Raw genomic sequence first — 60,948 nt, forward strand, 5'->3', positions numbered from 1 at the left:
CGCCTGCCTGGGCGTCTTCCCCAACTCCGGGTCACCTCGGGCTCGGTGGCGCGAGGAAGGGTGCCGGGGGCGGCCTGTGCGGAAACCGGCCCAAGCTGGCGCTAGGAACACCGCGTCTCCGGTGGCTCCACAAGTCCCGACATGAGCGCCGGGGTCTTGGACTGGCAGCGCTCCAGCCGCTGGGTCCCCGTCAACACCGCAGCCCTCCCGGGAGCGGGGCGCGATTCGGGATTGACCTCGCCCCGTCTGGTCCCCTCGCCTCCATCCGGCCCAGGCCTTTCCTTCCCAGTTCTCTCGCTGGCCTTCCCTCTCCCTGGGGGTCTCGGTCTCTATTTCTGTCGCCTGGTCCCTTGACTCCTATCTCTTCTTCTTTCTCTGGGTCTGTGTTTCCGTCTCCGACGTCCCCCCGCCCCTTTTCCCTGGTCTCTGTTCCTCTCTGCTCTCTGCCTGTCCTTCCCCTACTCTGTTTTTTCCATAACACTTCACACCACCTAAAAGCCTATACTGACTTATTCATTCTCCATCTTCCTCTTATAGAATGTAAGCTCCCCAGGCAGAATTTTTCTCTGTTTTGTTCTATGCTGAATCCCAGCACCTCGGACAGTCCCTGGCACTGAGTAGGTGCTCAGTAAAAATAGGATGAATGACTGGATGAATGAGTTAATCGGTGAATGAACAAATCCTGTCCCTCTGGGTTCTCAAGCCAGTCTTCCTCTGTCTTTTCTGCCTGCCTTCTTCTGTCTCTCCTCCTTTTCTCTGCTTTCTCTTGTTTCTGCCTCTCGCCATCCCTCCCTCACTTTTTTTCTCGGTCTTGCTGTCGGACAGCGTCCCTCCAGCTTTCCAAAAGGTACGGGTTTGGGCCGTCCGCACCGGGAGATGGTACACCTGGCGTTTCTTGTCGGCCTTTGTCCTAGGGATCCGGGCAGCCTCCCTGTCCACTCGTCGCAGCCTAAGCGCCTAACCAGGTCCCTAGCTGAACTCGACCTCCAAAATCCTGACTGTGCGCCTGGAAATCCCTTCTTCCTGCAGACCCCAGAGTCCTGGGACCCCCGGTTTCCTTAGAGGCAGCCTAGATTTGGGCGAGAGATTTGTAGGTGGCGGTGCAGATAAACACTCTTCAGTGACTCAGACTGGGCCTCTCCGTGTCTGGCCTGGACCTCAGGGTCCTACTCTGAGAAACGGTGGTGACTCTAAGCACCTACTGTGTGCCAGGGGATGCATTCGCCTTTGAAGGGAGTGTTGTTTCTCCAACTCCCAGCAACCCTGAGAGATGCTATTAGCAACTCCTTTTGTAATTGTAATCATTTAACAAACATTTATTGAGCATCTACTATGTGCCAGCCCTGGCTGCTGTCCTCATAGAGCCTACATTCTGGGGTGTGTGTGGGAGGAAGGGGTGTGTATAAGCAACCACAGATAAACGAATTTGTAACTCCAGGGAACAGAAGACCTAGGAATTAAGCAAAGTCACATTTTATGTATTCCAAGAACATTTATCGTGCTCTTGCTCTGTAATGGGTGCAGCCAGTGCTGCAGCTTCAAAAGTCCCTAACAGGGTAGGAGGGAGGGAGAACCCACAAGGGAAAGAATGGGGCCCACATCACCAAGAGAGATCCTGGAGGTGACAGCTTCGGTCCCCAAGAGTAGGGCCCCTCCGGACAGCTCGGGGATTCTGCAGGCCCAGAGGGGGTCTCGGTGCAGCCTGGGCAGTGGGTACCGGAAGCTTCCGCCTGCTGCTGTTCCCCCACCCCCATCCGAAGTCCCCGGATTTGGAGGGGAGAGGGAGCCAGGCTGGGCGAGGGTAGAGGGGCGAACGCTAGGGCGTCAGCCTGGCCGCAGGGCGCCCGGTGCTCGGCGACCCGCTGGCGGCAGAGCCCGGACTTGCGGGCGCCTGGACTGGGTTTCAGTTCTCGCCTCCGCTGCCCCGGGACCTGAGGAATGCCCTCCCCATTCAGAAAGCTTTTGGCATCCTTCCCGAACTTGGTGAAAACGTGGAGACTCCTTTTCATTCCCTTCCCACGGGTTCTTAGATTATGAGACACGAACTGTTTTATTTAAACTTGATTTTAATGTTTAAATGTCAGACGTCCTCATTAAATGAAATTTAGAAAGATTTGAAAAGCAAAACGAGGGCTTTAAAAAGCGTTTCGTTATAGAAACTCGATAATAAGTAGAATGGATGAAAGAACTAAGACTCAGAAATCTAGATTCGAGACCTATTGCAGAGCGCCCCGGCTTTGCCACCTCCAACAAGTGTCTTAACCTCTCTGGGTCTCCTAGTTCCCGTTTGTATGAGGATGGGAACATCTTCTCTCCCTCCCTCTAGCGCGCCGATGTTGTTGTTTCCTCGAAAAAAAAAATGGAATTTGAAAGTGTTCTGTAATCTGGAAATATGGTAGGGTGTGCCAGAAACTCTAGTCCTCAGGGCCGGAAGCAGCAGGAAGCGTTTGCGATCTCCGAGACAGAGCATGGCTTCGCCTTGCAGCACCGAGTAGTATTTTTACTAGCAAAACAGAATTAAGAAGCGTGGCTGACTTCTCTCCTCACGTCCACCAGCAGGAGGCTGATGAGCGCTTCCTGGTGGGCAGAGCTCGGTTCCCGGGGAGGGGGTCTCTAGCCCCCCCCAAGAATTCCCGCTGCCAAGGCACAGGGGCTCGGGAGGGAAAGAAGGTCTACTAGCCTCGCAGCTTAATTCGTTCTCCATTTTTCCGTCCGCGGGCGACGGCCCTGCTCCACACCCGGATCCTCTGTGCTCCACCCGCGGGGTGGGGTGTGGGGTGACGCTGGGCGTAGTGCGGGCCCCGCGAGTGCGGACCGACTGTCGCAGAGGGAGAAGGAATCGTGCCGGCGGCGCCAGGCCCGGCGGGGGAATTGGAGGGCCGCGTGGGGACAGGAGCCGGCAAACGTTCAGCGCGGGTCCCTTTGCCTGTCTGTCCCGGAGCCCTTAGGTACAAGCTCGCAGAGATGCGTCTACATGTCGGAGGAATTCGTTACACAGGACGAGGGGTGACTTTTCCAGTGCCCTCCCCGGTCCTGTCTCTCTGCGGGTTTCTTGCTCCCGATTAGAAGACTTTGGGGGCCTGCTGTTCTTTCAGGCGTCGTTGGTTTTCAGGGCTGGCGGCCGCCGAGGCTGATTTCCGCAGGGTGCCCGGCGGCCGCACCAGCCAGAACTGAGACTGTGGCCCCGGCGTTGCGCTCGGCTTAAAGCAAGCCCGCTTGGGTCCCGCCAGGGACTCCGGAGAACCCCGCCCGGGGAGACCGTCGCTGTTGTCGCTGTGAATCCCATCGTCCACTGTTTATTAACTTTTTTTCAGGGAACTAGAGTTCCGATTCCTCTGTACTCCATGTCCTGCCCTACAAATACGTCTCTAAGGTATGGACCGGCTCAAGTCCCAGAGGCCCTAATGGAGCAAAAATTTCCGGCAACTTAGTCTTGTGTCCTGGAGAGATTTTTTTTTTTAAATCGAATAGTACATCTTAGTAATTCTTATTTGTCTAAATTTCACGACTTGACTCTTCATTAGACCCAGGCCCTTAGTAAAAAAGAGGTCAAAGACTTTACAGTATTACATTTTCCTTGTAGATTATGGGAAAGAAAAGTGGAAAGAGGGCATGAATGGGGTTGGGCCATATCCCAGGCCAGCCCAGAGACATCTCCTTAAAAATAGCCAGGAGTCCGAACCTCAGAGCACACCACACGCACACACACCCCCAACTCCATTCCCAGCGGCCTCCTGAGCGAGGGAGAAGCCTGGGAACTTAGCGGCAGCCGATAAACCTCCTCCAGCCGGCGGGCCAGCGAGGCCTTGAAATGCTCTCCGCTCCTGGCAACGGCGCGGCGGCCGCGGCTGCTCCCGCCTCGCCCAAGGGAGGGAGGGGGTGAGCGAAAGAAGGAGGGAGGGGGTGAGCGAAGGAAGGAGGGAGGGAGCGAAGGAAAACGAAACACCCTAAAAGAGCGGGCCGCTCGCCAGCCACTCTCGGGACCGTCCTTGAGCTGAGCCCTCTGGGGAGAAAGTTGGGGCGCTGGGCCCAAAGGGAGGGGAAAACGCAGAACACAGACACAAAATTCTCGGTTCCAGGCATCTTCCTAGAAGCAAGGAATTTTTGACGGACTCCCAGGCTTCAGCCCACCAGGAGAGCGCGGACAGGGCTGGGGGGCTGGGGTGTGTCGGTGGTATTGTAAAGGAGCTCTGTCGCAGGGCTGGCCAGGAGCGCCCCCCTGGTGCATCTGGGGTTCCTCGAAAGGAAGCTCTTAGAAAGAGCAGTCTCTTCCATCAGGGGTCTCACAACAGCCACACAGAGCAGGGCCTGCTATTGCCCCCACCACTGTACGGGAGGCTGTGGGGGGGGGCGCTGGTCACCCAGCTACTGCGACCCTCAGCACACGCGCTGTGGCGCCGCGGCCGACCCGGCACTACGAAGGTAGCAGCCCGCGTGGGAGCGGCCCGCGTCCTTGGCTTTGGGGAGGACGCTCAGATGGCCGCTCCGCCAGATGCTAAGTCCCAAGGCCCAGTCTCCAGGTTCAGACCCTTTCGCCCTCTGGGGGTCGCGCGCGGGAGGCAGCTCTGAGACATGGGGCATCGCTGGAGCCACAAATTCCCAGGGAGAAGAGAGATGCCGGCGCGGCTTCCTGCTCCTCCGAGCTCAGCCTTGCAACTCCTCAGAAAGCCCTCGTAGGCCCCTGGCGCAGGCCTTTGGCTTCGTGGCTCTCTCGCTCACCCCAGGGGGAAGGAGGACCCGTTTCAAAGAGCACAGGGGTCGCGTGCCCTTCTCGGCTGCATCAGAAAGTGCGCCGGTCGGAGTGTCCCCGCGAAACCGCCTTTACCCAGGTCCAGCTTCCGGGATCCCCAGGACCACCTCCCTCTTAAGTTCCCAGGCCTGGGATCTGCAGCCCCAAATTCTGCAAGGCGCTGGCGAGGAGCTGGAGGAAGCTGGAGAAGGGACCCCTAGCACGCCACCCTCAGCTTCCCGGGCGCGAAGGGGCCCAGGCGCGCAGCGGCCCAGGGAGCGGCGTCGGTGAGTCCAGCGGGCGCTCAGCCCTTCCGCCGCTCTGCCGGGCGCCTCAGTTTTCTCTCTTCGGCCTGAGCCCCTCTGGACCTCCGCACCTTCAGCTCGGGGAAGAGAATTCCCCGCGCAGCCGCGCTCAGTCCTTCCTCCGGGATTTTCCTGAGAATCCCCACGAGTTGGCCACGATCCCTTTGGGGGGTTTCCTTCCAATCAGCCCCGCGTCCTAGCCTCGGCCTCAGCGCCCGGATTGCCCTCGCGCAGGCCGGGAATCCACGACCGATTACAGACTGCGGAAGCGGGTCTCGCCCGTACCCTTACTTCGGAGGCGCACAGGTTTCTTTCAGGGTGGTATCCCCGGCCCCCTCCCGACCCCTCCAATCTGGTATGAGAAACCTGCGCAAGGGAGAGAAACGCGACCTTATGGGGGATGGGGGGGAAGTTTAACCGAAAGCTTGAGAGCCACCGGCCGGCTGTTATCTGGAGCTGAAGGCTGCGGTAATCGATGGGTTATTTTTACGCGGTAATAGGGCCCTGTGATTGCTCTATTAACCTTTAGACCTGTCTGAGGGACTCTCCGGCTCGCAGCCTCGCTGAGCTGGGGCCTCTAGGCACTGACGCCGACTCCAAACTCAGGCCTGCCACCCTCCCCGCCCCCGCTCTAGGCAGGGGGGCTGAGGCCGCTGGAAGAGTCCTCTCGGCGGAGAAACTCCGCTGGACTGCCGAGCTCCCCAAGTCCCTAAGTCCCTTGGACTGGAGCTGCGGCGCCGCAGGCAGCAGAGAAAACGCAAAGATCTGAAGGGAGGAGGCCGCGGGGGCTGGGAAGCTTCGCCCTGAAAGCGTGCACTTTTATCTGCATGAACATAAAACTGAGCGCAGGAGCCTGGCCGACTCCCCGGGCTACTGCGAAGGTGAAAGGGAGGCTTAGGTGTCCGCGCTTTGATTGAGGGGGGCAATCTCAAGTTTGGTGTCTCTTCCTCCTCCCCAGAATCTGGGGCTAGGAGAATCCCACTACCCACTATCACCCGGAGCCCTGCAACCAGCCGGGCACCCCCGGTGACCCAGGGCCCCACACCCGAGCCGGGGTCGCGCCCAAGAGGTCACCTTCCCCGTTATCAGCCCCGCCCCTCGCCCCCCGCGTCCGGGGCCGCGGCTGGAACCGGACCACCAGGAAGCGTGGGGAGGAGGGAGGAGGTGGAAGGCAGGGGAGGAGGTGGGAGAGAGACGACTCGTTAATAAAGCTGACCCTGGGCAAAACCGCAAACCGAATCGACCTCAGGCAGGGCGGTGGGTGAAGCCCGCGCGCCCCGGCGGTCGCACTTCGGCGTCTTCCGAGGAGATCCCTGCGCCTGGACTTTGCCTGCTAGGGGAGTTTTATGAACAGCTCCGCAGCTAGGCGCCCAGCGGAGGTGCAGACCGCCGCGGCGCACCCCCGCCCCCTGTCCTTGCACGTGACTCCCGCGGGCCAGTCAGCGCCGGCGAGCGGGAGCGCAGGGACGAGGGGATCCGCGCCGCGAGCTGGGGGACTCCGAGGCGGCCGGCAGGGAGGCTGCGAGAGCTCCGCCACCGCCGAAGCTCCCGCGGCGCCCAGGGAAGCGCGCGCCGGCCTCCAGGAAGCTCGAGCCGCTGCAGGTACGGCTTCTCCCGCGCCTCTCCTTGCTCTTTCCCGTCTCCTCCGCGCTTGTTTGCTTGGGAGTAGAGAGGTAACCAGCGGATGGAAGGGAGACGTTGGTCATCCCCCTCTCCCTAACCTTGCCCAAAGCCGGCTCTGCTTTGGCTTAGCAGCTTCTTCAAAGCAGAGTAAGATTTGGGGGGAAAGCGGACAGGGATACTCGAAGTGCTTCTGGATTCTTTTTGTGTGAACTTGAACGTGTTTAATCTCCGCCCCCGCGTGCAGATTTCCCAGACCTTGTTTGCATCTCGCAGGCCTGGGCCTGGGTGGCGATGGTGGCCGCGAGAAATCCCCCTGACCGACTACCCTGCACAGGCTGCACGGTGGCTCGAACACGGAGGGAGTCAGACGGAGGAGTGTCGCCCGTGGGTGACAGAGAGGCGGTGGGAGGCGGCGCAACTGGGCCTCGGGCCCCGGGGAGGCGCTCCGAAGTCGGGAATACTGCTGAGCGCCCGCACTTTTCATGCCTCCCCGTCTTCCTATCTGGGGTCCAGGAGACTAAACCCACACTGCTTCTGGGTGGGATTGGCTGAGGGCGGGAACCCGGCGGAGAGCAGTGATGTCCCTCAGCTGGCCATGGCTAGCTACCCCGGTCCACGAAATTATGTCTCTTGGCTTTGGGCTGGGGGCGGGGGTCACCCAGGGGAGAGGAGGATGCCCAGGTGGTAGACTGCCGCCAGGTTGAAAGAATGAGGGGCCTTGCGATTGGGGGAACAGGGTGGTGAGAATCCCAGGGCCGGTGGGAGTCGCGGCCAGCGCTGCCGGGAAGGTTGGGAAAGCGCCTCGGGGAAGGATTTCCTGTGTTTCTCAGAAAAGGAACTGCAGCCAAGAGCAGGTTTCAGGCTTTTAAAGAGAGAAAGGTTTTATTGGGGTGACGGGGTGATACTCCCTCCTCCACTTCTGGATCTCCACGTCCCTCGCAGCGACCAGGTCCGTTATTGCCGGCTTGGCTGTGCGCGTTCGGGTGTGACAGTTTTCTGCGCAGCAGGCCGAGGGCGAAGGCGCCAGCTGAACCGAAGCAGCAGGAGCGACCTGTAAATGCACGGGAACGTTAGGACGCTCTCGATCCTCTCCGCTCTCAGAAGTAGATCAGAAGAGGGCTCTGAGCTCACTCAGCAAAAGGAAGAAAGCTTTCCTGTCTGGCTTGTGAATTTTGGGTGAACTGGGATGGGTGATGAGCAGGATACGGAAAACTGGGGCATAAGCCCGGATCCCCACAGCAAGGCCAGACCTCTTCTGCCATTCTCAGGAGCTCGTTCCGCTCCCTCCCGGGATGGCCTGCGAGGAGGGTCAATTGCAGAAACAAGCAAGAGTCTTTTAAAGGGAGTAGTTCATTTCTTGTCTTAACAGAAAGGTATAGAGGGGTATTTTTTCCCCCTCTATTTTTCAGTAATCCAACTCTGAGGTAATGTATCAGCCATTTAAAAAGGCAGAGAATGTAATAAAGACAGATGTTAGATTTATGGCGTTTTCAGCGTTTCCATTTTAAAACTTAAGTTAGCATCTGTATGTATATTGGAAGTTGGATTACAAAATTATAAATCTTCCTTTCTGCAGCTATCTGAGAAAAGAAACTTATGACATTTGTTTTAGAACTGCAGGAGTATTCCAGAAAATACAATGAAATAGGTCAACTATTTGATTTTTAAATCAAATACCGAATATTTTATTAAGGTAAACCTATGTATTTACTTACTGAAGCCCAGAGATTCCTATAGGTATTAATTTTTTGCCTTCATTTTCAAAGGGGAAAGTTGGTGATCTCAGGTCAAATTTTTAAATATCCATCCTCTAACTAAACTTCTTATTGGAAGGAAATGTTCCCAAAACCAATAACTTATTGTATAGTTTTGAAAGCAAATAATAAACCACTTAGGAGTTAACATATGACTGTATAATACTGTGCTATAACATTATTATTATTAGTGATGTTGCAAAAGCGGTTAAAAGCATTATATAGTATGTATTAGACATTCCTTTTCCAGAATTTTTTTACAAGAATAAAGATGACCATTTATTATAGTACATAATACGTCTGAAGCATTTTCTCATGATACATTGTAGTAAAAGTAATAGTCAATTGTATAGAATTTTCTTTGTGCCTGTTATAAAAGTTTTATAAGGCCCTATTATAAGTGCTCTCCATATATTAATTTATAATCCTCGCAATGACCATACAAGATAGTTACCTTTAATATTTGAATTTTTGCAAATGAGGAAACTGAGACACAGAAAGGTTAAGTAAGTGTGTCTACAGTCATTCATTCAGTAAGTGGCAGAGCCTGGATTTAGTACATAGTTCAGTTAATATATCTGTAAGTCTACTACTGCAATTAAAAAAAAAACGTTAAGGGTAGCTGCCTCTCCTAAGGAGAAAAGTGGGCATGGACTGGACAGCCTTAAACCCTTGGAGTTGTACAGATCCTGTCCCCTACCCCCTTTAATTGTACTTTGATCTTAAAGGAGTTTCAAAACTTTTCGATGCTTCAGTCCCCTCTTTTGTAAAATGAGGAGAGACACTTTTACTTAGTGGAATTGTGGAGAAAATGACCTGGAGCTAAGCAGGTGCTTCAGAACGCGTAGTGCTTAGTTTTATCAGAAAAATTGCCTGGTGAAATAAAAACACAGGATACGAGGATATAATCAAGTCCTACAAACTGTTCTTTCCCCCAAGCAGTCTCATTGGTGTTCTGATTCCATATGTGGGTGGATCAGTGATTCCATATGAAAAACCCGTTCGATGAATTGGAATGGTTCAGTGAGTACTGTAGTTCTGTAAAGTGACTTTGTACATTCCTCTTACTTTTCTTAATATCCAGTCTGCAAAATCTCCAAAATAAAACTATTTGCGAGAAACGTGTATCTTGTCTGATTTGATGTCCACGTGATATAGCGTATGGATAAGAGGTTCCACAAACTTTTTCACCGAGATTTAGCAGACACTGTGCTCACTTATAAATATTTAGACTCTGCCTCTAGTTAAAAAAAAAAAAAAAGATTGCAAACAAAAATTTCTTAGGCTGCTGGTTTTTATAAAGTTTGTCCTTGTCTTCCATGGGCAATCTAAAGTTCTTTCATGGCCAGGATCAGTTGGGGATAGGTGGGGGGACAGAGGAGATGGGGCGAGATTTCTTAGGTTTAGGTTCTGTGCGGAAACCGGAAACCCTTGGACTTTTAAAATACTGTGACAAGAATATGCTAGAAATAGGGTAAAATTAAAGTCCTTCTTGACAAGCAATACAAAAAAAAATGAGCGTGATCATAACCAGTAATTTCATGTCCAATAACTGGGAAGTCCCGGGTCTCTAAATCGCCCCTCCCCGAGGCTTCCCTCAGGCAGCCGGACCCCACGGCCTCTGCAGAATAGCTTCCCGCGGAGCCGGGTGGCCTCCGAAGCTGGGCCCCCGAGAGTGGCGATTTTGTTTGCAGGGCGGGAGAAGCAACCAAGTTTAGGGGAAATGGGCTCTGGAATCTCTGGATGAACTTATTTCCCTCTTTGTCATTCCCTCTTTAGACGCGGCTGCATCTCGGAGGAAAGGAGCCAGCCCGGCCCTCGGCCTTGGAGCCAGCCTCCCGCACCCTGCACCGCAGGCCGGGGTGTCCTGAAGACGGCGGTGCCGCGCAGCGACAGGCCAGGCCGCGTGCCCCCGGCTGGAGCCCCGTGCCCGCGCCCGGGCGCTACCCCGCGTCTTCGCGACCTCTAGTCCCTGCAGTGGATTCGGCCTCTCCTCCACCACCTCCGGGAACAACCGCAAATTCAGTTTGGGATTTTCCTGAGTAAACCAGAGCCTATTGTCTTTGGCTCAATGCTGGATTTAATACGCATATATTTTTGAAGGATTCGTGGTTTTTTTTTTAACCTTTGATTTTTGATCTTCATTTTTGTGACAGCCCCTGACTTGTACATTATTCGTCTTTTTATTTTTGTATTATTATTTTCTCTCCCCGCACTGCTTCTTGTCCTGAGGACTCGGACGCTGCGAGCGCGCGGGGCGATGTACCAGAGCCTGGCCATGGCCGCCAACCACGGCCCCCCTCCGGGCCCCTACGAGGCGGGCGGCCCGGGCGCCTTCATGCACGGCGCAGGCGCCGCGTCCTCGCCGGTCTACGTGCCCACGCCGCGGGTGCCCTCCTCCGTGCTCGGCCTGTCCTACCTCCAGGGCGGAGGCGGGGGCACCGTGTCCGGGGCCGCCTCGGGCGGCAGCTCAGGGGCCGCGCCGTCGGGCGCAGGGCCCGGGACCCAGCAGGGCAGCCCGGGCTGGAGCCAGGCGGGAGCCGAGGGAGCCGCCTACACCCCGCCGCCAGTGTCGCCGCGCTTCTCCTTCCCGGGCACCACCGGGTCCCTGGCCGCTGCCGCCGCCGCCGCTGCGGCCCGGGAAGCCGCGGCCTACAGCAGTGGCGGCGGGGCGGCGGGCGCCGGCCTGGCGGGCCGCGAGCAGTACGGGCGAGCCGGCTTCGCGGGCTCCTACTCCAGCCCCTACCCCGCCTACATGGCCGACGTGGGCGCGTCCTGGGCCGCGGCCGCCGCGGCCTCCGCCGGTCCCTTCGACAGCCCGGTTCTGCACAGCCTGCCCGGCCGGGCCAACCCTGCAACCCGACACCCCAATCTCGGTGAGTGCTGAGCGCGCGTCCCCGGGCGGTCCGGGGCCGGAACAGAGGTAGTCCTGAGCCTTGTTTGGGACATTTAATTTTTCACAGGTATGCGGGGGCGGGGGCAGGGGATAGAGGGGATACGTGAGTTTTTCCAAGGAAAGCAAACTGGGAGACAGAACCTGGCGGCCGGGGCGGGCGGTAGCGGCGGTGAAGGTCACAGCCCCACGGAACCCAGATTCTGTTTAGTGAGGGCGGGCCTGCCCTCTAGATCCTTTTCTGAAAGGGAGAGACGACTGCAGGGTGGCCCCGGGCGTCGGGTGTGTCTGGGTCTACGTGCGCCCGGGCAGCGCCCGTCTGTAGGTGACTGCGGAGGCCGCCGGGCGACCCGGCTGCACAGTGCTGGGAGCACCGGGTTTCTGCTCCCGCCTCCTCTCGGCCGTTGCTCAGCGTCCTCCGCAGGGAACTGATTACATGGCTTGGGCCCAACATCTTCTGGGCCATTTGGCGGGCCAGTTGGAGGATCCCTCGGGGTGGCAGAAGATTTTGCTGTCGGGGAGTTCACACCGGGAACAGATGAGGGACCCTAACAATGGAGATGGGTTGAACTGGGATCAGTGCCAGGTGGGTGCCTCGGGGCCAGAGCGTGCTGTGACCATGTGCTGGTCGGCGGGGCATAGGTGCCCAGGGCTGCGTTGGAAGCGCACTCCAGGTCGGTGTCCGGGAACGCGGGAAGCCCAGAGGTGCATCTTTATAATGCCCGACTGAAGTGGAGACTTTGCCGCAGGTCCAAGTGTTCAGCCTCGTCCGGTCCCGAGGGCTGGGGTTAGAAATTACAATCGTAATGGGCACAATTTTAATAGCTTCTTTGAATGTCAGACTTGGGAAGGACATCAAACGTGTGCCCCTTGCTCCCATTTACAGATGAACAAAATGAAGTCCGAGGAAGGGCTTCGGCGCTTCAGGCTGAGAGAGAAAGGAAGTGGCAACGCTAGTTCAAAATGCAAATGACCCCTGGTCCTGTGGAATTTCAGGCAGGGACGGGATCGGGCTTGGATGGAGGCTACTCTTGTAGGGGAGGGGAAGCCCAGACTTGAGCAACAAAGTTAACATTTATTGACTACCTACTAAGTGCTAAATCCTTTCGCATTTGTTCTCACTTTGAAGAGTAAAGTCTGTTCCTCCCAGGTTTCCAGTCTTGGGCTGGCTCCGAGAAGGGTCCAGGCTTTGAAGAGCTTTTAATTTATCCTCAGACCCTGGGTGGCCTGGGGAAGATCCCCAGGGGTGTCCGCCCAAATACACATCTCAGGTAAACTGATAACCGTGGATGTGGCGCCGGGGCTTGGAGCTGTGGCTCCCAGTTTCCCCCTCCCCGTCACGGGGGAGCCAGACGCCACCCCCAGAGAGGAGGGCCCGCCCCTCCCCAGGCTCCGGAGACCCTCGGGAGGACCTTGAGAGATAGCTCGGCAGCATCTCCATACAATGGCAGCTCGAGGTGAGCATGCTGGGCGTGGGCCCCTCAGGCCCCACGTTCTTAGAACCCTCTTGAGTTCTCTCTAGAGCTCCCTCTAGAACTCCTATTTTAAAATAGGGAGGAATGGTCCACACAGTTTCACTTCTTCGAACTTGGGGGAGGGGTGGGGAGGTTGCTTCCTAACCCTTGTGATCCTGGACTGAGAATTTGGTGCTTGGTTAGGGCAAAAAGAGAAGTCTGACATCCAAAGATGGGGGGGGATTCTTTGTGGTCATGAGAGTTACAGCCACAACAATGTAAGAAAAAAATAATACGGTGTGAGGAGTGCACACAGTGAGTATTTAGATTCTCAAATGTAACCCATACCAGGCCGGAGGGTGTTGGAGTAAGTAGTGTTTCCCACACTCCAGTGTCAACAGATGGCAAGCCGACCTTTAAGGAGGGGCCCCTTGCTGACAAGTGTGGCCTGTCTTCCTGGCACGCAGTGCTCTGTCCCACTACTTCAGGAAGTCCCACCTGAAGACAGTCCTGGGGTCTGGCCAAGCAGTGGGATTTTCTCTTCTGTACACAGCCAGGTGTTTTAAGTGGTCAAGTGGTGAATGGTTCCACGTTACCTGTGTGAGGGGACAGGAGGCACGTTGAGTTTGTTGGCATTCAGATCTCCAGCATGTTCTGCGGGTGGTACTTGCATAAAAGCCAGTTAAAAGCAGCATATGTACATGTGCTTTTTATATGTTCCTCCTATCACATGGACCCTCCTGTTAATGCCTGGTAGCTTTATCGAGGACCATCACTGACATGTTAACTGATGCTGAGTGATCGAAGGATGATGACAAGTGATTACTGAGTCCGTGGTGTTTATTGAGAGCTTGCTGTGGGGAGTTGCCACTGGGTCCTAAGATGGCAGTACAGGGTGTGGTATGACAAAGGCAAACCTAGATTCAATTTCGGGTGCCCCTGTGATCTCGGGCAAGGTACTTACCTCTCTCAGTCTCCTCTCTTTTCCTGTATAATGGGATGGTTGTAACTACTTTTACTGTTGTTTTAAATTAGAAAAATAAGGTAACGTTTGTGAAGTTCTTGGCTTGGGCACATAAATGATGGCTATTTGAGTAAATAGTCACTATCATGGCAGAGTGACCAATTTTTCTGATTTTCTCAAGACTGAGGGCTTTTTAGGATTGGGGATTTTTAGTGCTAAACCTAGGACAGGCCCCCAACAAACGGAGATAATTGGTCCCCCTAAACAGGCATGAAGACAGGTGAGTGACCCAGCAATGGGCTATGGCCATGAGCTGAGAGCAGAGGAGAGAAGACAGAGGTGTACCTCCCTCTGTCTAGGAATCTGGAAGTCTTCACCTGAGTGGTGCTGTCTGCAGTTGGTGCTGAAGGGTAAATAGAAGTTTGTCAGGAAAAGTACCTGCAATTTGGAAAGGAAAAAAAAAAAAGAAAGAAAGAAAATGCATGCCCTCATTTACTGTCACACTGTCTGGTACCATGAAATAATAGAACCCAGCTTGGCTTTGTTTAAATGATGTATTTATCACCATAGGTGAAACCACACAGATTAACTCATTCTTCACACAGAAACTGTTTTTAATTTCAAAGAGGAGAAAAAAGAGACCACCTTCATTTCTCTATGAAGTATTAATCGTTAGTATTAACAATAGTTCATATCTTGCCAGAGTTCTTTTGTTGGTTATTGGAATAAGGCAAAAAGCAAAGTAATAAAAGCAAACAGGGGCCTCTGTAGAGCTCTGGACTTAGGGTGGAAGGAATGACTCTGCCTTGACTGCCACGTATATAAACTTTAATTCATTCCAAGTTCAATATGAGCCCTGACACAACCATTGAATTCATGAATTAGGCTGCACTGATGGAATTATGTGACCTTACTGAGACCAGGTACAGAGTCTCACCCATGTGTAAGTGCCTGGCACACGCTGGGCACTGAGCAAATATTTCAGTGGAGATGCAGGAGGGAGTTGCTGCAGTCCTCTGCCCAGGTCAAACCACACACCACGGCTGCTGAAGAGACCCACCGGAGGGCTCTGGGGAGGCGTGAGCCAGATGGGAGAGGGTTCCTGAAGCCTTGGGAAACCACTGGAGCAGTTTCCGTTGGAGAAGTCCCAGGGTGGTTAAGAGAGGGAGAGAGTGTCTCTGTATAAATATCTAAAAGGCAAAAGTCTATGTCCTTTTAACTTTGTGTTGCTCTAGGTGAGCAGACATTAGTTTTGAGAAGAACACTTTTGCACACAGGATTGTAGCTGTTGAAATGGAATGGCTATGTCTTATTCATGCACCCCTGGGCACTGAAAGTGCTTAAGGAGACACCGTGTGGCCATCTGCCAGTGGAGCTGTGCTGGGGACTCTTGCATTTCAAGGGCTCGGGTCTGCCTTGGTGTGCCTGTGAGTTAGCTGTGGCGGGATGATATAGCTGTCTCCTTTTAGAGATCCCGATCACGGTTGTTGACGTAGGCATATCCATTTGTCAGAATTCATGGATGTATACTATTAAAATAGGAGTGTTTTATTGTGTGTACATTACACCACAATAACGTTGATTTTTGTACCAATTAATGCTTGTAAATACTTAAGGCTGAAAAGGAAACTGGAAATTATATGAGACTATGCCTTAAAGAAAATAGCATTGTGGTAGATGTTACTGGAAAAGCTACGAAAATATAGTTTATGATGGAATAACAATTCTTTTGTGTAATAGAAGAACAAGCAGTTATAATTTCAAAGGAGTGCAACAGTTTTGAATCATTTTAAGGGTTGATTAAAAAAAAAAAAAACACAAAGAAATGCATGTATATCACTCAGTGTTAGCCAAATGGTTTCTTTGAAAGCTTTGTCTCATTCACGGTGTTCTAAGAGTTTGTTTATGGTATAGGTTGGTGGAAGACTCTGAAGTGTTTTCTGGATCTTTTGGGGACTGCTTATCAATTAAGCCACTTGCTTTCAGAGCCAGTGCATTTATGTAGGGAACTTTGTGAGATCAACTCGTCGTAGGTATCTTGTTTGGCTAGAGAATCATTCGTCAGTCTTTGAGAAACCAAAGTTGTTTAACTTCCGTTACCACCCTGAGCAGGTCAGTCAGAGCTAGGGCTGGTCTGTGGTGTTGCCCTGAGAACCATTTAAATGGGGAAGGTGTGTGTGTGGCTGGGGAGGGGGGCGTAGCCAGGGATATGTCACTGCTTCTAGTGAGATCTGTCACCTGCCCAGAGGTGTCCCATTGAAAGGTCAAGCCACATTTGTTAGGTACTTTCTAAGCGCTCAGGTGAAATGATGCACAGGAGACAGCTTTAGATAACATTTTCTTCAGTATCCCTCCCTATTTTTTTTTTTTTTTTTTTTTTTACTTAAACGAGCTAAGAAAACAAACATACTCCGGGGTGTGGGGAAACAGGAACTCTGATACCTGTGGATGGGAGTGTAAATTGGTACAACCTTTATGGAGAGTCCTTTGTGATATCTGACAAATTACAGAGCTGATACCCTTGACCTAGAAATCTAACTTCTAGGAATTTATTCTACAAATATAGAATATATTCTATGGGCACATGTTAGTTGCAGCACTGTTGTGTCGTTGGAACTAATTACTCCAACGAAAATTGTAAGTAATCTATATCCGCATTATTAGGGGAGTGTTTGTGTTCACATGGTACATACAAACAATATGATATCTTGCCAGCATAAAAAATTAGGAAGTTCATTATGTAATGGTATGGTATCCTCTTCAAGACATTTATAAGTGCAGGATGTGTGTGTAGCACTGTATTTGTGTAAAAAAAGAGAAGAAAAGATTATATGCATTTGGAAATATTTAATTTCTCTCTGGAAATATTCACAAGGAACCTGTAGCATTGATTGCCCGTCGGGAATAACTGGAGAGGTGAGGGGAAAGGGTGAGAAAAGGACTTTCACCGTCTGTGCCTTGGAACTTTTTGAATTTTTCACCACCTTAACCAGTTTTCATTGTCCTTTCTGTGCTTCTTTATTAATCCATTAAATAACAAGAAAATACATTTAAAATACAGGGAGGTTAAAGTTAAGATTTACCTTGTTTTGTTTTTACTGCCTTAACAATTCTTAAGTGTACAGTTCAGTAGTGTTAAGTTGTTGTTTACATTCTTGTGAAACAGATTTTCAGAATTTTTTTGTCTTGCAAAACTGAAAGTCTATACCCATTAAACAACACTCCGAACTTCACCCTCCCCCAGCCCTTAGTAACTGCCGTTCTGTCTCTATGAATCTGACTACTTTATTATTTTTTTAAATAAATTTATTTATTCATTTATTTTTGGCTGCGTTGGGTCTTCGTTGCTGCGCGTGGGCTTTTCTCTAGTTGTGGTGAGCGGGGGATACTCTTCATTGCGGTGAGCGGGCTTCTCATTGCGGTGGCTTCTCTTGTAGCGGAGCACGGGCTCTAGGCGCGCGGGCTTCAGTAGTTGTGGTGCGTGGACTCAGTAGTTGTGGCTCACGGGCTCTAGAGTGCAGGCTCAGTAGTTGTGGCGCACGGGCTTAGTTGCTCTGCGGCATGTGGGATCTTCCCAGACCAGGGCTCGAGCCTGTGTCCCCTGCACTGGCAGGTGGATTCTCAACCGCTGCACCACCAGGGAAGCCCAATCTGACTACTTCAGATCTGTCTCTATGAATGTGACTACTTTAGATCCCTCATGTAAGTGGAAATCGTACGGCACTCATCTCTTTGTGACTGCCTAATTTCACTTAGCATAATGTCCTCCAGGTTCATCCATGCTGTAGCCTGTGATATGACTTCTTCCTTTTTAATGCTGAATAATGTTCCATTGTATGTGTGTACTACATTTTGTTTATTCATCCGTCATGGACACTTGAGTTGTTTCCTCCTCTTGACTTGTGAATAGTGCTGCTGTGGACGTGGGTGTACAAATGGAACCTTTTTAATTTTGAGCCATGTGACTATATTACCAATTAAAAAAACATTAGACCAATTAAATTTTTAAAAAGACATAATATTCATGAATTAACTTCCTGAAAGTCTCCCGCCTTTTTAAAAAAAAATAGAGTTCTATATTTAGAGTTTATGGGTGTACAGGAAGAGTACTTTAAAACATAAATTGTTATTTACTGAATTCGGCTTTTGATTTTTGCTTATCCAACAGGAGATTCCTTTACCTAGGGGTCAAAAAACCCTTATCCTACTCTCAGTAATGCCTTCTGGGAGCAGATCTCCGTCCACAGTTGTCAGATGTCGCCCCCCTCCCCGAACCCAACCCCACTGACGTGACTTCCTAAGATCCCCTCGTGGGCGCATACGCTGGTGACCTTTCCTGGTGTGGGTACTTCTCCCTCAGGTTATTTTGGGGCCAGAATGGAAAACCACTAACCTAGGACAGTGATGGGATTGTGTTAGAAAACCACATTACCTTCTCCCGAGGCAAGGTAAGTCTTTTAGCCAATTCTTTTCAACCTGTCGTTTTAAGACCTTTGAGTTGTACTGAATGTAGAGCTGCAAATGTTGCTGCTTCTGTTTGCATAAGAAAGAGGAAGGACCGCAGGTTTTCCCATTGCCTTGCTGTAGAAGTGGGCAATTCTTGCAGGTCCAGGGATGCTGCTGTTTTAAGATCTTGAAGGGGCCTTTTTGACATCGGAAAGTATTTGTCTGCTGGTGACTTCTTTGACCTCCAGTCCTGCATAAGGTGCAGTTGATAAGGCTCTCTCATGGCTTGGGAATGAGTATCACTCTGTTATATTGACCTTCTATGGCCCACGACATGGTCTCATGTAACACACTCCAGGGAGGATTATTTAAACGTTTTATTGGCTACTATAGAGCTACTCTTTTGTCTCCTTCTCAAGAAAGTAAGGGAAAATAATATGAGTGGGGTTATACTAGGAATAACCTCTGACCTGTTTTAATTTATACAAAATAAGTTTACAAGTTTGGGTACATTCATGTTTGGAAACCAGCTAACAACTTTCAACTTTTTAGGGACAGGAACCTATATCTTGTACCATATATGCATATATATATATATATATATATACACACACACACACACACACACACACACACATATACATATATCTATGTATATATATACATAGATATATGTATTGTGTACTGTGCATATATGCAAGTAAGTTGGATCCTTTCTCGAGGGTCAATGAGGAAGTTGTCAGGTAACAGGAACTTTTAAGTCCTTCTTGAGAATTAGATATTGTGATCTCCATCTTGCAGAAGAGGAAGCTGATGGTCAGAATGATTAATCTGCCCCAATTCCTGCTGGTAGTAAACAGCCCTGGCTTAGAACCCAGGTAAGTCCCACTTCTAGGACCATGCTTTTTCCCTGTTTGCCACACTTTGCATTTGCCAAGCTTAAGGGCGCTCCACTCTTCAGATCCAGAAGGTACGTGGTGTTTGAAGGACTCAAGTAAACTTCAGGAGTTTCTGTTACTCTGCTCACTACCTGCTCCCTCTCCCCAGTGTAGTTTTTCTTCTCTGTTTTCCTGTTTCCCACCAATGTCTCTCCATCTCATTCTGATACTGCAGAACTTGCAATGCCAGGAATCCCTGCCTCACACAAGCTTCCTTTCAGCATCCTGATTTGGGTGTGCGGAGAATTAACGAGAGATTGCCCAGAATTCAGACCCTCCAAACTAGAAGATTCTTCTTACTCTGGGGGGGACTGTTGGCTGCATAAGAAGAGCAAAGCCGTCTGGCTCTCTCAAAAGTCCCTTTTCTTAAGGAAACGAGAACCGTCTTCTCCGTATTCCCTTTTCTCCGAAGGTCGGAGCTGAGAAAGGAGGAGAAGAATCACAGTGATTATATTTTTTAATGAAGATGAGAATAGGGGCATGGATCAAGACAGTGGATAAAACCCCAGGCTGGAAGAGCCCATGGAATTGGTCTGAGCTGATCACAGAAGCCATGAGTGGAAGCTTTCTCGTTTCTGGCAGGGGGCCTAGGGTTTTATCTATTGCTACTCTGTAATCAGAACTGAGCCAGGATATTTAAGCCTCTTATCTGAATGAAGGGAATTTGGTTTTCTGGGCTTCAGTACTTTGCAGGAGCCCCCCAAATTGCCTTCATGTCTTTAAATATATATATATATAATTTTTTTTTTTTTGCCAAAGGAGGAATATAATCCAGACAGGTAAGCCATGCCATGTGGTTCACCCTCTGCAAATGGAATGAACATGAGGATGTCTTTCACTCTGTGTTGAATCATCATAGATGAACTTTATTTTGGAGGATGAGACATCAAGGAGTTACCACCAGAATATGGTGGGAAATTTTGAGGATTATTAAGCCGCAGGCTTTGGGATTCGTCAGTCACAGATTCAGTTTTGCTGCTTAAAATGGAATTAAATCCTTAAAGTATTTTTTTAATCTTCCTTTTTTTCTTCCTAGTTTAAGTCTCCATTTCTACTTCTAGAAATCCAGTCAAACTTTATCAGCTCCATTCAGTATTGATCGATAGCAACTGGTGAGCAGGTTAATTATAATCGCAGAATAAACGCTGGAGTCTCAAAGTTCACCACTTTTGCAATGTTTCCAAACCCCTCCGGGACCATGCCAAGAGACTCTCATTGACACATTCAGAGCAGGTGTGGGAGTTTGAACCCAGGCAGACAATCGGATCTGATTCAAGACAACTCTTCTTATCTGCAGCTTTTCCTATCTTATGATGTCTGTCATTTCAGATAAAAAAAAGTTCAGTCAACTGAGCTGGGAAATGGCAAGTTACATTTTCTTCTGATAAAAGTTTTCTAGTTGCTGTTTTATCAGATTGGGTTGAAATTGTATGTGTTTCTGTCAAGGTCTGCAATGACCTTTTCAGATATTTTATCAGGTATTAGGTGGGGAAACCTTTTTTTTTTTTTTCTCTTTCTTTCTTTGACCTAGCAGAGAATGACCTGACTTCCAGGATCATAAATCAAACCAGGCAAAGAGAGGCAATAATACAGGTTACCCATCAAAATTGAGTAGGCGGGGGAAAACAAACAACAAATAAAACCTTTCGCTAGCATATAGAGAGAACTTAACTTGACCCGTGGTTCTCACAGTGTACACTTAATAGGAAAATACTGCTTATTTGAAAAAAGAGAATGTTTTCCATGTCAAAGATGGCTTCAGAAAAACAAACAGTTTTTTTTTTCAAATAGTATCAGTAAAACTTAATTATTTTTCTTTTATTAAACTCAGGTATATTTACTATGGAGAAATGAAAAACTCATATAAACCAACGCACGGAATTTGTAATCTTACCATCCAAAGATAACCACTGTTAGACATTAATCCTTGACTTCTTAGTTACCATACTTATACAGGCATGTGTATATCTATATATTTAAACAGTCATAAAAGTTACTGTTTAGTTATTTCAGCACTGAAGAAAGTTTTCATAAGATTGGTGACCCAGACAGGCTCCTAAAGACTGGTCTCTTAAATAGAGCAAAACTGGGAAATTGACCGACAGAACTGCCAATAATAAATAGCCAATCAGATGGGAGCGTTGTGTGTAAAAGCATAGCTTTTCAATCTTACAGTATGTTATGTTTAGCCATGTTAAGGCTACAGCATATTTATAAGTTTTAAGTGGTTGCCCCCTTGAAGTGAGGTGACCAGCTGCAGGATGTGTTGATTTCTGAGGCTCTGCTTTGTTGAGAAATGTGAGCAAGTAGCTTTCAACCCACTTTTTAGAAGGGGAGGTCAGTGAGGTGAAGGTGTATCAGTCCAGCACCAAGATCCTGTCCCCTGCTCTAATCTTCCTGCTGTGTGACTTTGGACAACTTATGAAGCCCCTCTGAGCTTGAGTATCTGCACTGGTAAGGTTAAGAAATCAGGCCAGGCACAGAAATAGTGAGAAGGGGTATTTAAAATCCAGGGTCTGGGAATTCCCTGGCGGTCCAGTGTTTAGGACTCCACGCTTTCACTGCCGTGGGCCCAGGTTCAATCCCTGGTCGGGGAACTAAGATTCCTTAAGGCCCACAGTGGAAGGAAGGAAAGAAAGAAAGAAAGAGAGAGAGAGAGAGAGGGAGGGAGGGAGGGAGGGAGGAAGGAAGGAAGGAAGGAAGGAAGGAAGGAAGGAGGAAAGGAAGGAAGGAGAGAAGGAAGGAAGGAAGGAGAAAGAAAATCAAATCAATCCAGGGTCTGATGGCAGTGCCCATTACGATAGTTCATGCTGGCTGTTACAGCAAAGCTACAATAGTAACATGTCACCTTCCTGAGCTTACCTGGCATCCACTTGCCTTCATGCAGTCTGTGTAGAGCAGGTTTCCATGGCTACCTGCCTCATTTTAAGCAATAGTATCTGTGAAATTTCAAGTTTGATGGGCTAATTTTATTTTTTCTTATAAAATACTTAACTACTAAAATGTAAAAACAACGGTGGGAAACCATGGGTTAAGTGACCTCAGAGTTGGTCTCAGTTTGTGGTTCCTTTGGTTTTGTTTTTCTGTTATTAACTAAACCCATTCAGTGCCTAAGGTCCCCGCCGGCCGTGGAGATCCACAGAGGGTAGAGCTCTTTTACAAACACCAGTACCAGACACATCATTTGCCTCATCAGCCAACCAGCCAACAAATATTTTTTTCCTGCTTCCTGTGAGCTGAGCACTCGTTAGGCTTTGGAGATCGAAAACGAACAAGGTGGTCTCTGCATCCCAGGAGCCTACAGTCTGGCAGGGGAGGTAAAAAAATTGTGAGAGTCTGAGTATATGGAGGGCTATAGAGGGGTAAATCTGGGTTCCACGCGAGTCCAGGATGCCAAACCGACAGATACCAGGCTTCCTGGAGGAGTGGACTCCTATAGGGAGTCTGAAACGATGATTAGGAGTTTGCTGCATGGGAGGAAGGACATGGTAAGCTGAGGACATCTCTTGAGTTGGCTCTTCTGCAGTGTCGGGGGGTGGGGTGAGGGGGCCATGCAGCAGGCAGAGGCATCTGGAGAGTTCGGACTTGGCCTGGGGAAGAGAAGACTTAGACAGTGGAGGGGCAGGATTCAAGTAGCATTTTGGATATGTCATTTTGGTTATAGTGTAGAAAGGCTAAAAATAGTGGCTCTTGTTTGTTTTGCTTTTGCCTCGCTCCTGCAAGGTGATGACCGCCTTCCCTCTGCATTTCTGCACCCGTTCCCACTTAGAGAAAGATGTCTGATGGAAAGGAAGAGGCACGCTGTGAAGATGCTGTGGAGGAGCTGTGTGTCTGTGGGTGCTCTAGCAGTAGGGCACAGTGAGGCTGGGCGGCTTGTGTCCAGGCTGAGGTAGAAGAAGGGGCAGAAATCCAGGCTGATTCTGGTTCCCAAACCAGATCCCTGCCCTGGAAAGGATGGGGCCGTGGCTGATCTGACCTCAGAGGTGGGGTCCCACCCTCTTCTTCTCAGTGATTCTGCCTGTAAAGGTGAGGTGTAAAGGGCCAGGAGTGGCCTGAATAGGAATACAGATAATTACAGGGGAGAATACTGTTTATGCAGGTGTGCAAAGCCAGATGCCACAGCACCTCCCTCCCAGGAGGGTTAGAGGTGAAGATTAAGACTTTAAGTTCAATTCCTGCCTTTTAAACAAGTTTTTAAGAATATGTTAAATTTCAATCATATGCAAAAGTAGAGAGTGTCTACTCATCCCCCAGCTTCAACAAATGTCAACTCTCGGCCAGCTGTATTTCATCTGTATCCGCCCCCCCCCCCCACATTCCCCTACACTAGGATATTTTGAAGGAAGTTCCAGACAACTTATCATTTTATCTCTAAATACTTGTCTGTATCTCTAAAAGATATAAGGACACTTTAAAAAAAAATACAGGACCAGTATCACTCTGATACAGTTAACCACCACTCCTTAATATCATTAAATATCCAATCGGTGTTCAAATTTCCCATTTGTCTAATTTTCTTTAACAATTTGTTCAAATTGGGATCTAAATAAGGTCCATACGTTGCCTCTGTTTATGTCTCTTAAGTTTCTTTTAACCTATAGTTCCCCTTTTACTCTCTCTTCTTTTTCCTGCAATATGTTTGCTAAAGAAACTAGGCTTTTCCTGTAGGTTTCCCACAGCCTGGATTTTGTTGATTGCATTTCCCTCATTTAACATGTTCCTCTGTCCCCTGTTTTTCGTGTAAATCTGTGATTGGAAAAATAGGCTAGGTAATGTTCGGCAGCCATGGACAGTCATTACCTAGATCTGTTATTTCATCAGGGGTTGCAAACGGTCACATTCTAACGCTCTCACTCCTTCATTTATTAGCTGATACACGTCTATAACACTAAAAAAATTTTTTTTTTAGTTTATCAAATATTTGTTTACCCTGAGATACAGTTTGTATAGGAAAGGCAGGATAAATGCTGGCTTCTTTCACTTTACTCTTCAGTGTTCAAAATAGTGAATTAGTTCCCTAGCATCCTTCCAAGATTACCAGTGAAATAAAAACTTTTTAGTATCATTAAGAACTCATGGATTTAAACAGATATGATGTGTTTTATCCCATGTCCTTATTATCCTGATTGATGTTCACATTGTCCCATCTTTTGCCAGTGGAAACTTGTCCAAATTGGCTCCTGAGTTCTTTTGACAAAATCTTGGTTTGATCCTTTCCTGCTTTCCATACTACAAAATGTTCCAAGCTCTTATACATTTTCTCCTCCCAGACCTGGGTTTGGCTATCTCTCCAGGAAAGCCTGACTCCTTTTAGTGAGAAATGGCATTTGGACACCACTCTTAGAGTTGGCCCCGCTAGTTGTGCTTTTTGCTGTTGGGTTAGTCATTCCGTATAGAGAGTTAGGAAATACTTCCCCCGTCCACCTGAAGATAAGATAAAATACATCATGTGTGGATGCTAATACTTCCAATTCAAATTTAGGACTGAAAGACTTTCACTTCCCTTTATGCATCCTTTTTTTTTAACTGTCGTAAAATATACACAACATAAAATTGACCATTTTAACAAGTTTTTCAGTGTCACTTCAGTTGGCATTAAGTGCATGTACATTTTTGTGCCTCCGTCACCACCATCTGTCTCCAGAACGTTTTCGTCTCCCCCCCCCAGTGAAACTCTGTATCCATTTCCTCCTCTCAGCCTCTGGCAGCCACCATTCTCTTTTCCGTCTCTAGGAATTTGACTATTCCAGTTACCTCATGTAAGTGGAATCATACAGTGTTTGTCCTTTTGTGTCTGGATTATTTCACTTAGCATCTGTCCGCAGGGTTCATCCATGTTGTGGCCTGTGTCAGAATCTCCTTCCTTTTAAAGACCGAATACTATTCCGTTGTACGGATAGAACACATTTTGTTTATCCAGTCATCTGTTCACGGACACTTGGGTGGCTTCTGCCTTTTGGCTGTTGTGAATTGTGCTGTTTGGACACCTGCGTCCCAATATCTGTTCGAGTCCCTGCTTTCATTTCTTTTGGGAATATACCCAGAAGTGGAGTTGCTGGATCGTGTGGTAATTGTGTGTGGTTTGGAGGTACCACCATGCCGTTTTCCATGGCGACTGCACCATTTTACATCTTTAAATCTTCTCATCCACACCAAGAATCTTCATCCTCAAAAACCCCAACATAATTCCTCGTTTGCTTTATGCCATAACATCCGTAAGAGTCTGAGGAGACCAGTACCAACGCTAACCTTGACACTCGGTTACTGAAACCTGTTCTGTCTGTTTTGGTCCTTCCTTGCCTTTTGGCTTCGGATTTACCTCCAGTGTTTCCAGCTCTTGGCTTTGGGCTCCTCTGCAACTACACGAGCTGGTTGCTTACGGCAACTCGCCCTACCTCCTGCTTCTTGATGCAGTGCTGCACCCCAGAGGACCACCTTGGGCATCTGGCACGTCATCTGCCACATCTTAGACCTTTTCCCAGTGCTCCAGCGGCCTGGTTGTCCTTTAGGGACCGGCAGGGTTGACACAGTGGGGCCGGTTGTGGAGGAGTTTAGGACTTTATGAATAGAGGCAAACGTAATTGAAGCAATAAATTGGGAATACATACACACAGAGGTGTGTGTGTGTGTGTGTGTGTGTGGGAGAGAGAGAGAGAGAGGGAGGGAGGGAGGCTGGCATGGAGACAGAAGGCCTCTGGTTCAGTTAGAGGCTGTCAGAGGCTTTCTCTAGCCTGGATAATGAGCGAGTGATGGCAGAGGACATGGAAGGAAAGGCCTGAGACGTCACCAGGCCAGACTGTTGCAGGAAAGGCATGGGTGAAGACAGTGGTATGTCAGCTTCCATGCGCCCCTCATCCCCCAGTTTACACGGGCTGGGGGTGGTCATCCCCCAGTCGCTGGCCCAGAGGTGGCCTCTGAGTTTGCTTCCCTTCTCTGGGAATCTGAACTGTTCTTCCACCACGCCGCCTTTCCGCTTAGCTGATAATCTCCCGGTAGGAGTGGGGGTGAGAAAGAGGGGATACACGGTAGCAAAGGGGATACTGGATCGAGGTAGGAATCCTGGATTTGAGGCCTCACATCCCTGACCTGTTGTGTGGACCAGGCCAATGTCACTTCTTCCCTTGTCTGGGATTCCACTTCCCCATCAGGAACACACACCCCTTACCCCCAGTACCTTGATTTGCTGCACTGAAAAAGTCTGGAGGAACTTGTGAATAGGGAGTTGAGTAAACTGTTAGGTAGAATGTCTCACCCGCGCGTTCCCATTTAAGGCCTGGGGAATCAGAGGCATCACTTCCCCCTTTGCCTGGTAGCCTCCGCCTGCTGGGACAGCCCGGAAAATACCTGGCCCTTCTCAGCGAGGCCACCAAGGAGAGCTGGCGGGCTCTTATTTGCCTCCTTTCCTGTGGAGAGCAGGGCAAATTCTACTGTATTCCAGAGAATCCCTGGGTTTTACTGCTTAGCTTGGAGAGTCCTGGCCTTTGATGCCAAGGCCAAGATGGTGGGAGCTTCTGAGCTCAGCTCTGAACTCCAGAGGCCAGGCTGCCTGCTGTCTGTCCTGGGGAGGAAACACCTTGGCAAGCCACCTGGTATCTGATGGTCTCATTTTTCCTTCTACCCTAGTCATTCCACAGTGGCTTTTTCATGCACACAACTTTGGTCTCTTCTTCTCACTCACCTGTCTGTGGAAGAACCAGAAGCAAACAAGGAAGAATCAAAGAAATCAGGTTCACACTGCCTCTCGGTAGCCAAGAGGGAGCAGAGGTGGATCTTGTCGTGAATGCAAGAGAGCTGGGGTGGGCTCGTCTCTCCAGGCAGCCTTTGACTCACCTACAGGCAGAATCCCCAAGAATCGTACACAGCCAGCGTTCTCACCGTTTCCATGGTGCTGTCCTTTTATTTGGATTATAGTTCTTCTAGATTGAAAGTGTTTCCAGGGCAAGAATTATACCTCACTCAGTTTGGAGTCCATGATACGATTACATGGTAAATACTAAGTAAACGTTCATTATCTGAAAAGATAAAATCAGGAATTCATCACAAAGTATATGGCCCCTCCGGCTCATATATTCATGCCTGCAGTCCAGGTCCACTGAGACTGGCTGGGAGGAGGGAACCATCCTTGTAAAAGGAACCTGAGGGGGAGGGGTCCAGGGACGAGCATGGCCCCATCATGATCAGTTTTACAGGGAGAGGGATCTGGTGGGACTGGGGGGTGGGGAGGGGAGGATATTGAAGAGCTGTTAGAATCATGCTTAGGCAGCCCAAACCTAGGAGGTGGTGGGAGAGGGGAGAGCAGAGAAGACTCTAGTGATGTGTCCTCAAAGGTAACAGCAAGGAAACAGGGCACCTAGGGGTGGGACAACGTATTGGACATGTTGGGCCAGAGGCATGGGGGAGGGACAGGCAGGTGGGATGTCCAGGAGGCAGGTAGCCGGGGCTGGAGTCTGGGATCATCACTCTGTTTGAAGCCATGAGACCAGGAGAGAGCCCCCAGGGTCGTGGGGACAGTGACAGGGGGTGGGGGGGCAGTGCTGGCCTCCATCAGAGGTGGGAGGGGTAACAGGTAAGAGAGTCCTGACAAGAGGAGCTAAGAAAGGAAGCTGAAAAAATCGACAGTTACATGCCCTCCATTTTCACCTCGCAAAACCCACCTGAGCTCATTCTTCGATCCTGTGATGCTCTGCTGAGCCCTCATGGTGCCCCCTTGGGCTTCCTAAGGCCCCCCCCCGCCCCCGCCACCAAGCCTTCACATCCTATCAGAATTCTGGCCCTGGAGCCCGTCTCCCCCTGCCAGTGTATGGAGACTTGCAGAATTTCACTTATCAAGTTTGTCCTTTCCAACCCGTTGAGTGCCCGAATCCACTCTTTTCCCTCCTCCTCACTGTGAATAGATTCCTTGAGATCCTTCTTAGAGAGCCTCTTAAGGCACCAGGGAGAGTTTTGTGTATACGGGTAACCGCCTCTCAAACTCATCATAACAAACGGGCTCAGGAACTCAAAGATTCTCTGTAGAAACAAACTCTCCCGTCAGACTCTGTTTAAAGGGCATAAGTGCCTGTTGATTTGGGAGGCTGGTCTCTGCCTGCCTGAAGTGCTTCACAGAAGTGACAAGACACTCTCCTTCAGGGAATGTTGATATTAAGTTTCCTGCCCTGTGTAAACACATCTCCAGCAATAGCATTAATAAAGGGGACCCTTTTCCCAAGACAAAGCAGAGGGGGCGGGCGGGCGGGGGGGCGGTGGAGAAGGACCAGGAGGACGGATCTGCTGGGCCAGGGAGAGCTGGCCGAGCGCACCATCTGACCAGCTGTTCTCGGTGAAGGCAGAGCCCGTTAGCTGGACTGGTTTTCGTCATAGTCACAACTCTCGCTTATGTATCTTGTTGGGACGTCCATCTTTTTACTGTTTGGTAGCTGATGACGGGGCGATGGAAGAGGCTTGTGGTGGAGGGAGCGAGTCTGGACTCAGACATCCGATTTAAAACTCCAGCTTTATCACCCATTGCAGTGTTCCCCACTTTTCACGTCCGTAAAATTGAATAGAAGCCACTTCATAGGGTCGTGGTGAGTAATTGGAATAATGTTCATAATGCCTAGTACCTGACGTGCGGTAAGCATCCTTAAGTGTTAGTCACGGGTCACCTGTTAGTAAATGTTCACTGTTATCATTAAACAGATACTATTTCGAACAGGATTTTTTGGCTCCACTAATGAAAGGTTAGGTTGCCAGGTGGAATTAAATGAGGGTTTTGTATTTGTTCGAAGTGGCCTTCTTTCTCAGTATTAGTCTACATTTAGGGACATAGACCCCATATCCAACTTAATGTCTGTAATTTCTTCTGTATACGGGGGGGGGGGCACATGGCCATAAGGCTAATGGGGCTTATAAGACACCTGAAGAGTTGACTTCTGTCATAACTTTGGAATGTTTTTTAAATCCTTCCGAGGAAGGTGGAGCCAGTTGTCTGCCTCCAGCGAGAGCTGAACAAAAGGGAAAAAACGAAGAAACCACTTAGAAAGGAAGAAGGGTTGTGTGGTGCGTCCGTGGAGGGTATGTGTCCCGAGGAGGCCGGGCTGGGGTCTGTCGCTGGGAGTCTGACAGTAAATGAGAACCCCTTCCGCCTTGAGCTGCTTCAGTGGGGTCTTCACTGGGGTCCAAGTTCAGCACCACTTGGTTAACATCATCATGGAGGATTCAGGGAATTGTGTGTGCTGAGGCCACCGCACATGTGCCTGAACAGCTCTGTTGAGGCTGGGCTACTTGGGCAGTCTTCCTTCCCTCGGGATCTTGCCGCCACAGGATTTTCCTTTTGTCTTGGCTCTTCTGAAGTTTGCTGCTACCTCTGAGTTTCTTTCTGGAAGACAGAGCCGTAGGAAGACCCTGCCATGAGGAATCTCCCCAGCTGGGCCAGCAAACCGGAGCCGTAGTGGTCGAGATCTCACTGATTTATTCGGCTGTTCAGTGCACAGCTCTGCATTTGTTCCTGATTTTTAGCTTTTGTTTGTTTGTTTGTTTTGTAAAGATGAATAAATAATTGATTTAAAAGGGAGAGACACAGTGGCCAAAAGGTGGAAGCAACCCAAGCGTCCATAGACAGATGAGTGGATACACAGAACATGGTGTGTGTATGTACAATGTGGGGATTCTGACACAGGCTACAGCACGGATGAATCTTGAGAACATTATGCTGAGTGAAATAAGCCAAAAAACTGTGCATGATTCCACTTACATGAGGGACCTAGAGTGGTCAGAGTCATAGAGACAGAATGGTGGTTGCCAGGGGCTGAGGGGAGAGGGGAGTAGTTATTTAATGGGCACAGAGTTTCAGTTTAGCAAGATGAAAAGAGTTCTGGAGATGGGTTGTACAACAATATGAAAATACTTAACACTACTGAATTGTACACTTAAAACAGTTAAATGGTAATTTTATGTTTTGTGTATTTTACCTCTATTAAAAATAAAAAACAGAAAGAGAGACGGTGTAAAAGCTTAGCAAGTCCCCAACACTGCATACTATTTGCCTCCACAAAGGTATAAGCAGTATTAATCTAAGAGCTGGTAGTACTGTCTCTTCTGAACTTGTTCTATAAGATTGCTTTTCTGTAGCAGCTTCACACTTTCCCTGAGATGTCTGCCAAGCTTGTGAAAGTTGTAAAAGGACGGGTTGAACTACTAGACCTTTGTCATCAAAAACGGTCCAGGAGCGCTGGGATTCAGCTTCTGCGCTTCAGGTGGGAGAAAGAAGGGCTGAGAGCTGGGCGCTGTGCGGCCCCCAGTGTGGAGAAACTCCACATCTTTATATGTAATTTGTAAATGCTGCTTGGCCTCAGAGTTCTGAGACTAGAGTGAAAAAAGGAGAAAGAAAATAAAACTAACCCAATAAACAAGGTATAAATTATACCCTGATCTCCATGTGTTTATAACTTGGTTTAGGAACAAAATATAGTTTGGAAGAAAAGAATGAAGTCATACCAAGAGATGTAAATGACACTCCAAGACAAGGATACGAACAGGCAATTGAAGATCAATGTGATAAATTGCCGAATAAACCCATGGAAGCATCGGGTTAGTCTAGGAAGGCTCGCGACAGGAAGAGGAAGAGCAGGTGCTAGGATGTGAGAAGGATGCTTGTACAGTGAAGAAGCAGGGGCTTCCCTGGTGGCGCAGTGGTTGAGAGTCCGTCTGCCGATGCAGGGGACACGGGTTCGTGCCCCGGTCCGGGAAGATCCCACATGCCACGGAGCGGCTGGGCCCTTGAGCCATGGCCGCTGAGCCTGCGCGTCCGGAGCCTGTGCTCCACAACAGGAGAGGCCACAACAGAGAGAGGCCTGCGTACCGCAAAAAACAGTGAAGAAGCGGGTAGAGACTTTCTGGGGAAGATAGCAGAGTAAAGTATGCCTTCTCCCCTTCCTCCCTGAATACTGATAAATCAGATGAAAAGAACCCTCAGAATACAGTAAAAAGTTCATCTCCAGTGAAACTAGGAAAACTCCCTCAACTACAGAAATACTCTCAAATATAATGGAAATTCAGACCACATCGAGGGGAAGACTTGGAGAGCTGATCCATACCTCTCAGATTTCCAGCCCATGTAGACCTACCTGGTGAGAAAATAGATGAGATGGGAAAGGAAGAGCCAATGTTTTCATTATCTGCAGATGAAATAGTCAACTTTGGTAAACAAATATGTAAGATCACTATGGAGAAAGCTATAAAATTTAAAAGACATATTTTAAAAAGAGATGGGTAGGTGGGAAAAGATACTATGTTCTTGGATTGGAAAACTTAGCAGTATTCTTTCTTCCAAATTCCCCCCCACCAAAACAAAATCTATAAATTTAATGCAGTCCCAGCAAACATCCCAACAGGCTTTCTTAAATACAACTTGTCAAGCTGATTATAAAATTTATGTGGAAGAGTTATTGTGCAAGAAGAGCCAAGATCGTTTTTATAAAGAAAACGTAAGAAGGGAGCACTTGTGTTATCAGAAATCAAAACAAGTGAAAATAAACAGGTACTGGCAGAAATTAAGGCAATGATGTTCATTACAGTCCTGCTGTATGTAGTAGTGAAAAATTACTTGCTGAAATACAGCCAAGGCATTAGGAAAGGGGAAGCTATGGTACAAAAAGACTGTCATTAAATGATGTACCCTTTCCGATATCAAAGTACAGCTAAACAACTGTGGGAATTATGGATTAGAGCATAAATGTTTTATACCTTTACAGTGTAAAACTAATAAATCCTTCTAAAAGAGTGAGATAGATCTGTACTGATATGGGAAAATATCCAACTACATGAGTTTCCATGAAGAAACTAAACTGCAGAAGAGTCTGTGTGGTATGATCCCATTTGCATTCAGGGCAGTACTGTTCTTCCAGGTGTACTGTTCTTCCAGGTGTCCCTTCCCGGGGCAGAATTATATCCCCCAACCCTGATAACATAGGCTTGCCTATGAGACTTGCTTTGATCAATGACATGTAACTAGAAGTCACTTGTGCAGATTCCAAACACAGCTGTAAGAGTCATTATGTAGTTCTGACATCACTTTTTGCCTCCGCCATGAGGCTTGTATGACCCAGACAGAGGTTGCACCTTCAGCCTGGGTCTTGGAGTGAAGCACACACATATAACAGAACTGCAGCCAACTTGCAACTGACATGTAATGTGAACAGCAGAAAATAAATCTTTAATATAGTAAGCCACTGAGATTCTGGGATTGTTTGTTACAGCATAACCTAGCAAAAGCTGTCTGATACATTGTTAAACAGCACCAAAACCAAACATAAGTGTTTTCTGAATATATATATTTTTTCTCTTTAATTCATCTTTATCTGTTACAAGTTTTAAAGCAGAATGTGACTTGAGCACTGCATTCCAATTCACAAAACTTGGCTCTGAGTTACTTTTCAAGGACTTTACAACATGTCTAGGTAAGCTTATAATTTTGCTACTCTAAACAGTACTTTTCTTTGGAAAACAAGTCCGGTGGATAGTTACTCCCATCAAGTTGGTTCAGTTTAACATACTAATTTCTAGAAGCCTGGCACATGCAGTCAATAACTACAGGGGATGGAAGGTTTTGAACATGTCTATAACGTGCCTAATATATCATAGAGATATGTACAAGGATGCCTGTTGCAGCATTTATTACAGCAAAAATTGAAAACTACCTGAATATACATCAATAATGAAATTGACAAACTAAATATTATATGTGAATATAATGGAAAACTATAAAGCAACTCAAAGTAGCTCCACATGTATCAACATAATTAAAACGCAGAAGCATATTAATATGAAAAATAAAACTTAAGGATACAAATCATGTTATTTCTGTGAAGTTTAAAACATGCAAAAAAATTATATATTGCTTTTAAAAAAGTATGCACATATATTACCAGAGTAAAAACATTCACATGAATGATAAACCTATTCAAGATAGAGGTTTTTTTCTACTGAGGGAAGGAGGAGACGGGGGGTCATGGGATGGATACACAGACGTCAACTATCTGCAGTGCTTTATTTCTTTGAAAAATCAGAAGAAAATATGGTAAAATGTTAAGATTTAACAAAGCTAGGTGCTGGCTTCAGGAGTCTTTTAATATTCTTTTCTTCTCAATTACTGAAATATTCCATGGTTTTTAAAAAGTAAATTTGTAAACATAATGTACAGTGTGAGGGCATTCATGTCAACTTAAATTTATACAAAGCCATACTTATAATGTTCAGAGGTACGTATATATGTGTGTAAGAGTATAAAAATGAATTGGAAGAATATGCACTAAATTCAAAATAGTGGTTGGTTAAGAGATGCTGATAGGGAATAAAAGGGATTGTTACTTTTGGTACTTTTCTGTAATTCTAAATTTCTAAAAATGAAAATTACAATTAATAACAGAAAATGTCTAGAAATAGAAAATTTGTTAGCCACCGTTGCCTCTGAGGAGTGGGATAATGGTAATTGTGGAGAGTTTTATTTTTCATGTGACATCTTTCTGTACTGTTTGAATTTTTTTTTTAACATCTTTATTGGAGTATTTGAATTCTTATAGCAGTTATGATGTATACAATTTAAACATAAATTAGGGGGAAATAAATATATATATATATGAGAAGAGTTACAATGTAGTGCCAAGTTAGATGATTCAAAAAGTAGGGAGCTAGAAATCATCTTTTCCAAATATTTCATTTTTGAGTTGCGGAGACCAGTGCAAGAGAGGTAATGTTACTGTTGCTGAACATTTTGGCCTCCAGTTGCTTCTGGAATTGGTTCTCATTACTCCCAGCCTTTAAATCTGGTAAATGTAGTTTGTGATATTGAAGCAAAGGCTGGACCCCATTGACATCATAGGCAGAGAGTCCTGAGAAACACTCCTGCAGCTATACTTCTGCGCCCTCTAGTGGTTGGAGGACTTTCCTCAAGGCCACTGTGAGTAGATATAGATATGTCCAGGGGGATTTGGGAAGAGTCTGGTTCATCCTTTCACCCAATCAGCTGCACTTCTGTGTCTTTTTATGTCAAGCTTCCTAAATAAGATTCTCTTTGAAGAAATGGATCTGCAGCTTAAAAAAAACAAGTGACATCAAAATCACTGGTGCAGAGTCATTTATACATTTGATCTGATACTAATCTGGATAATTTTAGAACTAGGAAGGGCCTCGATATGTGGTCTGACACCCCCCATTTTACAAAGAAGATCCTGGTCATAGGCGGGTACAGCGAATGCTGCCTGGGTCCATCGCTAGGGAGGTACACCGTCGCCCGGCCCTGCTGTAAGCGATCTTCATCCTTATTTTTTGTTTTGTTTTACATCAAGTGAACTCAAAGCTAAACAGAGCCCTCCTGACTCTCCTTAGAATCACATTTCATGCGAAAAGCTTGCAGGGTAACTAGGTGGATTAGCAGGAAAAGAAGATATAAAGTGCTGGTGATTGAGTTTAACCTTAGTTTGATTAAATAATCCTCAAGAAAGCCCCAGAGGGGGAAATAGTCCCGTGTACACAGTTCTACACCGTAGCGCTGCTCCCCTTCTAAAAGGCGTAAATCTCCCCTGAAATGCCTCCCTAGCATTCAGAGCAATAAAGAGGTCACATTATATCTCCATAAATCTCCCCGGCTGGCTGGCTGGCTGCTGCCATTCCAGGAGGTGAAAGGAAAGTTGTTTCCTTTTGACGGCCACTGGGCTGGAAGGAAAAGCCTTTTCCCTCCAGACCCATTGTCTTGATCCCTGAGGGAGCTGGTCTGCCAATTTGTTCAGTATTTCCTTTCCCTCCTGCCAGCTTGTCACAAGCTTAAAGAGGGTTTGCAGAGTCAAACAGGCCCAGACTGCCTTGGTATAAGTCTCCGCCTATGGCCCCGATAAAGGGCCTGGCGATAGCTCCCTCTCAGTCTTCCTAATTAATAAAAGGAACAAGGTCTAAACAAGCGGTGTGCATGGGTGTAACTGAGCGTTAGAAGCCAAGCCAGATCCACCGGGGTCTGGGGCCTAAGCCTGCTGAGAAGGCAAGGCCGGGGGGCCCTTGGGACAGGAACCAGGGTGCTCTGAGAGATGACAGCGGGTCGGTTAGACTGAGAACCCGCTTGGAAAATGGTGGGAGATAAGATGCTCTTGTGGGAAATCAAAAAAGGGAAACTTCCCTGCTCTAAATGAAACCTATTACTGCATGAAACAGTGACGATGCTAGTCAGGGCATGTTCATTTACTTCATTACTTTATTTAACCTATAAAAGAATTATTTATTGCAATTAGGAAGTAAATTAGCATAGTTCAGTATTCAAAATGTTCACAAGAACATACAGTGAACAGTATCCCTGAGCTACCAGGTTACAGTCTCCCTGGAAGCAAGTCATTATTATCAGTTTCTTGTCTATCCTCCTAGAGGTATTTTTACTGCGCATACAAATAAATCTGTGTATAGATGCCTACCTCTTCTTTTTTAAGAGAGTGTCATATGCCCTGTTCTGTACCTTCTAATATTTCACAGTATATTTTGGAAAGAATTCCATATCAGTGTGTAAAAGATTTTCATTCTTTTTTTTTTTTTTTTTTTTTTGCGATATGCGGGCCTCTCACTGTTGTGACCCCTCCCGTTTGCTGAGCACAGGCTCCGGACGCGCAGCCTCAGCGGCCACGGCTCACGGGCCCAGCCGCTCCGCGGCATGTGGGATCTTCCCGGACCGGGGCACGAACCCGTGTCCCCTGCATCGGCAGGCGGACTCTCAACCACTGCGCCACCAGGGAAGCCCGATTTTCATTCTTTATGGCTACACAGTGCACCCTAACTGAGTTGACAGTAGTTCCATATTGATGAACATATAAGTTGTTTTCCCAGTCCTCGGCCACTGCAGAAACAAATGCCACATTGAGTATCCCCGTACGTCAGCCATTTTACGCAAGCGCCAGTGCATCTGCAGGATAAATTCCTGGAAGTGGAATTTCTAGATCAAGTGTGCAAGTGTTTATACTCTTCCTGAGATATTGTCATGTTGCCCATCTCCCTAGCCCCAGGCAGTACCATGTCCTGCTCTCCATCAATATCTGCCTGCTTGTTTCCCCACACCCCCCTCCCAGGGCACAATTAGGTAACTGAGGCAGGCTGGCAGGAGGCCTGGACTCCAAGGAGCCAGAAGCAGCGCTGGACTTTGTCCACAGCAAGATGGGCAGGCAGCTTCTGATTAGCTTGTCATACGTCCCCACACTTTCTGGTCGTGCCCCCTGTGGAAAGGACCTTCGTCTTTCCCTCTGTGGGGTGGGAAGAACGGTCTGTGCCATAGTGGATACCTGAGCCCAGAGAGGGCCACCTTTGTGGGAGGGGAGGCACCTGGGCCCACAGTGGAGAAGACACTTTGTCACTGGAATGAGAGGATCATGGGAAACTGAAGAAATGAAGTAGACATCTCTCTAATCCCTCAACTCCTAGGCAGAGATGCTTTTGAAAAGTAAATTAAAAATTGTATTAGTGTTTGGGATTCACAGATACACACTAGTATATGTGGAAAAAAATGGTATTAGTTATTTTGTAACAGCCTTATTAATATGCATTATGCAAGTAATATGTAATTTACATTCTGTAAAGTTCACTCATTTAAAGTGTGCAATTCAGTGGATTTTAGTATATTCACAGAGTTGTGCATCCGTCTCACAATCAACTTGAGAACATTTTCATTGCTCCAAGAACCCTGAACCTATTAACAGTCACTCCCATTCCCTCTCCCCCAGGCCCTGGCAACCGCTAACCGACTTTCTGTCCCTGTGTTTTTGCCCATTCTGGGCATTTCGTATGAATGGAACCACACATTCAGTGGTCTTTTGTGACCAGCTTCTTTCATGGTACATGATATTATTTTTAACCATCCATTTCCCCTGAGCTCAGGGCTTTTGCATTGCTGTTCCCTCTGCCTCTAGCCCTGTTCCCCAAATACAGAGATGCTTATTTAATTAGCTGCTGATTTAATGAATTTGAGCTGTGTTATAGGAAGAGAAAATCTAAACATAGTCCATGTAATTGTCATTTTAAAAATCAACTCAAATTTTCATATTTTTTTTACTGCAGCTTAGTTTTCTTACTCATTCCCCTATCAGTGGAGATTTGGGTTGTTTCCAGTGTTTTGCCATGAACATCTTTTTTTTTTTTAAATAAAGTTATTTATTTTATTTACATTTTATTTTTTGGCTGCATTGGCTCTTCGTTGCTGCGTGCAGGCGAGCGGGGGCCACTCTTCATTGCGGTGCGCGGGCTTCTCATTGCGGTGGCTTCTCTTGTTGGGGAGCACGGGCTCTAGGCATGTGGACTTCAGTAGTTGTGGCACGCAGGCTCAGTAGTTGTGGCGCATGGGCTTAGTTGCTCCATGGCATGTGGGATCTTCCCGGACCAGGGCTCGAACCTGTGTCCCCGGCATTGGCAGGCGGATTCTTAACCACTGCGCCACCAGGGAAGCCCTGCCATGAACATCTTAAAAATAAATATTTCTCTCTTCCTCTGTCTCTCTGTGTGGTGGTGATGGGGTCCTTTTGATGTATGCTAATGAATTATTAGAGCAGTTTTATTACTAGCAAGTGTGGGCTGGTTTTTAATACGTCATGGAGCACTCTTCCACATCCATCCATCTGTATATATAATTATATGTACACATATTCTGTCAGCCGAATTATGATGTTTGTCCAGGAACATGCATGTTAGTGGCCAGGCAGGCAGGCCGGGGGCAGAGCCTTCAGATTGACACCATCCTGCTGCTGCCTCGTTAGAGGCTTTAGGATGCTGATTTGTTGAAATCCGATCGGTCAAAATGCACTGAGTTTCTGCTGTGTGCTGAGCACTGCAGATGGAATGACCCAGCCTGAGAGCAGCGTGGTGCTCGCAGGGCAAAGATCAGGTCACGAAATGTTCTAGAAGCTTAAGTGAGTGACTCACCATCTCTGGACCTTGGTTTCTTCCACTGCACGTCCACGGAGTCACCCAAACACCTCTTCTAGTTTTTCGAGACTGCGTGCTTGCCCTCCCAGAAGCCTTAGAGCCAGCACAGGGTGACCAGGATGAGGGGCCGTTCAGAACTTACCAGGCCCAGAAAAGGAAGGGTAGGGTTTGGGCTCGGTACCCGGAGTCCGGGAAGTAGCAAACATTTTCAATGGCTGGTGGCCACTCAGGGATCCCGTGGCTGTAGCCGAGCCGAAGGCTGAACCCAGCCTGAACCCAGGGAGCTGGGAGATGTCAGTGACCAACTAGAGAACCCAGCATTTAGAGCAGTTTTCGGCACCCCTTTCCTTGCATTCTGCATGCACCCTGCCTGGGAGGTGGTGGCACTGGGGAGAAACGAGTGTGCAGGGGACCACGGGGGAGTAAGCGTGTCAGGGTTGTAGGTCTCATACCTGGAGTTCGGTCGCAAGTGGCCATATGTCTGATTTTAAGCCTCTTGTCCCAGAATAATTGGTAATAAGCACCTTTCCCTCAGAAGCGTGCCATTCTGGATGATGAGGTGTGTGGCATCCAAGCCAGCCCGAGGGGTGTTAGAAAGGAGGAGAGCCGGTGGTCCCCGGTTTAAGAGGGTGGAGGCTACAGGACAGAGTGTCTGCTGAACGCAGCAGCCTGTAGAGAGACCCTGGCTAGTCTTCACTCAACGTCCCGCAGGGTTCTTCCCCAGGCCCCTCGGGGAAGACTCCAGGCAGCTCATCCACTGGGTAGAAGTGGACAGGAGGGAGCCCACAGAGGACGAGGAGACCACTGGGCAAAACAGTGTTCGTAAAAACACTTATTGTTAGAAGGACAAACTATCGACGTTAGCAAGAGTTTTACAATAGAAATTACAACACAACACAATCTTTGAGTGTTTCCTGCTCAGTTCATTTGCCTACTTTGAAGACGGTCTCCCAGCCCGTGGATCACAGGTGGGAGGGGCCACAGTGACCCTCTCCTGGGAGTCTACGGGTGTTTAACTTCCAGATCTGGCAAACGAAGTCACATTCTCAGAACCTAACACCATAGAACTCTAAGTAGCCGCGTGGCAGTCTGTATCCATCATGGACTTAACCTTGCACAATGCAGGAGGCTCAGGACGTCATGGTCACTGAGGGTCAACTGGGAATTCTAAAGCACTGAGAAATTTCTCCTGGGCCGGTGACTGACCCATCTGTCATGGGGAAATTTTTACACTGTAATTATATCCCTACATGTGGGGATTCTTTTTGTTGTTGTTGTTGGGGGTGGGGTAGGAATTTGTTTATTTATTTATTTTTGCTGTGTTGGGTCTTTGTTTCTGTGCGAGGGCTTTCTCTAGTTGCGGCGAGCGGGGGCCGCTCTTCATCGCGGTATGCGGGCCTCTCACTGTTGCAGCCTCTCTTGTTGCGGAGCACAGGCTCCAGACGCGCAGGCTCAGCAGTTGTGGCTCACGGGCCTAGTTGCTCCACGGCATGTGGGACCCTCCCAGACCAGGGCTCGAACCCGCGTCCCCTGCATTGGCAGGCGGATTCTCAGCCACTGTGCCACCAGGGAAGCCCATGTGGGGATTCTTGAAGGCCACAAAGATGCAGGCTAGGAGGCATTTCCCAAGCTGGTGCGCTGGAGAGCACTGAAACACATGTGCCCTGAGACGCTTCTGTTATCAGGTGAGCTGGGTAAACAGGGCATACCTGCGTCCTGGACTTCCTGTGGTCGTCGCCACTAACATGCCATGTTGCGACCCTAGACTGTCTTTCACTTACTGATTTTTGAACCGTTCGCGTTGATACTGTCTGCTGCTGGGAAGAGAATTGAGTCCCTGACAGGATGGTCAAGCCATCTATCTGCCGGCAGGAGCTGGTGGGACTCTGGGCCCACGGTTAAGAGGCTGCCCAGTCAGTCTGGGTTGAAATCCCAGCTCCTCTATTTCCTGGGCAAGACCTAACTTCTCTGAACCCCAGTGACATTCCTCTTTCCGGGCCTTCCTCCCACTCTGCCCCTACTGTGCACACAGACCAGGTAGGAGTGAAGGTAGATACTTGGGAGCCTGTAGATCTTCAAGGGAGGAGCAGGTGGTCCACAGACTGGAAAGATAGAGGCTTGGCTCTTCCCACAGCTCCTTCAGTGGCAGGCATTGGTTGCCCAGTGAAGTCTTCTCCTCATGTTTCTCTGTGTGATGTGTAATTTTTCTTAGCTTATTAGGGGGTATTAACTCTTGGGAATATGCTGTAAATACTTTCCTCCAGTCTGTCATAGCAAGAGTTGTTCTTCAACCTCTTCTTTCTTTCCCTCCCTCCCCTTTTCTCTTTCTCTTTCTCTCTTTCTCCCTTCCTTCCTCCCTCCCTTCCTCTCTCTCCCTTTCTTTCTTTCTTTTTTCTTTCTTTCTTTCCTCCTTCCTTCCTTCCTTCCTTCCTTCCTTCCTTCCTTCCTTCCTCTCTCTCCCTCCCTCCCTCCCTCTCTCCCTCTTTCTCTCTCTCTCTCTCCATCCCTCCCTGTTTTTGGTGCTTTTGTTCCTTCCTTTCAGAATGTCCTTGCTTCTTTGTGATTTTTTTTTTTTTAACCTGACTCATTCTTTAACTCTCACCTCAAGCCTGAAGCCAGGGTCCTAGGTAAATGCTGGAGGGGTGTGTGTGTGTGTGTGTCTGTGTGTGTGTGTGTTGGGGGTTGTGGTGGAAATCTATTTCCAGTACAATTACAGTATTCACCCGGAGAAAAGTTTAAAGGTCTCTCATATTATTCCGTGGCTATCCAGAAATGTAGTGTGCTAAATGTTTCATATAGATTACACTCAGCTTCCTTGTCTGTAAGTTTCTAAAGCTGTCTGCCCCTCGTGGATCGGGTCGGGATGTAGTGGATGCTTTCTGTGAACCCCAGCGTTTTGTTCTGGGCGCTCAGAGGCAGGGCCCCCGGCTCCGGCTCCGGCTCCGCAGGGCAGCTCCAGCCCAGCCCAGCAGGAACCGCTTCTATTCGGCAGGAGCTTCCAAAGTAGGTGCTCTAATCCCGCCAGCCGGACGTTGCCTGAGCTGTGTCCGCCCTCCCCGCAGCAGCAGCAGCCTGTCACAGGCTGGGCCTGACGAAGCCCAGAAGACTGAAGCCTCAGGAGCTGCCCCAAAACCTCCGGGTTTGTTTGCTTCTCACCAGGCGCCAGCCCCTGGGACAGAGCCGGGCCTGTCAGGAAATCCAGGCACAATCTCTGCTGAACTTTGGATGGGACTCAGGGCTGGGGTTCAGCATGGGACGTCTGGGTGGGGCTGGGGACTTTGTTCCTGAAGCTCCTTTGGCTCCGGGAGGTCTCCGGGGCGGCCCCTCCCCTCTCTTTGCCGGCCTTAATTTGCAGCACTGAGTCGCTACCCTGGGCATGGGTAATTTCCGTTGTGTTTGTGTGTCTTCCCTCCGCAGATCGCAGAGAGATCTAGGATGGCTGAGGATGTGCTGCTGGGGAGCGGGGGGGCCGGGTAGTAATGCAGTCCAGGCGTCATTGCAGTTTGTCACATTTAATGTAATTATTTGCTTTGAGTTGTGCATCCCCAGCTAGACGGAAACAACTTTGGGCAGAGATTTTTGCCCCAACTTTACCTAGTATACCTCTATGTCCAGCACGTGCTACAGAGGCAGGTAGAGCAGACACACACGGCAAATGTTTGGGCTCCCCACCAGAAACCAGATGGACTCAGCACCTGAGGGGTGAGGGAGAGGAGGGTCTCTCCCACCCGGGCTCGGGCTCAAGACCCAGCTCCCCTAGCAAGTGGAAGCCCCTCCAAAGAGGGAGGGTGTGACGGACACCCCTGTGGTGGAGCTCAGCGCAGAGCCAGGCTCTGTGGCTCTGACCCAGCGGCTGGCACACGCATGGCCCCATCCCTCAGCCTGAGCTCTCTCTCCAGCAGTCAGGAGACAAACCAGCTTTGGGGCCGCACCCAGTGGGTGTTGCCAACCGCTATCCCGGCCTCTGAGTCCTCTCCCTCCTCCCCTCCACCTCCCCTCTTTCCTCTCCTGGCGTTCTTCCTCCCAGCCCTGACTCGCCTGCTGGCCTGTGGGTGGGTTCCCCGAGATGGATGAAGCCGGGCATGAGAGGTCAGGTCCCTACCCGTGATTGCGTCAGCTCTCCGTGGGGAAGTCAGGGTGGGATCCTTCAACCTCCTGGCCCCCATTTTTCTTTCAGGCACTTGGATGGGAGTAGTCTGCCTTAGTTCCTAGGACTATCGGTACTAAATTAGATGCCGAAGAAATCAGGCTGGGTTTGTTCCCCTCTTTAAAAAGAGTTTTTTTAAGTGGGGCATGGATGGAAGTGAGGAGTTAGACCCCCATTCTTGGGGTGAGGGCACAATTCATTTTCTCCTTTTGGTTGCTAAAATGATCATGAATTAATATTTCCCATGAGCAGAGCCCCGAGACCAGTCAACCTGCCTGCAAGTTCATTCCCTGCCCACAAGTCTCAAACTGGACCAAGTCTGAGAGTGATAGACAATTTACAATTCTGAGAAAAGGTCAGATTCCCAAATCTCCTGGCTCTTTTATCTGTCCCTCCCCCAATATCCAGGCACCAAGGTTCTCCCTGGTTGTCCCCACTCCGTCCCAAACCCTCCAACCCTGACAATAACCTATCATTGTTATCTCATTTGGTGTTTGCAAAGCACTTAACAACCATTGTTGTGAGTTTTTCCTCTTATTTACAAAGTACTTTACAACTATTATTACAAGTCTTTCCTCTGAATGTGGGGTAAAGCTGACCCACTTCCGAGAGCTGGATTCCCACTGCCTTCTAAGTGGTTGGTCCAATCCCGTGATGCCCAGCACTGGGTGGGTGGGGCTTTCGTAATTCAAGGCCATGGCTGTGCCCTTCCTTATTAGAAATCAGGTTGCTGCCCACTTGCCCTCAGGAAGTTCCACCCAGTGCATGTCTGATGAAGTGGTTATTAGCAAGGTTCACACCGTCAGATGAGGGTGCTGGTTTGGGGCTCCCAGCCTGTCACCTCCCACTTCCCCCAGAGTGGGTGCTAAACAGCAGGGTTTGCACCTCTTTCTCTCCCTTCTTCAGTTCAAGGGGGGAAATATATGTATGTGTCAGATGTAAGAGAGCAAAACAGTCCCTTCCCCTAGAGTGTACTGGGAGCTGCTTGAGGTGATCAAAATTTTTTTTTTGTTTCATTCTTATTTTGTTTCACATTTTAAAAAGTAAGCAATTATAACATTACAGAACGGTGTTTTAAAAAATGAAAAGTCCAGGGACTTCCCTGGTGGCACAGTGGTTAAGAATCCACCTGCCAAAGCAGGGGATACGGGTTCGAGCCCTGGTCCGGGAAGATCCCACCACATGCTGCGGAGCAACTAAGCCCATGAGCCACAACTACTGAGCCCACATGCCACAACTACTGAAGCCCACGTGCCTAGAGCCTGTGCTTCGCAACAAGAGAAGCCACCGCAATGAGAAGCCCGTGCACTGCAACAAAGACCCAACGCAGCCAAAAATAACTGAGTAAATTTAAAAAATAAAAAAATGAAAAGTCTATACAATTTGATTAGCCTAATAGAAGCCCCTTCCTGGTAGTGTCAGCTGCCATCACAGTGTATTTGGTGTTTTGCGTGATGCATTTTTCATTTAACATGGGAGGTAGGCATTTTTCTTTATTGTTAGGTTGTCTTTGTCATCATCATTTACAATTATGTAACGTTCCATTGAGTGGGTTGGATGGCAAGATTTTCTGGTAGAAGATATGGAAACTTTGCCCATTTGGAGGTGTGGTGGGTTGTAAGGGGACGTGGTGCACCTGAGGGATGCTTTTAGGAAGCACGGCCTTCACCTCCCCATCCTTCCTTTGGCTGCTGTTGTAACACCTGACTCTTCAATCTGGGACTTCTGCACTTCCTACCCTAGGCAAGAAGTCTCTGCCACCGTAATGCCCACCTTGTTTAAGATATGTGGCCCAAATGAATTCAGTAATATTTACTCCTTATTGATACTCTGACCCGATCTGCCCAACCAGGTCATTAGCATTCTGAGCTCCTGTGACATCTATCGGAGTGCTGAAAGAGCAGATGCTCAGTAAGTATTTGTCGGTGACAAATACACACTTGCCAACCTCCAGTGCCTTGCCCCAGCCTGTAAAATGGTTGCTTGACCGTGTAACCCATTCTGTGTGGCAAGAAGGCATTTCTAAGGCGAGCCTCGGTGCTGGGTTCTCAAGGTAGTCAGGCCAGTAACCAGTAGAGAGACCAGGACTGCTAAGGAGGCTCCTGGGCTGAGATCCTGTCCTGGGTGTAAAACAATACATATGAAGAGAAAAGGGAATCTCCCCTCCAGAAAAGAGGAATGGATGGAGAAAGACCCTCTCCCTGTGCAGCTTTCTTTAGATGAACTGGAACATAGGAAAGAGATTGGTTTGCTTATCTTTAAAAGGAAAAGAGTGTGAATCTTCATCGGTGAGAGGCACGTTCTGAAATATTTATGAGTGAAATGACAGAATGTCTGGGATTTTCTTCAAAAGAAATCAGGATGGGGGAAAGTGGGTGGAGGAGGTGTACCTGAGACAAGATTGGCCACAAATTGTTGGAAGCTGGATGGTGATTAAATAAGAGCTCATTTTCCTATTTGGGCCACTTTTTAATGTGTTTAAATTTCTTCATTTAAAAAAAAAATAGACTAATTGGGTTGTGCTCTGTTTGGACTGGAAAGGTGATGTAAAAAGCCCTCCGTCGTGATCTAGACAGGAATGCAGAGGATCAATTTAGGGGCTGTAGCGCCATCTAGTGTTGATTGCAAACACTCTACAAAATGAGGACCTTGCCAGCGCCCCTCCTTGGTCTGAGGGCCTTTTGTGAGCTCCCTTGGCCTTTCCAGTCCCCTCACTGGAAGGCTGGGCCGAGGGAGCAGGGCCACCGGGCAAGGGCAGGTGGAGGGTGACATGCAGGTTGTTCAGTCCACGCCTCCCCCCGGGTTTGGGGAAGCAAGCCGAGAACAGGAGTCATCGTGTCATGTGCGGCTCTCAAGGCAGGTGACCTTGCTGGAGGGTTCTCAGTGTGACCCAGGTGCAAAAATAGCCTCTCTTGTGACCGATGTGTGCTCAGCTCCCCGGCCTGAGCAAACAGCCCCTCACACCTGCACACTGTTTACTCATAGTTACTTGTTTGCAGGTGCAAATGACTGTTTGTGTACCCAGAGTTGAGGAGAGGGCCTCCACCATCCTCTTCTCCAGCCCGAGTTCCCTCAGAGCAGGTAGCGAGGCCACAGAACTAGCAGAATGTGCGGCCTTAAACCCCAGGGTAAGGGGCTAGGCTGATGGAGGGAGAGCTCTTACCCTCCTCCCCAAGTCTCCCCCCTGAACTAGAGAAAAATCCACTTTTGCCTCTGGTAGTGGGACAAGAACAATCTGAACACCAGGGTGGCTGTATTTAGGGACAGAAAATTTAGAAAGGATATAAAAATGTTCAACATAGGAAGCATTTTGTATACATGGAGTCAGAGAGACTTCTGGAAGTTCTGAGCCAGACTTTATGTAGATCACAAGGAATAAGGAAACTGGCCCAGCCTGTCTCAGCAGGATGACTGAAATGGCCACGAGTGAGATGAGTCAATTGTTAAATTCTATAGACATGGAAGACAAAGGTGATGGGGAGGGAGGGGCCTGTGAGTGAGTGCAGGGAAATGGCAGGGATGGCTACGTTCCTGTGGACGGGTTCCACTCTAAAACACCATTGCTCATAATATGCACCTTTATTTTATGTTCCAATAAGCAAGAAAAATGTCGAGCTATGACACAGCATATCATACAGATGCATTGAAATGAGAAAAATGAGTTACAGCCTTTTTCTGCAGGAAAGTTTGAAAATTTCAAGAACTTTCAGAAAAAGATAGTCCCTCTGGCTCAGTAATTCTGCGTCTAGGGGAGTATCCTGAGGCATAAGCAGAAATGCTAAGATTAGTTTTCAAAATGAGCGGTGTCTACAAAAGTCAGAAACTGGCTAAGTAGAAGTCCAATGAGAATAAAGGATGGTGCAGTCCTAGCATGGGATAATATACACTAAAATACGTTTATAAAGAATTTCTAATGTGGGAAAATGCTTTGGTATGAAGTGAAAAAACGGGCTCAAAATGATACAGCTTGACCTCAAGTAGACAAAAATATGTCAATATATAAAACGTTGCAAAGGATCTAACAGAACAAGATGTTAATAACATGGTGATCTTTGAGTTACAGGATTATGTACTATTCCTATATTTTTTTACACATTCCAGCATTTAATTTTCCCGAAGTAAATATTTATTATATTTTTATTGAAAAGGAAATGGAATCTCAATTTTGAAAGGGAAAAAAGAGAGAAAGAAGGTCTTGAGTGGAACTCAGTGTTAGGTGGAACCCCGCCCCCGCCAGGCTCTGAAGAGAGAAATCCAGGCGCTCGTGGTCTCTGCCACACTCTGTTCCCTTTCTCGTGACCAGGGAGAGCCTGCTGTGTCTGGGATGCCGGGGGTAAGGTCCGCTTGCTAGGACAGCCCTCTGAGCCGGTTCCCAAGGCTTAGGGCCAAGCGAGGAAAAGCCAGGCAGCCCAAAGCGATCCGTCTTCCACTCCTTGCAAGGAGAGGGCATTATTTCCTTGGTGTCTAGATTCTCCGCTGTGAGATTTCTGGCATAAACAGAGAACTAATCCTCTGTATTGTTTCCCACCCAGTAGATATGTTTGACGACTTCTCGGAAGGCAGAGAGTGTGTCAACTGCGGGGCCATGTCCACCCCGCTGTGGCGGCGGGATGGGACGGGACACTACCTGTGCAACGCCTGCGGCCTCTACCACAAGATGAACGGCATCAACCGGCCCCTCATCAAGCCCCAGCGCCGCCTGGTAAGCCAGTGCCGCGCGCCCAGCAGCCAGGCTTCTCTCCTTCTGTCAGCTCCTGGCTTCAGGGCTCGGCCTTGGTGGGAAATTCCTGGTTTTGAGTTTGAGGCTTCAAGTCATGTTTCAGAGAAGGTGCAGGTTTAAGGGCTGGATGAGTGGCAAATAGTAATTTCTTACACCTTCAGAGTTGGCTTGAACTACGAGGATGGTCCAGGCCATTTAGTTCAACCCCTTAGCTATGCAGAAATGAACAGTGAGGCTCAGAAAAGCTAATGGCCTTGCCCATGGCCACTTAGACACTGAGTCTCCCCTCAGGGACCAGAGTCCAGACTTCTGCTCCCCGACCCAGCGTTGTCAGGTGTATCGCCTATGTTCACATCAGCTCCACAAGGAAGGCTAATTCATCCTTTCTGTGTTGTGACTTACCCTGTTTTCAGTTGATCCGTTGATAAACCCAAAGACCAGGGAGATTATGTGGGGCATGCTGGGCCCTGTGGCTGGGGAAGAGCTGGAACCAAGTTTTTGTCTCCTAGTTTCCTGGTCTTTTCTACTAAAATTTGATTTTGACCAATTTGAACTAGCTTTCCACAGATATTAGGGAAAGAAGAACAGAGGGGATAAACCCTGGTGCTTCCCTTTCTTGAGGTCAGTCTTTGAAGACACTCGGACACAGTAATTCCTCACCCCCACTCACTCCCGGCCCCTGAGGCCCGGATTCGTTCTACTTTGGGGAGAAGCTTTTCTGCCTACAGTGTGCAGGGCTTGCTGGGCTTTTCCCTGACGCGAGTGACTGATAATGTTGCTGACGCTGCAGTTATGACCAGGATCTGCCATCCCCTGCAGCACAGCCCTTTTGCTCCCACGCCCCCAGGAGAGGCTTAGGGACGCGGCATCCGAGCATCCGGTGCGGTGGCTGGTCTGAGACTCTCACCCAGCCATGCCCCACACTTGCTGCCGGTGAAGCGAGATGCTGCGGCACCTGCGTGTCCTTGTCCTTGGACCTGAAGGGTCTGTCTCCTGTGTTGCAGTCCGCCTCCCGCCGAGTGGGCCTCTCCTGCGCGAACTGCCAGACTACCACCACCACTCTGTGGCGCCGCAACGCCGAGGGCGAGCCCGTGTGCAACGCCTGCGGCCTCTACATGAAGCTCCACGGCGTAAGGGTCCCCCGACCGTGTCCCGCGCTTTCCTCCACCGCTCGGGTCTCACCCCTCTTCCTCCCTGCAGATCAAAATTCATTTTCTCCTTCTTAACAAAGAAATGTAGATCTGGAAGGGACCTTAGAGACTGTCGTAGTGCGTTAGGGTTGCTATAGCAATACCATAGACTGGGCGGCTTAAACAATAGCAGTTAACCTCCATGGTTCTAGAGGCTGGAGCTCAGAGATCAGAGGCCAGCAGGGTTGAGGGAGGACCCCTGTCCAGTGGCAGACTTCTCTCACTGTGTCCTCGCTTGGTGGAAGGGGCAAAGGAGCACTGTGGGGTCTCTATTATAAGGGCACTAATCCCATTCATGAAGGCTCCACCCTCATGACCCCATCACCTCCCAAAGGCCCCACTTCCTAATACCATCACCTTGCATGTTAGGTTTGTGCACATATGAATTTGAGAGGGACACAGACATTCAGACCATAACAGAGACATTGCTATGGAACATCATTTCCATCTTTAACGTTACATAAGTCTAATTCCCATTCACAGTTGAAGAGACTAAAAAATAGTCTATATGTGTGGTAGTTTGATATATAACAAAGGTAACAATTCAATGGATAAGGGATAGCTTTTTAAGAATGACTGTATTGACATAATCTGGAAAACAAAAAGAAAACTTGACCTCTACCTCCTACCAAAAGCAAAAACAAACTTGGATGTATTAAACATATGAAACGTAAAACATCTTTAAATAGAGACAATAAAAATGCTAGAAGAAAATGTAGAGGGGGAGTATTTATATAACCTTAAGGGTGGGAGGAGACGTTTTCTTCAGCAAGTTTTCAAAACTCTTAAGCCATAAAAGAAAAATTAGATATATTTGATTGTATAACATTTCATATTAGTGTATGGAAAAAGATACCCCAAGAAAGTAAAACCAATATACACATAAATGAGAAAAAGGATTAATATTTCCAGAATACAGAGAGCTTCTACAAGCCTCTTTTTTTTCTGGCCACACGGCTTGTGGGATCTTAGTTCCCCAACCAGGGATCGAACTCAGGCCCTCGGCTGTGAAAGTGCAGAGTCTTAACCACTGGACCGCCAGGGAATTACCAAAGCTCTTTATGTTCTAATTTGGAACAATCTCCATTACATAGTGCTTAAAAACGAAGTCCGTGCAGAACACTGTACATAGCATGGTTCCAGTTTTATAAAGAAAGAGGGAGAACATAATTTATATGTAGTTGCTTATATATACATTGAACACTTTTGGACGGATGAATACACATACATATGTATACAGATATGTACATGTGCACACATGTTTGAGAACTTTTTAAAATGTAAGAAACAGGCTGTTATTCCAATTGCCTCATGGGCAGAGGATTGATAGTAGTAAGATGGGAGGGGTTGTTATTAACTTAATCTCATGCATCTTTTCATGTTTTCTTGTTATAATGAGCTTAAAAATGTCTAAAAATAGAGAAAGCCCACGCACAGCAGCAAAGAGCCAACACAGCCAAAAAAAAAAAAAGTCTAAGAATATAGTTAAGAATACTCATAAGAAAACATATGGACCCTTGAACAATGCAGGGGTTGGGGGTGCCGACCTTCTGCACTCAAAAATCCATTTCTAACCTATAGTCTGCCCTACGTGTACATGATTTCTCCTTACCTGTGGTTCCACATGTGCAGAGTCAACCAACCACGGATCATGTAGTGCTGTAGTATTTACTATGGAAAAAAAATCCACATTTAAGTGGACCCATGCATGCAGTTCAAACCCATGTTGTTCAAGGGTCAACTTTTGTAAGAAGTGTATACAAGGATACTTGTTGAATCATTGTAATAATGAAAATGGAGGAAAAACACCTTTGGGAGGAAAATGGTTAAAGAAACTATTGTTCTTCGATAGGGGAATGATAAAAGGAACTGATAGAGGAATATTATGCAGGTATTAAAAGGATTGTGTCTGTAAAAAATTAGAAATAGAATTACTATATGATACAGCGATCTATTTCTGGTATAAATCCAAAAAGAATTGAAAGCAGAATCTCGAACAAACATCTGTATGCTCATGTTCACAGCAGCATTATTCGCAATAGCCAAAAGGTGGAAGCAACCCATGTGTCTATTGATGGATGGATGGATAAGCAAAATGTGGTCTACACATACGATGGGATATTATCCAGCCTTCAAAAGGAAGGAAGTTCTGGGCTTCCCTGGTGGCACAGTGGTTGAGAGTCCACCTGCCGATGCAGGGGACACGGGTTCGTGCCCCGGTCCGGGAAGATCCCACATGCTGCAGAGCGGCTGGGCCCATGAGCCATGCCCGCTGAGCCTGCGCGTCCCAACGGGAGAGGCCACGACAGTGAGAGGCCCGCGTACCACAAAATAAATAAATAAAATAAAAGGAAGGAAGTTCTGACACAGGCTACAACATGCATAGACCTTGAGGACATGGTGCTAAATGAAAGAAGCCAGTCACAAAAGGACAAACACAGTGTGATTCCACTTACATGAGGTCCCAGAGGAGTCAAATTCTTAAAGACAGAAAGTAGAATAGTGGTTGCCAAGGGCTGAAGGGATGGGGAAATGAGGAGTGACCAGTTAATGAGCAGAGTTCAGTTCTGCAAAATGAAAAGTGTTCTGGAGGTGAATGGTGGTGATGGTTCATAGCAATGCAAGTACACTTTTTTTTTAAGGAGTCTCATGAAATGTTATTCAATTTCAAGGGTACAGACAAGAAGCAAATTTCACAAAGAAATAATGCAGCAATGTAGTTACTGGCTTGGATGGCTGTACCTGGGGTTGTTCAGAGTGCTAAGAACTATCTGGATTATCAGCTATCCAGTTTTCTCCATTCTTCAGCTCTTTGCCACACGAGGATCCATTAGTCCTAAGTAGAATGGAAATGAGGTGTACTTACAGAGATAAAATCTTATTCTTAGGATGCCAGAAAATGTAGAACATCTTTCTGAAGTAATAGAGGCCTTCAGTCTGTAAGTGGGTCACTTATTTCCCCAATAGGTTTACCTCTAAGTCAACTTGAAGCACAGCCTTCAGGATTTCAAGCTTAAAAAAATGGTTTAAACTATTTTCATCCTAAAATATTTAAAAATGGTTACACTGACTGGCAATTCCCTGAAATGAAACAGCTCAGTTATATTTGATAACTTTGTAGCACCCCAAATTCATTAGACACACTTAATGCATAGTTCCCAGACCTGCAATAATACAACCATAACCATTCTAATCATATCATAGTTTAATAAGATATTGACTGGTCCCTCTAGATGAAGTCTACAAAGCAAAGGACTGAGCAGATCTGTTGCCACGTCTCCTCAACGGCTCTATAGTAGGCACAAGCAGTTGAGCTTTTACTTTAACTAAGGTTATTAAGAGTTACTAAATTGGGGCACTTCCCTGGTGGCACAGTGGTTAAGAATCTGCCTGCCAATGCAGGGGACATGGGTTCGAGCCCTGGTCAGGGAAGATCCCACATGCCGCGGAGCAATTAAGCCTGTGTGCCACAACTACTGAGCATATACTCTACAGCCCGCGTGCCACAACTACTGAAGCCCGTGTGCCTAGAGCCCCTGCTCCGCAACAAGAGAAGCCACTGCAATGAGAAGCCCGCACACCGCAACAGAGTAGACCCCGCTCGCCGCAACTAGAGAAAGCCCGTGCGCAGCAACAAAGACACAAAGCAGCCATAAATAAATAAATTTATTTTTTTTAAAAAAAGAGTTACTAAATTGACAGTGATTGAGTGAATTTGTAAAGTATCCTCACCATTTTTTCAATTCATTACGAGGTGAAATGATAATCTTAGAATAAGGATAAAAGGATTATAGGTGCGTTGGAAAATTAAAATGATTGGATTTGATATGGCTGCTAATAGCCCACAGTTAAATAGAAGGAAAAAAAGTGGGGAGGGAAAGCCTTTCTGAACCACACCAAATTTCATACAATTACGCATAAGATTGTGTTTAGGTACAAATCCACTGCAATTCAAGTTTTTAGACAGAGGCCAATTATAAATTCATTATTTTGAAGTCAAAAGTACTTATCACATCTTCTAGATCCCACTTTAATAAAGTCTTCTTAAAAACTTATTGCTTTTTTTTTTGCGGTACACGGGCCTGTCACTGTTGTGGCCTCTCCCGTTGCGGAGCACAGGCACCGGACGCGCAGGCTCAGCGGCCATGGCTCACAGGTCTAGCTGCTCCACGGCATGTGGGATCTTCCCGGACCGGGGCACGAACCCGTGTCCCCTGCATCGGCAGGCGGACTCTCAACCACCGCGCCACCAGGGAAGCCCAAAAACTTATTTCTTAATAATCATATTTTAAACCACTAGGTTTCAGTAGACTGGTGAATAGACATACTCTGTATCAATACTAGAGGACATACTTTACATGAAAAATCATAGCAAGGCAGTTTACCAGAATTCTCATAGAAATGCACATTAGCCTATTTTACATGGCACCTGTACATAGCATCTGAGGAAATTTTTACAAAGATAATGCAGTAGTCTGGGTAATAATGTACACTAAAACTTTGGCATCTGTGTTACATTTTAAATCAACCAATAGTTCTATCAGTTCCTGCAAGCAGCCTACTTGAATATGACAGTCGACTCATCAGTAAAATTTCAGTGCCATTTATCAACGTGTTATGATGAAAAACTTTAATTAAAATAAATTCATTCACCTAGGATTTTAATTGATTTTTATAAATGAGAAGGAACCTGAATGATTCTATTTATGGTACATTTATAAATCAAGTAAGAATCTAGCAAGACCTCCAAAGCCAGTGGGAAATGATCTGTCTGATGCCTATGGTGGGAAGGGTATAAAGCACAGCTGTTAAAAGATGGTGACTGGCAGAAAACAAAGTTCTTCTATTTTCTAGTGACGCTGGCAGAAAAAAATGCTGCTTCAAGATTTGGACACACATAGAGATACATCTGCCAGTGCAAATGTCTATCACTAGGTCCCCTCTCCTTTTAAAAAAGATATATTAGCATGCGCATTCTCAAATGGGGATGGTGTCATGTGGTGTCACCCCCAAGTAGGACCAAAAAAAACCCCTAGTCTTTTCATGTATAAAGCAGATATAATACATATACAGCATATCTATGATATTAAAATTCATTGGGGGAATTCCCTGGCGGTCCAGTGGTTAGGACTCCATGCTTTCACTGACGGGGGCTCGGGTTCAGTCCCTGGTTGGGGAACTAAGATCCCACAAGCCATGTGGCACGGCCAAAAAAAATTCATTGGGGCAGTATTTAAAAAAAAAAGTTTAAAAGGCTTTGGGGGTGGGCTTGATGAAAAGAAGTTTTAAGGGGGCTTCCCTGATGGCGCAGTAGTTGAGAGTCCGCCAGCCGGTGCAGGGGACACGGGTTCGTGCCCCGGTCCGGGAAGATCCCACATGCCGCGGAGCGGCTGGGCCCGTGAGCCATGGCCGCTGAGCCTGCGCGTCCGGAGCCTGTGCTCCGCAACGGGAGAGGCCACAAGTGAGAGGCCCACGTACCACAAACAAACAAAAAAAAGTTTTAAGAAACACTGAATTAGTGACTCTCTCAGTCACATGCATTTCTTCTCCCCACCATCACTATGCTATGTCAAAATACCCTGTGGCATTTTTGGTATTTGGAATTTTCATAAGAACATAATGTCTCTAGGACGATACTCCCAGAATAATTAAGATTAAGAAATTTATCATCAGCTCTAAACACATTTTTTTTTTTTTTTTTGTGGTACGCGGGCCTCTCACTGCTGTGGCCCCTCCCACCGCAGAGCACAGGCTCTGGATGCGCAGGCTCAGCGGCCATGGCTCACAGGCCCAGCCGCTCCGCGGCATGTGGGATCTTCCCGGACCGGGGCACGAACCTGTGTCCCCTGCATCAGCAGGCGGACTCGCAACCACTGCACCACCAGGGAAGCCCTCTAAACACATTTAATTATGGCATCTAAGAGGAGACTTATCCTTAGAAACTGACACCAAGTTAGGAAAATCAATTAACATATATCTGATCATAATTATGAGTACAATCTTAACGTCTATGTTAAGAATTACAGGTTTGAGGTTGGCACTGGCAGCCGAAATTCAAAATTGCCACTTAAAATTCAAAATGAAAATCTGCAAAGTCTTTTTAGAAAGCATTCCCTTTCCTTACACTATACTGTCACAGGTGACTTTATCCATTAATGCGAGTATACTTGACACTACTGAACTGCACACTTGATAATGCTTAAGATGGTAAATTTTATGTGATGTGCATTTTATGACCATTTTTTTTAAAAAGTACTGAGGTGGGTGGGGATAAACATGAGGACAGGATTCTTCTGAAGTCAGGATGGTCTTCAAGAGGTGGGCACGGGGGCAGGGGTGGTAGGGGGAGGCAGGGCAGGGAGGGGAGGATACTTTCCTCCACGAGTGGGAGTGCTGTCTCGTCTGACTCTCAGTTGACTAGAAGGCAGTTCGAGTTCACGTATGCTACTGCACTTCTCTTTTTTTTTGGCCGCACCATGCGTGGCTTGTGGGATCTTAGTTCCCTGACCAGGGATTGAACCCGGGCCCTCAGCAGTGAGAGTGCAGAGTTCTAACCACTGGACCGCCAGGGAATTCCCTGCACTTCTTTCTTAACAATTCCATGTTCACATCTCCGACGTGGTCATCACTTGTCCTTCTGTATTTGCGGGTGTGGCCTCTGTTAGTCCCATATGGGAGACTAGCACAGACCAGGGGCTAAACAATTTGGTTGGCCAGGCCTGAAAGAAGCCAGATGTGGGGCAGGCCCACTCTTCTAAAATAGTAGAAAGATGACCCTGCAGGCCTGCCCCCGACACTTGTTCAGGCATCTTGAATGGCTCAGGAGTGTGATGCCCGACAGTCACTGCTTGTTTAGGAGAATTCAGACGCCCTAAAGTGCTGTCATAAAGGACTCAGGCACTGGCCACAGGGCAGTCTCTCCACCATTGTCCCCGCTGCTCCCGACACCCATGGAAACCACCACTTGCCCCAGCCAGGCTCAGCACGGTGCAGAGCTGCTCCGTGTAGAGTGACTTTACATCCCCACTCTCCAGGCCGCCTCAGGGCGTGCCCATGATCTCGGCATAGCTATTAGTAGCACCCCCTCTTCACTCGCACAGTGTCCCAGTGTGGCTGATCAGTTAGCGGCTTTGGCACGTACTGTTCTTGCTGCTTGAAATGTCTGCCCCTCATCGACTTGACAGTCTCCTACAACCCAGGCATCACCTCCTCAGGGAGGCCTGCCTTGATGTGCCCATGTGCCACTTTCCCTCCCCCAGCCCGGGACACAGTTCAGTGTTTCTTTTCTATTTTCCCTCGTCACCTATGAATCTGGTTATCTTCTATCTGTCTGTCTTTCCCAACTGTGAACCTCTGGAGAGAAGGGACTGTGTCTTTAGGTCTTTGTTTCTCTAGAGTTTAGTATAATACCCAGCATGGAATAGACATGCTCAACACGTTTTTTTTTTTTGCTAGAATTGATTTCTTGCTCAGCAGGAGTTCCAGGCCTGATTCACTCAGTCTCAGCCCCAAGGTTTGTAGAGGAATTGCATAGATCTGGCCTTCTCGTTGTGTATTTGTGTGTGCGTGTGTGTGTGTGTGTGTGTAAATAATGTCACGGGTCAGGTACAAATGGAAAACCACGTATATTGACTTGTGACCCCCTAGGTCCCCAGGCCTCTTGCGATGCGGAAAGAGGGGATTCAAACCAGAAAACGGAAGCCCAAGAACCTTAACAAATCGAAGACACCAGCAGGTGAGAAAAAGATCGATGTGTAATTATATGAATAACTCAGTAGCTCTCAGAGTGTGTGAGCATCATGTGTGCTCAGGTGGGCCAGCCCAGGCTACCAGGGTGTAATGATAGCATCGTCCATCCCTGGCCGTTCAGGACAGAATGCATAACCCAGTGCAAAAGTAACATCACCATGGAACATATTGGGAGCTTTTAAAGCAGGTTCAACTCATGTTGTGGCCTGGTTTTTGCCAGTTGCAAAGACTGCAGAGGTCCAGCTGGACCGGTTGAGGGCCTGGAGGAAAAAGGAACATGAGTCGGTCCCTCCATCTTTGGTGCTCCAGCCACTCAGGAACTCAAGTTCTTTCAATTTGCTTTGGGCTAAGTGGGGTGCAGGAAGACAGGGTCCTGTGAGTCATGTTCAGATTGATTTGTAACATTGATTTGTAAGCCAGTGTATAATTAACATCATGTAGTACTCTGTACCTTGCCAAGCTCCTTCACAAATATTATCTCATTGATCTTTACAGACCCCCATGAGACCCCATTTATGATCTCCATTTTACTAATGAGCAAGCTGAGGCTCAGAGAGGGCAATGACATCACAAGGGTCACACAGCTGTGAATGGGTAGAGCTGGAATTTAAACCCAAGAGTTTTCACTTCAGGGCCCATATTCTGTTCAATATATACTCTGCCTTCTCAATTTCTAGATTTCAGAATGAGGACTACTCGGGTCCCCTACCAAGAGCACTCCCTCCTCAGTACCGCTGTCAAATTAAAGATTTCACTGGAAAATGTGGCAGTTGTGGAGAAATTAAGTCGGCTGATATGATGGAAAGTTTATCTTCTAATCTAAAGCCTGACAAAGTCAGATAAGTTTCCCTGTTCCACTGCTGAGAACATGACCAAAGTTCTCCTTTTCCAGATTCGACAGTGGCTCGCTCCTTCTGGCAGTCACGTCTTAGCAGAGCGTTCACTGGCTCACACCAGGTCCTCGGCCTTTCTCCCTGCTTCCACATTGTTTATACGAACAGCACCTTCCCCTGGGGAACTTCATCTCTTTACATGGTGGGGTCCCAGCGGGAGCAGGCGTCGGTTCAGGTGTACAATCGCCTATCCGAAATTCCAAATCCAGGGAGCTAGATTTGGCAGTAAAATGTAATCTGAACTGACAGAGGCTAGTTACAGTCTTCAGTTATCCCATGTGCGAATATTCCCATGTTCTGCTGTAGAACTATTAATGTATTTAATTACGGGGTGTTCTCCCAGACCCTGCTGCAGGTATTCTGTTAATACTCAGTCTTTGTCCTTTTTAAAATCCAAAAGTTTGAATCCTGAGACACACGTAGCCCCAAGCGTTTGGGGTGGTGAGCCTGTCATCTGAAAAAGTTCCCTTGAAATTCTGCTACTTCTGCTTCATTGTGAGAACCGTTGCCCTGCACTGATGGAAGGACCCTGCTTCTCTCCCCAGCAAATGTAGACAAGCCGTTAGCGCGGATCTGCCCTGGCTGTCTCCAAGGGCCGCCATCCGTTTGTCCCTGCCCCTGGGCTGGGTGTCCTGACTCTGCCTTGTTCCAGGTCCCTCGGGCAGTGAGAGCCTCCCTCCCACCACCAGCGCTTCCAGCAGCAGCGCGGAAGAGATGCGTCCCATCAAGACAGAGCCTGGGCTCTCATCACACTATGGGCACGGCAGCTCCCTGTCGCAGGTACTGCTCGTTGGGGGGTAGACTCCAGGCGGCCAGGCTCCCGCCCGAGGCGAGGGGCCGTCTGCAAGAGGATATGTTTCAGCACCTCTGATCAAGCTACAGCGATTTGGACACACGACCGTGATGCACGCGTTTAGCAGTTCCTCTGTGCCAGGACCCGTGTGCTGGCACACAGCATTGCTACCACCGGAATCAGAGTGCGGCCGCTGTGTGGGAGGCGGAGCGGGGCTTTCTAGGCCAGTCTGTCTCCTAAGTAAGGGTGGCTTGACCTTGGCCTTGAGGGTGGGTAGATCTTAACAGGAGGAAGGGGAGGAGGAGGCCCTTCCTGGCGTGGGCAAAGGTGTAGAAGCTGCAGAGGGCAGGGCGGGCGGGCTGGGGTTGGTGAGGAGGTCACAGGCAGGATGCCGTTGTCACGAGGGTTGGCTGCAGGTCCAGCTTCACATGTGTGTCCAGAAGACGGGCCAGCAGGACCCTCGTTTCCCTCTGTCAGATACAATGGCAATCCTGCTCCTCTAGCCCCTTCCCTGTGTGGTTCCCCCATCCGGGATCAGGATGCCCCCAAGCTTGGTCACGGTCTCCCATTAACTCTGATCTCTTCTCCGCCTGTACTTGAGGCGGGCGAGTCCTAAGGAGCCTTCTGCCGTCAGGGTGAAGAGAAGCTGGTGCCCTGGGGCCAGGAGAGCCAGGAGCCCCTTCTGGGTGGGGGGGCGGGGGGATGGCTTCCTTCTGAAAATGGAGATTGATGGTGAAAAGACTGTAGAAAATGCCTCGTGTGACCGTCAGAGGCTTCTGAGAAACCAGAATAGTCACGAAGCTACTGGGTCAGTGCTCAGAAGCAGCTGACGAGTCACGCAGACCCCCTGTATCCCATAGCACACAGGGGTCAGGGGAACAGAGTGCTGCCTGCTGCCTCTCCTGCCCTTGTCCTTTGGCCCTGTCCTCTCGTCCCCTTCCTGGGGTGGGAGCCAGCCTGGGCACAGCTGTGGAATGGGGCTCCCCTCTCCAGCCCAGACCCCCTCCTGAGCCCCAGGAGGGATCCCATTGACCGCATCTTATTACTTCTCGCTTTCAGACGTTCTCGGTCAGCGCGATGTCCGGCCACGGGTCCTCCATCCACCCAGTCCTCTCGGCCCTGAAGCTCTCTCCGCAAGGTTATGCGTCTTCTGTCAACCAGTCACCGCAGGCCAGCTCCAAGCAGGACCCTTGGAACAGCCTGGCCTTGGCTGACAGTCACGGGGACATAATCACTGCATAATGTCACCTCCTTCCCTCCTTGGATTCCTGCATGGACTTGGGACTCGGAGGACAGCAGAGATGAGGCTCTGGGCTCCCGGGGGCCGGCCTGCTCTGTCTGGGAATGACTCCAGACAACAACTGGGAAGAAACTTGAAGTCAATGATTTGGTTAGGGGAGCGGGCGCTGGATTTTATTGGATAGCTTTGCAGGTGGGGGACTGGAGAGAGCGCAGACTCTGATCTGGAAGAGCCCCCACCCTTCGCCAGATCACACTTAAGCCCCTTCCACGGAGTTGCAGACTCTTTCTCATTTTCTGCCTCACCACCCCTGACAAGAGACGAGATGTCCTTCTCCCTTGTCTTTCCACCGCTGTGGCCCGAAATGGTGGTTTTTGCACGGTGTTCCCGGCACGGGGGATCCGAGGGCAGGGTGCCGGGGCCCCTGCTCCAGCCTGAATCAGGGTATCTGATGGACGTGTGTTTGGACGCCTTGGCCCCTCGGCGGGTCCTGCCCTCGCCCAACACTCCCCTTCCGGCTCGGCACACCTGCATCCCTCATACTGAATCTTGACTCCAGAAACACGGGGTAGGGCCAGTGTTACCGGATGCTCCGTGGGGAGATGGAGGAGGGGCCGCTTCTCCCACCGCAGAGTGGCTTCGGCAAACTCGCAATCTGGCAACTTTGCCTCCCACGCAAGTTCCTTCCGCGATTTTCGGCTAAAATCGCTCCTTCTCTTCATCCCCGAGGCCTCTGAAAATAAGCGCCCCTCCACTGCTCTCGGTGATTCAGCTCTGCCCGCAGCCTGAACACGTCCCCAAATCCTTCTTCCACCCCATCACGCTCAGGGGGGTCCTGAGTAAGAACAAAAACGGTTCTGGTGCTGAAGCAAGTTTGACTAGCATTCATCCAAGACTTGAGATCTTTCTGGAGAGGATGTCTAGTGGACACCATCGCCGGGCCTGGAGCTGCGCTGCGCGGGGCGGGGTTGTCAGCCTGGAATTTGCGCATGCGCCGTGGTTCCGCGGAGACGCGTCTGTTGCCGGGACTGACGACCGAGGGCATCCGAGGGGCGCAGCTCCTGCACCCACGTCCTTTCTCCAGCATCAGTCTTTTGTCCAGGAGGCCAAATGCTAGGGGCTTCTCAACATAATTTCAAACCAACACTACACAACTCATGGAAGAAAGAGGACGAGTGATGAGAAGACACCGGGCGGGCGGCCGGGGGCGGGGTGCCCTCCCACTCTCGCGGTCTGGGAATCGGCCTCCTCTCCACGTTGCTGTCGCTGCCCGTGGCCCTGGGCTCACGAAGACGCTTCCTTCCGTGTCCTGGCTGCCAACAGAATGTAGCTGACTGGCCTTCCTCTGTGCTCCTCCAAACACCCAGCCCCCAGCCCAAATCCTCCTGGCGGTAGCAGAGAGTATCTTTAAACCCAGGTTCTGTTTTAATCATTTACATCGCTTTCTTCTAAGAAAGCCGCCTTCATATACCTTCCTTAATCCACAAACCTGCTAACGTTGTCTTAAGGTGAAATGGCTGTAAAATCAGTATTTAACTAATAAATTTATCTGTATTCCTCTTCCCCTTCTCCTCCTCCCTCTGAGGTCTTTGCTGGGAGGTTCGCTGCTGCCCTTTGCAAGGCAGCCCTGAGCCACTGAGGCCCCTTTGCTGATCCGCTCACAGGCTGCGTCTGAATCGCTTTTCCCTTCATTCCTTTCGGCAGTTGGCTGAGGCTTCCTCTGTGTGTGTCGGGGGCTAGTGACAAGGACTAGCTTGTGACCTTGACAGGTAACCTCTAGGCTTGCTTTCCTAGGAGAGGGTTGGACCAGCCCTTAACTAAATTTCCTGTGGCCCAGAAGTTGCCTCCCAACGAAGGGGGCATTTTTAGACCTCCCCTCGGGTACACCAGTGGCTGGAGCATGAGGCAGAGCTGCAGGGCAGTGGTCTCTCCAGCCCTCCTGGTTTGAGACGTGCACTAGACGTGCTCTGTCATCTCCTGCTTTCTGGTTTGATCCAAACAAGCCCCTGGAGGAGGTCAGTGGTGCTCCACGCCAGTGGCACAGAAGGTGAAAATTTCTCCTTTGTCCATTTTGTCTTCGCTTTCTTAGTCTACAGAATTGCTTAATTGCTTCATCTTAAAAGTGAGGTAGCGTTGAGGGGAGCGGCCCTAAGGCCTGGGGAACGGAACCCAGACAGGCAAATCCACTC

At 48.5% G+C, this 60,948-nt stretch overlaps 1 protein-coding gene across 3 annotated transcripts; it reads left to right on the forward strand.

Annotated features, from left to right (window-relative positions):
• Positions 1-6,433: 6,433 nt before the first annotated feature.
• Positions 6,434-60,313, forward strand: GATA4 (GATA binding protein 4). 3 transcript variants are annotated; one of them, XM_060015265.1, is made up of 7 exons: positions 6,434-6,636; positions 10,191-11,287; positions 46,707-46,876; positions 47,899-48,024; positions 55,732-55,819; positions 57,379-57,506; positions 58,579-60,313. In XM_060015265.1, exons 2-7 carry the CDS (start codon positions 10,672-10,674, stop codon positions 58,759-58,761), a joined length of 1,311 nt encoding a protein of 436 aa, XP_059871248.1. In that variant the 5' UTR covers positions 6,434-6,636; positions 10,191-10,671; the 3' UTR covers positions 58,762-60,313. The 3 variants fall into 3 exon arrangements, with proteins under 3 accessions (XP_059871248.1, XP_059871249.1, XP_059871250.1); XM_060015266.1 differs by having other exon boundaries at positions 46,710-46,876; XM_060015267.1 differs by lacking the exon at positions 58,579-60,313 and having other exon boundaries at positions 56,511-57,421.
• The last annotated feature ends 635 nt before the right edge of the window (positions 60,314-60,948 follow it).

This window comes from Delphinus delphis, chromosome 6 (genome assembly GCF_949987515.2).
Source record: "Delphinus delphis chromosome 6, mDelDel1.2, whole genome shotgun sequence".
Taxonomy (NCBI): Eukaryota; Metazoa; Chordata; class Mammalia; order Artiodactyla; family Delphinidae; genus Delphinus; species Delphinus delphis.

Excerpts from the sequence above, each read along its gene's own strand:
- GATA4 (XM_060015265.1), top strand. The coding sequence starts at position 10,672 with ATGTACCAGAGCCTGGCCATGGCCGCCAACCACGGCCCCCCTCCGGGC. Across the intron at positions 46,877-47,898 it reads TCAAGCCCCAGCGCCGCCTG|TCCGCCTCCCGCCGAGTGGG; the intron begins GTAAGCCAGTGC and ends CCTGTGTTGCAG. Across the intron at positions 48,025-55,731 it reads TCTACATGAAGCTCCACGGC|GTCCCCAGGCCTCTTGCGAT; the intron begins GTAAGGGTCCCC and ends GTGACCCCCTAG.